General features: G+C 45.9%; 1 protein-coding gene and 1 pseudogene across 1 annotated transcript; one reads left to right on the top strand and one right to left on the bottom strand.

The window, feature by feature from the left end:
* Positions 1-22,751: 22,751 nt before the first annotated feature.
* LOC115312267 lies at positions 22,752-25,772 on the bottom strand (annotated as a pseudogene).
* A 6,808-nt stretch (positions 25,773-32,580) lies between these two features.
* On the top strand, positions 32,581-69,322 carry LOC121047736 (nicotinamide N-methyltransferase). Its single transcript, XM_040503218.2, has 3 exons — positions 32,581-32,749; positions 58,151-58,361; positions 68,890-69,322. The coding sequence occupies exons 1-3, from the start codon at positions 32,581-32,583 to the stop codon at positions 69,320-69,322; spliced, it is 813 nt and encodes a 270-aa protein (XP_040359152.2).
* Positions 69,323-72,089: the final 2,767 nt, after the last annotated feature.

The raw sequence follows: 72,089 nt of genomic DNA, 5'->3' as shown, positions 1-72,089 counted from the left end.
CCAGTGTGCGTCCTACGAGTTCCTGTCCTTTTCTTTTTGTGCACTTTTTTTCAAGTTGGTCTGTGATATTTTTATCGTATATTCTACTCTGTGTTTTCACCTTTATACTTACCGCAGCCTTTGCCATGTGGAAGTTGGCATTCAATTTCGCCATCCCGATGTGAGTGTCCTGAGACGACACAGGATGACAGCCTCCTCTACTGAAGTCCAGGCTTCATGGAAGACTGCCCAGGCTGTTCATGGTAAGGTGCTTCATATATTGAGCAATATAATAGCAACCTATTGCTGCTAGGATTGTTTTTAACACAGAGTGTGTTTATGGACTCGCCTTTGGCAATTCCGATGCCACTCGCGTTTAATGAAATCCTGTAGGGGAATTGTACATTCCATTCGTAAGAGGAATGCTGGGTTTACAACCTAAATTTGTCTCTGCTTGCTGCCAGTATTGCTGTGTGTTGTATTTGTATTTTGTATTTGTTTATTGAGTGTTACCAATAATGGCTGAAGCCTTCCCATTATTGCGCTGGTTAGAGGAAACACACAAACATGAATGAACAGCAAGAGTGGTGAACAGCGCTACTCTCGCCGTTCGCCACCGCGCCCGTTGGTTTTCGGAGAAGTTTGCAAAATTGGTCTCTATGGTATTTGGTCATATATCGCACATGAACACAACCAGGGCACTGTACCTACAATTCAACACTTGAAAGATTTGTGTGAATACACCCTGTAGCTGAACACACTTTAGAGTCATTTTAATGTTGCGAAAATGAATAATGACATTGACATATTTGTCGTGCTAAACCCTGTCACACCTCTTCCGAACTCTGATCTCCACAAGATCACAGTACCATCGTTTCTGTTGTAGTGGCACGGCAGACTCTATACTTGTTTTGTTTCAATCTTTGTAAGGGGAATGCTGTAATCTAATTCTTCTCATCTCTGGTGTAGTGGATAGCACTATATTTGCAGAGATAGTCTTCGGATTATGTTGTTTCATAGAAATACGTTTCAGCTTATAAGTTATTTGTTTTTGGCTTGTAAATTTACAAGCTTATCTAGATTGAAGGCAGCAAATATCTTGCCAGCAGTCATGGTACGTGTCCGAAGTATATTGCATTAACATAATGACCCAATTTCTTCTTTTTTTTTGTCAGTTGCTTTAGCGAGTTGTGCATGCTAGCGTTGTTTTTTTGTTTTTTTTTTTTGTTTCTTTCACATAATCTACACCACTTTCACCTTTATACTCAGTGCGGCCCTCGCCGAACAGAAGCTAGCGTCGACTAGGCCGATTCGTTCCTGCGTCACCAGCTGAGCCGAGGTTCAGTTCCATGACAGTCTGCAAAGGTGGTTGATGGTAAGCTGCATTATATATACAGCTGTGTAATAGCAGCTTGTCCTGGGTGGCAATTTGAAATGCGTTTATATGTTTTAGAAATTGAAATTTGCAAGGGCATACTTGCAATGTGAAACCTTACCAAGCCTGTTCTGATCTTTCACCCTCTTGAGATTTGAGTACAGCCGTTTCTGCTGCACACACACTGCCTACCTCGGCCAAGTACAGACTTGATCCATATGAGGGTAAGCAGGTGATTATCAACTGCTCAGTGCTGTCTGTGGTGACGTTCTCTCCTTATCAGACGACTTACCACGCTTGGCAGGCACGTAGCCAGGATTTTGTTTCGGGGGGGAGGCTCGTTCGTGACAAAATGCTGTATGAGGGGGACGGGGAGAGAGGGTCCCAGCAAAATGGAAGATTTTTTTTTTTGGGGGGGGGTGGGCCCGGGCCTTATGCCCCCCCCCCCCCCCCTGGCTACGTGCCTGACGCTTGGTTCGCAAGGCATTTGAAATTTAGAGCAATTAAGCTGCTGCATGATGCTCCCAGTACTGAGCAGTCGACGATCGCTTGTTCACACTCGTAGAGATCACAACTGTACTTCAACCTCGGCAAGTGCAAAACTTATCTGATTCAGCCTAGCTGTGGTGTGTTGAGCGCTGTGTGTAGAGCTAGTTGACTTGTGTGCACACAGCGGCTGTGAGGTATAAAACATACCAAATTGGCAACTTTAATGCAGTCTCGTGTAGTACCATGGATGTTTTGTTTCGGCGTGCATGGTATCTGTTCACACTTTTTTTCCTCGTTTACCGACAGTCCTAGCTGTCTGCAGATAGCGAGAGTAAAACATGCCAGCCAGTCTCTAAAGCAGTATGCAGTGCAATTTCGTTATATCGTGGAAGTGAGGAAGAAGAAACTGCACTCCACTCCACTCAACATGAAAGCACCTACATGGGAACAACGCTCAGTCAGCAACGGCCAATCGCAGTGCAGTTGCCGATGGAGCGGACAATTCCTGCATCCCGATGGCCACTGCCGGCTGAGCGTTACGCGCATGCCTGGTGGCTTTCTCGCTCTGTAGCTGAGCGGAGCAGTCGAAAAAAGCGCTCAGCTAAAACTTTTTCCGATAGGGGGTGGCTCACGCATAGATATTTCAGGCAGAGGGATGGCCGACATCGCTCACATCAATTTTCAGTATGAGCAGCTCTCTTCGCAATACAGAAATTATGATTCAAACTTCCTCTACTCCTTTCTGACAGGTTTTGAGACGTGCTCCTGGTAGTATTGTCGGGCTTGATATTATTATACCCAGATCCACTCCAATAAATTCTAGAAGGATGAAGTCAGTTGCCACAACGCTTGTGCAAAACTAAATCTGGAACGCAGTCCTCCTTTCTCTTTACCGCTCTATTCAAAACCTTGTCTCAGTATGTGATGGGTCTGCAAAGAAAATTGACCAGGTAAACAATGTTACTTAGAAAATAGGTGTTCCATACATATTAGCCTGAATCTATCAACCACTGTACACTGCTTCACTACCGATTTGGTATCTTTCAATTGATTTGCCAGAACTGTTCGCACCTGTAAACATCTTAAAGATGATCCGAGGGAATGTTTCTTTTCATGAAATGTCATATACTTAAAGTAAGTGAGGCTTGTAGGCATTTTCAAGCGCTATGGGGCATGCTGATGATAAACACTAAATGTGAGTTTGATGGTGGACGCTGATAATATATACTAGTTTGTAAGGCGCTATTTTTTATTTGATGAAATCTGCAGATGACTTTTTGTCGTCAGGTTGCCATTATGTGGGAACACGGGGGTCATACTCTGCAGTACATTATATGTGTACATGTGTCTACCCAAACTCATTAGTATGTGTACAACAATGAGCTGTATTTGCGACTCCAGCGGCCTATAGGGGGCGCCACCACCCAACAAACATGGCGGCTGGGAACAGGTCGCATCCGCTCGGCCGGGCCGCCTGAATGGGTAGCGCATTCAATTTTACAGATTTTCTTTTGTTCAATGCCCTATTTTATATGCAAGGTTAAGTGTAGCCGGTGTACATAAACTTGTAGAGCATAGTTTTGTTTTCCCGGTGCTTTTTGTTCTTTATGTCAAACTTGTTTTTCGGAGATTTCGTTCAATATTGAAACTATGGGCTCCGGAGAGATGGTAATAGATTCTAATCAATTTTGATCAGCTAAGGAAAGTGGTGATGACCACAGAATTGTTCCACCGACAGTAATTTCCAGCTATCTGGCATGCCTCGACCATGCAACCTATCTGTCCGCGAAATCGAGCTTTTGTGCGTATTAAGAAACAGCTCTAGTCGTCTGCTCAATCAACACCACAGGCTGCTGGAAAATTACGAAAATTAAGGAAGCGCTTCTTGAGCCAAGGAACATGTTAACCCGCTGGCGCCCCACTAAGCAGCTGATACTCCTATTTCAATTCAGGTTTTTGTAGCAGTCGAGAAGTCATTTTGACTAATATGCTGGTTATGTATTATATTACATACTATGTCTTACTAAACCGATATTAGTACATGGTTTGGGTTGAAATATGAGCTTAGGTGACTAGCTATTAGGTGAACTGCTGAATAAAAGTGTATTTGACAGGCAGAAACATACTACTTAAGCTCAGCCAAATGGTTCTAGCCGGCAGTACGGAGACGAATGTGAACAAATTGAAGAGAGTTTTCATCGGAGATTCATGCAGAACCCCTCTGCATTGAACTTGACTTCAAATCCGTAACGGAGAAATGGAGTATTTTTTGTGGCCGGACAACCTGAGCAATGTAGACGTATATTGCTGCTGGCTTCGACGGGGGTATAATATGAATATTCGAGGCACGATAGATCATAATGTCGTGACAGCTTCTAACGTTGCGAGATGTGCCCCCCACCTTTTGAAAGCAGAGAATTCCCCTCATTAATCGTATGCAGCGAGCAGGTTTTCCGGAATAAAGTAAATGCGAAATCAGCCCAACTCTTTCGGTGAGGTCCAGAAGCTTTTACGGCGAAAAGCAGCCAAGATGAATAGCCAACGCACCGACCGGCGTGGGCGGCTCAATCTTGAAGCTAATCAAACACAACCAAACTCAAGAAAAGCAGCTATCTGACTGCAAAATTGGGGTTCCTACCAGTGAAACACCTCGTCTGTCGTCCTCAGTCCAGTGTTCTACATCCTTATAAAGAAACCACTTATCAGCTACCAAGTAGTCGTCACTTTGAATGTGATTCGAGGCAGACAAGAAATTAAAACGTTTTTCCGCGATTTCTTTTCCTCCAAGAAAGCGAAAGAACGCGACCGTGTGTTGTGGAGTAAACGGGCTTCCAAACACGTGATGCAAGGAAACAATCTACTGAGGCTTCATCACACTGATGAACACTCAGGCAAACTTGTGAAATATTCGGACCTTCGTCAACTTACATTGTTCACCACCGCGCCGCCAACACGTGTCCGCGAAAGCCGCCACAGACGTGGAGAGGTGCAAAGTGACCTGTTCCAGCTGGTTCCCGGTTTTCCCGATTAATGCCGTTCGTTTTGCTGGAGTCGCGAATATGTCAAGGATATGGTTTGTCATTGTCTCAGTAAGACCAATGATTCGCTATATTTACCTAAAAATGCTGGATCTTGCGCTGCTATTGTGACGAACGGCGATGTTAAACTATATGCCGACTACTCCGCCAAGCTCGCCCGTCTCTCGACATGCCTTTTTGAATAAAAAAATGATTTCCACGTGCCTTTCTCGGAAGTGGGCCTTTTCCATACAAATAGCTGACCTTTATTGTGAGATAACTGGACCATTTTTGCCCCTTCGTCATCCCGTGTGTTGTTGCTGGTGTTCCTTAGGGCAATCAACGTATTTTTGTATAGTTTCCAGATTGAAAATAAAATAAAGGCACTTAGTGCATTAGCTACAAAAAGTTTTCCTTTTACATGGGCTGCTTGTCTTATGCACCTCACCCCATTTGGAATTTATGAATTATCATGTACAGCTGGTATAGATTTACCCTGTCATTTTACTGCGATGCCGATTCTCTTTACAGGTGCTGTAAGGAAGGACTCGCCATCCCGGGTGCATGGTCGACTTGCACCCCACAAGCTGCATGAGAAGTGTGAAGAAACTTTCCTAGGCCCGTGACATGCAGCCTCCTTCATCCAGCTCACTCCTCTCGCGACAAGCCCCTGATTACCAGCCGAGCTGTAGCTTCACTGCAACTGATAATAAACAAATACGGAAGCACTTTCGCATGATTCATTTACTACCCATGTATGAGTGACAGATGGATGTGGCAGACAGTGAAAAATAATTGTCTACACTCATTATTTGTTAAAATTACCCTTGTAATGAACTATACATCTTTTCTATTCAGGTGTGAATTGCACACAAAACCACATGCTAGCCTGTAAAACAAGACCTGGAACTGTACTGTTTTAGCCCGCTAGCCTGGGGTCTTGCTTGTATCTTGCGGTACTGCTGGTACTACGCCGGGGGTTTGTGCTGGCAGCAGCCCGGGAACTCGCTGGGACAAATCAAAACCGGGAACTGTATGGCTTGAGTCCACTAGCCTGGGGTCTCGCTGGTATCTTACCGCATTACTGGTACTACGCTGGGAATTTGTGCTGGCAGCATCCCGGGAACTCACTGGGACGCCCAGTGCCGGGCGTCCCAGTCAGTCCCAGTCACTGGCCGGTGACTGGCAATCTCACTGGCCCGTTGTCGCCCCGCGGTGCGTTTCCAGCGTCGCCCAAGTAGGATCTTACCGGCAGACCGGTACCGCCCCAGTCCCAAACCGGCGGGTTGTGCTACTTGGGGTTCTTACACGGGTCAAATGTGGAATAAGAAACTTATATAAAATCATATGAGAAAAGGTGCTCCTCCTAAGTGGCATATAAAAAAAAAGTTCGTCGTCAAAAGCAAATGAGAATAATCGGGTTTCCTATGGCATACTAACGTTTTTTTCTAACAGAGCCAGATCTAGACACCATCATTTTGACTGAAATTTGGCCCCTATCCGTCAATGTATTCATCTCAAATGATATTAAACTGGAACTGTAGTTATATTATGCAAGAAAAAAACACTGAAGGTGTGGCTACGGTACATGGCCCAAAGAATTAAATTTCTGCTAAAACATTCCCATTTATCTCAGTTTTGCCTCTCGGGGATTTGGCATTTAGAAAAAAAAATTTCCTTGGTACTGCGATTTTTATGGGAAAATGTCATCTACATGCATATCGAAAATCTGGTTATGTTTCAGGACAACCTCACTTTTTGTGTCATTAAATCAAAGAAGCAAACCTACGTTATAGAAGAAACTCGAAATATTTACTCAGAGTGAACATTTCAAACAACTCAAATAATAACCTCTGTTGAGGTTCTGTTAGATATTCAACCTTGAAAAATGGCCCACGAGGACACTTTGTTATTACACTTCGCAGCAAATTTGTATAAATGCAGAGATAACTGACCAATTCAAAATTCCTTTTTGTGGCCAATTCACTTCTGCAACCGTAGTCATGCAGTAAGTCAATGCCTTTCTAGGCTCTATGGGGTTCTTATCACCAATGGAGGCTTTGTTCTGGTTCGTCATCGCTAGTTTTTGTGGCCTGACGGCTCGGCAAGACAGAGGCGACCCTAATATGGCATCTGAGCAGAGCATCTATATGATATGTTCTAGCTTCAGCTTCAAAATGGCATACACAGGTGTGAGAAAGGAATGTTTGCAAGAAGTCATTATTACATATCTTTCTGAACATATGCCACATGAGTGACTAACTACCACTCAGTAAAAAGCATAGATTTGCGGTTCATTGCAAAGGGGGGCTTTTTATTAGGCAAACATCACAGCAACTAAAAAGGAAACAACTAAACTACTAAGCAAAATTAGACAAAGATTATGGAAATGCAGTATTGCTATATTGCCGGGCGCCAAGTAGGCAGCGCGGCCGTAGCCTACATCCGAAGTTAAAGTCCTTTCTTACGCGGACGATGTAGCAGTTCTTTGTACTGACAATGACAGTTTGCGTGAAGTTGTCAGAGTCGCGGCTGGCTTTTGCAGGCAAACTGGTGGTGTAATTATTGGGGCAAATGTGCAGGGTTCTGGCACGGTAACTGGACCACTACGCCTGGGATTTTTTGAACGTCCAGTGGACAACCTTGCCGGGGAAATATCTTGGTGTGCCGCTCGAACACTACCGAGACATGACTCAAATGTTGAATGAAGAGACTAATAGGGCGAGGGCGAAAGCGGAGGGTTGGAGGGGTCACGATTTATCCATGTTTGCGCGCGCCATTGTCTGTAATTTGTTTTTGATCGCGAAAATTTGGTATATATTACAAGTATTTCCTATGTCGCGCCTAAACGTGCACAAACTGCACAGAATTTTCGCGGTTTTTATTTGGAGTTCGTGCTGGGAACGCTCTTCCCGTACAAATTTGTTTCGCTCTGTTCGTAGAGGAGGTCTGGGACTGTCCCACTTGTTTATCCGTCAGATTGTTTCAAGGTTCATGTTTTTACGTGACCAGATTGATTCTTTTTTGCGTACAGTTCTGCAGGTCCTTTTTCAAAATTCTCTGCCTGAGTTTCTTGTGTCGTCTAGTGACCCAATATGTGCTAGTGTTCAAGGGTTCATGCGAGAAGTTGTACTTTCCTTTCGTATGCTCAAGGTACGCTTTTCCTTGGAATATCTAAGTTCAGTAAGCCGCAAGCGGCTGTATAAAGACCTCGTGGACGTTCTTTTACCCGTACCTTTATATAGGTCACTGTACTGTGACGCACCAGGGCAGGACGTCTTAAAGAGGGTAAAGAAAATGCCGGTGAAGCCTTCTTTTAAATCTTTTTTCTTTAAACTACACTGCGGCGCGCTGCCTGTAAAGCCGTGGCTTGAGGAGAGAGGTCTGTTTGTCCCATGGTCTATCAATTGTCTACTATGTAAAAAACCCGAAACAATAGAACACATACTTCTCGATTGTTGGGATGCGGTTTTCCTGTGGGACATGCTTCAGCGCACGCTGAAGCAAGACCTCCCCCTAACCCCACATGGCATCCGTTTTTTGCCGTTGGTCAATGAAGGTGGGGTACCGTACGACTTGCTCATGCTTCTCGGCCTCCACAGTCTCTGGAGGACCCAAACGGGAGTAAACAACGCAGATATAAAGGTTCGCCCCGCTAGAGACTACTTCATTGAAAGTGTCGCGTATATTCGGGAAGTGTATCGCGCTTTGTCAGAGCCTCCGGACTGGATATCCATTCTAGACGGATTGGTGTGTTTAAAAAGATTTTAAAGTAGTCGCGTGACTGCACAGAGGCCTACGTGTTTTGCCATCTGAACGTGAGCGTGCTTTCTGTTGTAGTTCCCACTGCCGAATCGGGCAATAAATAAAATTTAAAAAAAATAAAAAAAGCGCGGCCGTAGCCTAACGGTTATCGCGCTTTCCTCCCACGCGAATGGCCAGGGTTCGATTCCTGGCCGCGGCTACGGATTTTTGTTTACACTGTAATGTGATGTTCTAGTAAATTCGAGAACCGTCTAGCTGATTCGAGGTTGGAATGTTCTACGCGTCGAACCTTCTACATCGAATGCTCCAGAAGCCAACGCGTGTACAAAAGCGGCTCCGCCAGGCAAGCAGGAGTCAGTTTCGCCCAAGCGTTCGACTGTGCTGCTACGCCAACTTCGACGCCCGCGATGCTCTGTTATTATATTTGTACCTTTTTAGTTTTGGCACAAGTTCGCCACATTAAACGTTCATTTCTTTCTGTTTAGTTATTGTTCTTTTGGTCACCACCCGTGACATTTTGGTGGAGGTGCGGGGTACCGCATGCCCGTGCAGCGTTCCCCTCCAAGGGCTCGCAGTGCAAGTCCGATTCCCGGCTCGGTGAGAAGACCACTCACCGCAGAACTTGAAACTCGGACCAGACGCCGTACCAAGAGAGAGGATCCGGAGTACGGTTTGCTCCTGGACAAGCCCAAGCCACAGAAGACGACGATGGCCAACCAGTCGAAAGCCCCCGCCGCTTCTCCCGTTATCTACATGCCCGTCGCACCGCGGACGGCTGCCCCCTTCCACGGTGAACTCTACGAAGACGTCGAAGACTGGATTGACCAGTATGAACGCGTTGCCTGCCACAATGGCTGGACCGACGAGCAGCGCCTGCACAACGTCTACTCCTCGCTTGAGGGGACCGCCAAGCACTGGTACGAGAACCATGAGTCCTCTTTGACGTCGTGGGACATTTTCAAGACCTATCTGAAGGCTACGTTCGTCAACCACCATGACCGAGAGAGAGCCGAGGACCTACTGCGAACCAGGACCCAGGGCCCCAATGAAAGCGTCACGAGCTTTGTGGAAGACGTGCTCCGCCTGAGCTCCCGCGCCGACCCTCAGGCCACCGAGGGAAAGAAACTTCGCATTTTGATGCGGGGCGTGAAGGACGACATCTTCGGAGGCCTCGTCCGCAACCCGCCGGCAACCGTCGACGCCTTCGTCAGCGAGGCGACAAACATCGAGCGCGCCCTCCAAGCGCGCGCTTCCCACTACCAGCGGCAGCCAAGCGTCACTGCAACCGCGCTGCTTAGCGGCGAAAACGCGCCTGGTACGGACATCCGCGAAATTATCCGGGAGGTAGTCCGGGAGGAACTGCGAAGGTTGCTGCCAACCACCAGCCGTGCGCCAACCATTTCCATCGCCGAGGCTGTCCGAGAAGAAGTGCATCGGGCACTCCAACCAGAGGTTCCCGTCACCACGGTGGCACCGGAGGAACCGACGTTGAGCTACGCTGCCTAGGCTCGACGACCGCCGCAAGCTTCCCGCCAAGGCACGGCGCCGCCCCGAAGAGACGCCCCAACGCCGCAGTACCCCCGACCACAGGAAGATCAGGCGCACGTTCCCGCAGAGCGACCTGCGCCAAGGAAGACAGACGTCTGGAGGACGGCCGACCGACGCCCGCTGTGTTACCACTGCGGGGAAGCTGACCATGTGTACCGTCGATAACCATACCGACGACTCGGGCTGCGCGGATTACACCCAAGCGACTCGTGCCCCCGGTATGGTGAACGCCCTCGGGAGATCGACGAGTACCTGCGACGACCCCAGCCCCCCGAGCCTACGTCCCGCCGAGAGTTCCGGTCGCCGTCACCGCGACGTCCAGCTTCGCCGATGCACCGACCCCGACGTGAAAGCCTGTCACCCCTCGCTCCTCGCCGGAGAAACTAGGCGCGGCAACCCCTGGAGGTGGGGTTGCCGACGACGACCGACGCCAAGATCCTCCACGAACGTCGGAGGGCCCCCACTCGAACGCTACCAGAGATCGAAACGACGCCCCTGCAACGGTGTCCAATAACCTGAACGTCGTCATCGACGGCCACAACGCATTAGCGCTCGTGGACACCGGAGCAGACTACTCAGTCTTGAGTGGGAGGCTCTCTCGCCGCCTTCGAAAAGTAAGCACGCCGTGGGATGGACCACAAATACGAACCGCCGGAGGGCACCTCATCACACCAGTCGGGAGATGCACTGCTCGCGTCGAGATCCACGGTGAGACGTGCCCTGTGAAGTTCGTCGTTCTGCAAGACTGTTCAAGGGACGTTATCCTCAGAATGGACTTTCTCTGCGAGTATGGCGCCGTCATCGACCTCGGGGCAAACCAGCTGACGCTGCGAAAGCCTGTTTTACTGCCGGTGGAGACCAACACGACGTCAACCACAATCCGAGTTATCGCCGACCATGTGAACTTACCGCCGCGGTCGAGTGTTTTCGTCGCCGTTATAACCGACGCAGCCATACACGGTGAAGCTCTTCTGGAAGGCAGCGTCCAACTGCTCCTTGAGAAAGGAATTGGCGTCGCACGAGGCGTAACAGATTTCCAAGAAGGACGTACAACTGTTCTTGTGACACACTTCCGAGAGGAGCCGCAGCACCTAACGAAGGGTACCACTGTGGTCCACATTGAGGAGCTTCAGGCTCCAGTCGTGGTCACCGCAATCTCCGAAGAAACCTCGTCGCAGAACAGCACGCCGCCGCCGCCAATCGACAATGACTCCGAGCTCCCAGCTCCTAAGCGCCGGCAACTGGTTGATCTCCTCGCTGAATACCGTGACTGTTTTGCCACGTCGTCGAAAGTTCGCCAAACACCAATGGCGAAACATCGCGTTATTACCGACGACGACGCGCTCCCTGTCCACCAGTCGCCATATCGAGTCTCCTTAAAGGAAAGGTAGATGAATCAGGATCAAGTCCAAGAAATGCTCGACGACGACACCATTCAACCCTCAAGAAGTCCATGGGCGTCCCCAGTCGTCCTTGTAAAGAAGAAGGACGGAACCCTGCGGTTCTGCCTGGACTATCGTCGACTGAACGCTGTGACGAAGAAGGACGTCTATCCGCTCCCCCGCATCGACGATACGTTAGACCGACTGCGCCACTCCCGATATTTTTCGTCGATGGATCTGAAGAGTGGCTACTGGCAGATTGAAGTCGACGAACGCGACCGGGAGAAAACTGCCTTCGTCACTCCCGACGGACTGTACGAATTCAAAGTGATGCCGTTCGGGCTTTGTACTGCGCCAGCCACCTTCCAGCGTGTCATGGACACCGTGCTGGCAGGTCTGAAATGGAAGAGCTGCCTCGCCTACCTCGACGACGTCGTGGTATTTTCACGAGATTTCGACAAGCACCTGAAACGACTTCGAGCCGTCCTTCAAGCCATCAAGACCGCCGGCCTGTCACTCAAGCCAACAAAGTGTCGATTCGCCTATGGTGAGCTTAAGTTCCTTGGCCACGTCGTGAGCGACAAAGGTGTTCTCCCTGACCCTGAGAAGACCCGCGCCGTGGCTGCATTTACGCCGCCGTCTGACAAGAAGGCCGTGAGAAGATTCCTCGGACTTTGTGCCTACTGCAGACGATTTGTTCGGGACTTCGCCAAGCTGTCCGCACCGCTGACGCACCTCACGAAGGACGCCGTAAAGTTCGAATGGACAGACGAACATCAGAGGTCATTCGATGAGCTAAAACGAAGACTCCAGACGCCCCCGATTCTCGGCCATTTCGACCAGTTCGCTGATACAGAGATTCACACGGACGTCAGTAACACCGGACTTGGCGCGGTGCTGGTTCAAAGGCAGGATGGGGCAGAGCGAGTCATCGCATACTCGAGTCGGACGCTGTCTAAGGCGGAGAAAAACTACTCTACAACTGAAAAGGAGTGCCTTGAAGTCGTCTGGGCAATAACGAAGTTTCGCCTATATCTGTATGGAAGTCCCTTTCGAGTGGTCACGGACCACCACTCGCTCTGCTGGCTCGCGAATCTGAAAGACCCCTCCGGACGCCTCGCCCGGTGGAGCCTACGACTGCAGGAGTTCGACATGACCGTTGTCTACAAGTCCGGCCGGAAGCACCATGACGCCGACTGTCTGTCAAGAGCTCCTGTCGAGGCCGGTCCTGCCTGTATCGAAGACGACGACGATGACTGTTTCCTCGGCGCTTTGGACGTCAGCGACATAGCAGCACTCCAACGAGACGACCCTGAACTGCGAGCGCTCATCGAGCACTTAGAGGGACAAGAGAGTTCCGTTCCACGTGCTTTCTTAAGAATCCTGCATACATTCTCTATGCGGCGAGGGGTGCTGTACAAGGAGAACTTCGTCAACAACAACACAGCATGGCTGTTGGCTGGTCCAGCCAGCCTTCGAGACGAAATATTCAAAGGATGCCATGACGACCCAACGGCTGGACACCTTGGCTACAGCAGGACGCTCGCCAGGATTCAAGAAAAGTACTACTGGCCGAGGCTACCGAAGACCGTTCACCCATACATTCGATCATGCCACGAGTGTCAGCGACTCAAGAAACCGCCAACGAAGCCGTCAGGACTTCTGCATCCGATTTCTCCCCCGTCTATACCGTTCCAGCAGATCGGAATGGATTTACTTGGCCCTTTCCCATCGTCAACGTCGGGAAACCGCTGGATTATCGTCGCCACCGATTATCTCACACGGTACGCCGAGACGAAAGCCCTTCCAGCAGGCACGGCTGTTGAAGTCGCCAAGTTTTTCATTGAGTCCATTTTCCTCCGGCACGGCGCCCCTGAAGTCCTCATCACAGATCGTGGATCTTCGTTCATGGCCCAGCTGACGCAAGAGATCCTTCGTCTCAGTGGCACCGGCCATCGTCGAACCACTGCATACCGCCCGCAGACCAACGGGCTGACCGAGCGACTCAACAAGACAATCGCCGATATGATCTCTACGTACGTCGACGTAGAGCACAAGACGTGGGACGAGGTGTTGCCCTACGTCACGTTCGCCTTCGATACGGCCGTTCAGGAGACCACTTGATTCACCCCTTTCCAGCTGGTACATGGTCGGAAGGTAACGACCATGCTGGACGCAATGCTGCCCCATGAGCCATCTAACAATGAGAGCGACGACGCCCAGGTGGTTGCTCAACGCGCCGAAGAAGCCCGACAGCTCGCCCGACTCATGATTCAAGACCAGCAACGCGTCGACGCGGGCCGCTACAACCTTCGTCGCAGGGACGTTCACTTCCAGGCCGGAGACAGGGTGTGGGTGTGGACGCCCATCCGTCGCCGCGGCCTCAGTGAGAAACTGCTGAAACGGTACTTTGGACCATACAAGGTACTTCGTCGCCTCGGCGAGCTGGACTACGCGGTGATGCCCGACGGAACAAGAACATCATCACGCCGCCCACCACGACCTGAAGTCGTACACGTCGTGCGCCTGAAGCCGTACTACGCTCGATAGGACTGTGGATCTTATGTGTTTCAAATGACTCTTCAGTTTGCCGTTCTTTTTATGTGCTTTGTTTTGTTTTGTTTTGCATCGAGGCGATGCACTTTTTAAGGGGGGAGTAATGCCGCGCGCCAAGTAGGCAGCGCGGCCGTAGCCTAACGAATATCGCGCTTTCCTCCCACGCGAATGGCGAGGATTCGATTCCTGGCCGGGGCTACGGATTTTTGTTTACAGTGTAATGTGATGTTCTAGTAAATTCGAGAACCGTCTAGCTGATTCGAGGTTGGACTGTTCTACGCGTCGAACCTTCTACATCGAATGCTCCAGAAGCCAACGCGTGTACAAAAGCGGCTCCGCCTGGCAAGCAGGAGTCAGTTTCGCCCCAGCGTTCGACTGTGCTGCTACGCCGACTTCGACGCCCGCGACGCTCTGTTATTATCCTTGTACCTTTTTAGTTTTGGCACAAGTTCGCCACATTAAACGTTTCTTTCTTTCTGTGTAGTTATTGCATTTTGGTCCCCACCCGTGACAATATCTTGTATCACCCTACAGTGGACTAAAGCCTAGGCTACGAGCCGCGATGTGCGTATACAAGCGCAACACACCACATGGATCCAACTGGCTCATAGTTGGGCCTAGCGACTCGTAGCTTAGGCTTTAGTCTATCCTAGGGTGAGACAAAGTATAACTGCATTCAAAACGACATACCCTATAGCATTGCATAGATAGCAAGAGCACATACGACCGCATTCAACAGGTGAATTTAAATGAAACATGCATTTAGAAAAAAAAGCACCAAAACAAATGCTGGAAAAAAACTATATCTGTCGGCACAACCACCTTTAAATCATCTGAGAAAGACAATAATTAAAAGCCGCGGTTTCTAAAACATCCGAACATCTTCTCAACAAACATGGCACAGCGATAAACCAGAATTATGAAAAGAAGTATCACATATGAAAATTACGACACCTCATTGACGGACAAAAAATGCTGATAAAGTAGACCAGGCTCTGGTCTGGCCAGCAGGGGAAAAAAGGTGATTAGAAATACATGTTTAAAGGGGCGACGCAACGATAATTGTATTTTGCGCAAAAACCGCTTAGAACGGATCCCTGACGTTAATGACCTGTAAAACACCCGTTCGTTTTTAACCACACGCAATCGAAATCGCAGAAAAAAATTAAGAAAAATGAAAGCCGTTTATAACTTTCTGTAACACCGAATTAGAGCGCAGCTCAGGAGGAGGGGAAAGGGTACCAAAGTCAAATTTGGGGGTTTTACGTGCCAAACCTACGACGGGCATCTGGCACGCCCCAGCGGAGGACTGAGGATTAATTTCGACCACCTGGGGATCTTTTGACGTGCAACCGAAAGCTCGGTTACACGGCGCCTTCTCAGCAATAAGCCTCCGTCATATTGCGGGCACCTCGGTCGGGATTCGAACCCGCCACCTGGGGATCCGTGAGAAAAGGGTACTGAGGATCACGTGTCCTCGGGGGGGGGGGGGGGTCACCTGACCTCGGGGAGGGTATCACGTGACCTGGGAGTGTCACGTGACCTCGGGGGCGGTCACGTGACCCCCAAAGAAATTTTCCCGCTAGATTTAGCGGGTAATTTTTTTCCGCTAGATTTAGCGGGGAAATTTTTCCGCTAGATTTAGCGGGTAATTTTTTCTGCTAGATTTAGCGGTGAAATTTTTTTGCCAGATTTAGCGGGGAAGTTTTTCCGCTAGATTTAGCGGAGATATTTTCCGCTAGATTTAGCGGAAAAATTTTTCCGCTAAATTTAGCGGGAAAATTTTTCCGCTATTTTCCGCTAGATTTAGCGGGGAAAATTTTCCGCTAGATTTAGCGGGGAAGTTTTTCCGCTAGATTTAGCGGAGAAATTTTCCGCTAGATTCAGCGGGGAAATTTTTCCGCTAAATTTAGCGGGAAAAATTTTTCCGCTATTTTCCGCTAGATTTAACGAGGAAAATTTTACGCTAGATTTAGCGGGGAAATTTGTCCGCTAGATCTAGCGGGTAAATTTTTCCGCTATATTTAGCGGGTAAAATTTTCCGCTATATTCAGCGGAGAAATTTTTCCGCTAGATTTAGCGGGAAAAGTTTTCCGCTAGATTTAGTGGGGAGATTTTTCCGCTAGATTTAGCGGGGAAATTTACCCATAATGCACCGCGCGGTTACGCCGACGGCGACGCTGTCGGCGACGCTGCTCAAGCCGGAAACGGGCGCCTAAGAGCTGCGCTTTAAAACGAGCAGAGTTCACCCCCTCAACTCGCAGCCAGAACAAGCGGCCACACGATCTGGAGCCGATTATATGTCGCCAATATTGATCATGGCCATGCGCTGAGGTTGGCAAGGCACAAGGCACGCGCTGAGGTCCAGACATTGTTATGGTTCGGCTGTTGTCGTCATTGCAGCAATTTGACACAGGACACTACCCGAGTGCTTCTCGAGCTATCAATTATCACGAGCCCAAATCGAGTGTCCACGCCATGCTCGGGTCCAATCTATGAGCCGCATTGAAATATCGTCACTGGGCAGTACTGCTACCGCCCAGTTACGTCATCAGGTTTTGCGAAGGAGAGATTGAATGAAAACACTCGATTTTGTCCTCGAAATTAGAGCGCCACAAAGGAGTTCCTTGGCCAGTGGCCTGGCGTGCGAGTATTCTTGAGTCCCACTAGTGCCTGTAAGCTCGTGTAAAGTGAAAAACATTCCAATTGATTATTGTTGCACCGCCCCTTTAAGGCATGCAACCTAGTCACGCTCAATAACGTTAGGAAGGAAGCAGATATACGACCTCTCAGGTGCAAACTTCATCTGAACGCACACCTGAGACAGCACATGGCGTCACTACAACAAATGTGTCGTGAGGCACAGCGACCACTTTCCTGATGTGAGGGGGGAAGATGGAGCCACCATTTTTGAAGGTCAGTTCGTTGCACAGTAGCAAACCCTCATCACTACCACAACCCCTTATATGAAGTGCCCCCCAAATGCAGACAAACCCTGCCATCTTCACACTGCACAACTGCCGAGTAGCTTTTTGTCGCGCGCGCGTACTGTGCACTGTCGAAGAGTTGTACCGATATAACCAGTCGCCCATGCTCCATCACAGACGATAGGCAGAAGGCCAAGCCTTCTTGGAGCGCAGCTGACTCCTCTCTAGAGATCGCCCGAAAGCATAGCATTGCCAAGCATGACACCTCCATCATCATAAAACGCTTCTTTCAAATGGCGATGGCCAAGCACCAAGCACCCTGGTGCAGAACAGCATCGTGTCTGCTGGCAGCAGTTCATGGCTTAGTGTTGCCTCCAACTCTTGAGACATGATTGCCCTGTCTACAACCTGCAAGGAACTTCCTTTGCCGGAGTTATATGACGCAAAAGTCGGCCATTGCCTGCCTCAAAAGTGAATGCCGAGTTTGCCCACAGCGGCGCCATGTGTCGGACGGAGTTGGCCAGGTGCAGCATCTGGTGCATGTTAAAAGTCATGACCGTCTCCCCGTAGAGCTTTGGGACTCGTGCCACGAACTTCTTGAGCAGCTGTTCTGAAAAGAGCAACGTAGAGGTTTTTACAGCAAAGCATAAGAACATTTAGAAATAGATTAACTGTTCACAGCGCTAGGACCTTCAACCTCATATACTCGCACATGCATCTTTCTTAACTAGCTCGGAGGACATCTAAGCGTGTTTCGAACTGAATCTTCTAACATTCTTTTTTATTAAAGGAGCATGTTCCCAAGAAATGGCATGAACTAGAGCTAAATAATTTTTAAGTTTCACAACTTGCTGCATAGAGGCAATAGATAAAAGTTGCCAAAATAGCTGCAGTTGGGTAACTGCATGAGTAACTAACATACTTTAGAAGAATTGAAGGTTGGGCTAGTTGGTAGTTATTCATCCAGATTATAAAAGTGCACAAAAAATGAGGGCAAAAAAGAAACCTATGACAGACAAGCGCTCACTCACAACTGGCCTGAGAGACAACATAGAAAATAAATTCCCCTAGCTCCCCTTGGACCGATCTCATCAGCCAGTTTACGTACGCCACCGCAGCCGCAATGCATGGGAGAAACTTTAAGTCTTCCTGCACGTGCGACAGCCCCGCTGGGGGTGTGCGCAAGCAGGGCGTGAGATACCATGAGGGGCCTTGTGCACTGCAGCGTGCTTTTAGTGAACTGAACTTTTAGCGGCGTCACTCATGCGTCGAATGCCTCGTGAGATTGATGTATTGCTTGTAAAAGAAAAACCTGCTTCCTTTATTTCTTCACTTTATCATTAAAACTTTCCCCCACAACGTGGGGGCATGATTTGTTAAATGTGCGCTAAAGATGTTTCTGAGATTGTCTGTTCTTGGTGATAACTCATTCTACGGGCTCTAAGCGTCGTGAAATTCCAAAAATTATGCCCATGCGACGTCTATTTCGCTACCAAAAAGTGATTGAAGTTCATGCTACGCCCCTTTTTGAGCGAAAGAATCCAACTAGAAAGCGAAGCACAGAATCCAGCAGAGGTCCCGAAGGCGTGACAGCGGGCGCTTATCTGTCAACAATCTGTCAGCAGACTTGCGGTTCAAAATGGGCTTAGAAATGAATAGCAATTAAATACACTACACCTTTTGTTTTGACTGTTTCAAATACTGTCAGGCCACCTTTAAAATGTCCAGTTGATGTTTGAGCATATGCGGATGGAGGTAACTGTGCTTTGTGAAAACAAACTCAAAAGTAGGAAATTCATATTTCGATGAAAACAGTCTTCTAACGTAGTTTGCTTTCTCAGATTGAAGGCCTATTTGATTAACTTAGCTCGTGTAAGCCCCGTTAGCACTAGTTTATAAGAAAGACTGCAAATGTTTGAACGTCAGCAGTCTAGTAACAATTTCAGAGCCATGCCGGACTATACACGGGCACAGAAACTTGCACCTGAAGTTGCACTCTGAAGCAACTTCCTGTCTTTCCTGGCTAAAGTCAGGTTCTGAATCTTTTACATGCAGTATCATTCATGGGCCATCTGCAAAAAGCATCTTTCATGTTTTGCAGTGTCACTTGTTGAGGGCTTGTGCAAACCTTTGTTCAGATTACTTTCTCTGTACTTGGGCCTGCCTGCTACTCCGTTGTTTCAGAATGGCGAGCCTACGCTATCGAACCTCACGGTGCTGAATCTGTACTGGGATACAGGATCTGACGACAGTGAAAACGAGGAATTCGCAGTTCTAAATAATAATAATGACGAGTAGCTACCACCTAAAGTTGCTATATGCCGTGTTACTGTACCCTTGTGGCAACGGCAACCCTCCAGAATTATGTTGTTGTTGCCCAAAAACCATCTCCACCGATTTGTTCTATGACAGCTAGAGGAAACAGCCTCTCTCACCACTCCATTTCGTAGCGACACAAGCGAACAGTGTGCCATCTTTGTTTTCCCCATCCGTCTGAGCTGTCAGGTCGTCGCTGAAACATGCTTCTACAAAGTGTTTGTCCGTTCGACAGACCTAGGATTACCACGGGACGACGATCATCAGTGACAGTGATTGGAAATATTGAAACAAGAAGTACTTTCTGCTCCTTCATTTATCGAACTGTTCTTTACTCGCTGGTAGAACCCAACCGGGGAACGAAATGACGTTGGTACATTTAACAGTTTCGCCGGCATATAAAGGAATACTGTGTTTTGAGTTTGCATTGTTGCTGTGAAAAGGTTGCACTTGGACTGTGTGTAGCGTGTGGTGACCTTGAGTAGTGTGACGTTTAGCTGAGCTGGCATTGTTTAAGAAACAAGACCGAAGGTCGTGCTGCCACTGCCTCATAATAATAAACATTTTTCAATGCTGTCCGTTTACTTTTCCAGTCTTCCGTGATCGCTGCGTGCGTAAAGCACTTGTGTGAAACATTATCACGTGGCAGCCACAAGATCATTTTTTTAAACCTAGTACAAAAAGGTTTTACTGATGGTGGAAGGTTTATGCTCCAGCAATTAAACATTGTCTTCCGGCGCTTGCTTTTTTGCATACATTTTACCACATCAAGCGTTTCCATTAAAAGCCAACGTTACTTTGCATGGCTTCGTGACTGGTTAGAGGCGTGGGACGATTTTTCTGGACATGAAATAAGAAGTAAGATTTTATGCATTTTCTTAACTTTTTCTTGTAAAAGTAGTTGTTATTGAGCTTTGAGCATTGCAAAATAAATAAATAGAGTTTGCAAAGTGTGGAAACAACAAAAAAACAATGCCTAGTTGGCACGGCCCCTCCGAGGAGCAGCGCCACGATCCCCACTGGCATCATCTGCTATGACTGTCAAGATGGGTTCGGTTTGTCAGTTCGCCATCCTCCTCTTCAAGACGGCAGAGAGTGGTTGAATGTAAAGTCACTATAAAACGACGGTACGGATCTTTTCAGAGACGATGCAGCGCTTCGCACATGCCATTGGAGGGGCCTTATACATATTGGAGTCCTTTTTCTTGTTGATTTTAATTTTAATTTGCTTATAACTTCGATATAATGCAAAATTTGCCAAAAAACATATTTCTTTATGTTACTCGTTATCTGAGATTAACCTGATCACAAGTTTCAGACCAGTAAAGAAATAATTGAGGAGCTGTTCAGAAAGAAAAGCAAGCTTTCAATTCACTTTAAAAAAATTCCCTCTTACCAGCACAGTTGAGCAGTGACGGAGTGATCTCTTTCCGAAGCATAATGTGGACGGCCTGAGAAAGCTGAGCAAAGTGCCTCCAGTACCGGGAGGGCAGGACATCAAGGGTGCAGGGTAGGCAGTAGTACAGCAGCCACAGCCTCCACTCACTAGCTTTTCATAATGCCCTGTCAGCAAGGGATCTCGGGAGGCCGGTGAAACAATGAGGAGGCTTGATGGTGAGCAGTCGTTCATTTAGTGTACTGAGAACCACTGGGCGACCTGCATTGAGAATTACAAAAAATAAAACCAACATGCTGTTGAGCAATGGTTAATTAAACAATATATCGTACACACAAATTTCCAATGAAAAAAGAAAGTCATCCATTCAAAAAGCAAATGTGAGATTATCACTTATGGATATTACTTCTGTATTTTTTTAGTATACATGTTTAACAGTTGATGTTTTGCAGGCTATCTAAAGCTGCAGATTATGCAATAAATTGTTTCAAGATCCCTTGTTTTCACCAGACCGGTGCGGCATGTGTGTCGTGATAACAATATTTTGTGTCGAGCTCATATAAGCAACACAAGGTACTACTGTCTGCGTATGTTGCCTCCGATTTAGCTATCTTCTGGGCGAAACATTGTTCACTTGCGTGCGCCCAATGCAACGATGTAGACCAAGCTAAATCTTGAAGACAAGCTCTGTCATTGACCCACAAATGAGGACACCGACTCCTTACCAGGTCCCCAGAATATGCAAGCAGCAACTGAAGTGCATCGCTACGCTATCTGCTGGTGGCTCACTTGGTTTCGAGACCACACAAAAGAACATGCCCATCCGCTGTGCTTGCCCTAGAGTCTGGCACGACATGCTACTTCAGTAGTCAGTGTGATGAGCATCTGGTATGGATGCCATCAATAGAGATAGCGCTTGCAGTTTTGTGGTGCATACCGCCAAGCAGGTGCGCCCAGCTTTACAACGAGCTGGGCTTATTGCAAAGTAAACTAGTCATGACTTGTTGCTTTATAGATGCCATTCAGAAAGTGTGATACTCACTATAACCCAGTTTCAAACAAATAGCCAAGCTTGCAAAAGGTACATGCAGCAAGAAAAAGAAAAGAAGAGGAAAGAAACACACAGTCTCAAGCAAACCTCAGTTCGATCTGGAGCCGAGTGCGCTTACTCAGCATTATACACTGCAAGGCTGCAAGCACTATCTCCAGTAGCAGTATCTGTAGCAGACACTTAACACGGCGGCTGGCAAAGCAGCACCTTACTATAGATTCTGTGGCCTCGTGTCGCACAGGAGTAGATGAACACACATGCTTGCAAGCACTTGCATCACTTTTCTGTGGCCTCTGAACCAGGTCCGCTGGTGATGCAATGATGCACTTCAGCCGCCACTCGTGCGTTTGACACATGTTGCAATGGCAGCTGATAGGTTCTGCGGCACGTCCACAAAGAGCCCGGGCGTGCTCACTCAGTTCTCTCCTGCCCTGCCCTGCCCAGCCCTGCCCTGCCCTGCCCCCTCCTCCCCCCCCCCCCCCCCCCCCAGACATGGTCAGACAAGGGAAGATTTGCTTCCCGTCTGAGGAGTGGGATCGGCAACCGCGCCACACTGAGCAGTATAGACGGAGAACCACAGAAGAGAAAAGCAAAATACAGGACCTTGCCTATTATGCATGAGAGGCAATTCGTATGTGCCAAGGGTGTCCCCGCGTATACGAGAAATAGGCACAAAAAGGCACAAATAAGGCAGCAAAGATGGGCCGAAGGTGCTTTCTTCTAGAGCACATGTTCCAACGAAGCAACAGCTGCTGCTGCCAATCACAGCATGCTTTGAGTTGTCGCCCCGCAATTTTTTGTTTGCTCTCATGTACTCATGATTAATTGTAGCTACTTTCCAGCAGTAATTTCTGTATTCACTAATTCAAACGAGCCGTTACAAGAGGAAGAATTGTCTGAAAAAAACCCAAAGAAAGAAAATTTGCTAGTAGTTATCTTCACGAAAAGGCTTACCAATGTTTGAATCTCTGCTCGGAATTCCACGATTTTAGATGGAGCTCTGTCAACTGCTTTGTGACACCAAGTAGCACAGAATGCATGTAGTCAGCAGGGTACCTCCAGACAGGGTCGCAGTTGGGCACACTGGCAGGCGCAGATGGACCTTTGACGCCTTCTACAGGCTCCCGGAATCGCTCGGCAAGTTTTGCGTCCCTTGATATGGACTCCGCTGTTCTCTCAGCCGGCTTATCCTCTTCTTGCAGGTAGCGTATACATCCTGCGCAAACAAGAAGGTGCAATTATAGCATATGAATCTCATCATTATTACTGACAGTTCCACAGCTAAGAAAGGTATCTCAAAAGCAAACCTTTTATCTGAGACACCAAAACTCCAATGAATAGACATATAATAGGCAATGCAACATTTTGAGTTTTCATTTTACACACTTTGCACAACAATACTGGCACAAGCGTGATGCAAGTATACTCACACATAATACTACTGAGCCGCAAGTCTCATTTTCGCTATGTAATTTCACGAGTACACTCACAATATTCCATTCCTTCTAGGCTTTCCGAAACTTGCTTATGCAGAGCATTCCTTTTTCTTTCGGTCAAAATTTCTTAAAAAAGGGCGCTAGAGTTCAGTGAACGCAGTTTTCACTTTGTGTTTGCAAGGCTCGGCAGGTATTAGATAAGGCAATAACCGTCACAGAACCGAAATCCATCAAATTTGTAATTGCTTTATGAGCCATGTTGTAGTTCCAGTTTTAAAGCCAGTCAACATAAGCTGGCTTTTAGGAATGCTGGTCGGAGCGGCAAAAATTCCGCATCGGGCGCCCTTGTCTTGATAAGTCATTGAATGTGGGACTGGAAGACTGCCGCAATTTCATATGCGGAGGAGGATGGTAAAAAAGGAAAACCACAAATCTAGGGTGAACTTAACAGCCTTCTTTACATGCCTGGCTGTAGGGTTTGATGCACCATCTAAGAGAGTCGTGTGCGATTCATTGTCCCCTTTTTTGTGTTGAGAATAAGGGGGGAAAATTGTTTTGTTATTTTTTTGTGAATTCTGTGACTTGCTCCCCCTCCTTTTAATTTTTTTTTCCAGCAAACTTCAAAACTATGAGCCATCTTCGCAAATTCCATGCCATAATGTGCCAAGTGACCTTAAACAAAAAAAGACAAAAACAATGGCTGGCGAACGGCTCTCTCACATGATGCATTAAAACGAACAGGCTGATGTACGAACAGTGGCACCAGGCTCGCCCTAGACGTGCCGCTTTCATTATTATCGTCTTCCCCTGTTCACGAAATCACGACAGTCCTTCTAGCCTTGTTCTCAATGGAGTATCACGACGGGTATGCCTCATCTGGGAGTTTTGCCACTCCGGCCAGCGTCCTGACGAGCCAGCTCACTTTGATGTCCACTGTACTATCATCTCATACATAAAAAATATACATAGCTTGAACTGATGCAATTTGGTCTGCCATGCTGGTTGCTAAACTTCAATGCTTGACTGTTTTACACCATAGAAGTGGTACTTTGAGGCAAGCAATACGAAGCAGTAACCCCCAGCACTGCACAATTATGTCAGATAGAGTTCATGTACAGAGTGCCAGCCTACCTGCCACATGCTCCCCTTTGATCAGACACAATGGGCATCTAAAATATCCAGAATACAGGACATGGTTCTGCACCGCTGCACGTGTAGGAGCGTCTGCACAGCAGCAGATCAGGTGAACTTGTGACTTGTAGTCTGCTGTCCAATACGTCCACTGCATCGGGTTCATGTCGTCACGGCATCAGCAAACTTGCTCATGAAGAGCTTCATGTTGGGGTGTTTTTTCCCGAACCACAGTCCGGCAAGAGTTGTGTTGCGGAACCGTTACTCTGGTGGACGTTCACTGACTGTGAACTGGATCGGCCATATGGAAGAGCGGGACAATTTGAACACACGGCTCCCGTCGGTATTTACGGTTAATGTCAAGTCTCCAGGCTTCACTGCAGCGGCCTCCTTGAGGTATCGGTACGCACAACCACTGGAGATCACCGTGACCGATGAGCTCGAAAGCGATGTCTCAATGGCGTCAAGATTCTGACTGAGAACCTCTTTAGCTTTTGCGATCACGTGCTTGACTTGCTGACTGATATCCAGAATCGTGAAATAGTTGCGTCCTGCTTCCTCGTCAGCTGAAGTGCTGCACACAGTGCACGTCGAATTTCCAGCGCCGTCACCTTGAAGACGCCCAGAGCAGTTTGCGCGCTCACAGTATTAGTACTTCTTTGAGACTGTGGATGTTTCTTGGCTTCACAGCTTTCGGAATAGGTACTTGCTACCTGGCAAGACATTCTGATTTTGGCCAAACATCTTGTTTAGTAGCTTCAGAATGTCGTCCAGCGCACCCCATGTGAAATTGTGTGCGTGAACTATTGACATGAGCATGGCCACGGCACTGGCTTTAGTCGTGCTGGAGTGGGGCAGAGTTGACGTGCCGAAATGGGCGAAGCAGCTCCCCGTTAGATCTTCACGGTCGTCAGAAACAAAGTCTCGAGGAGCCCTGGAGCTATCGTCATCTTCCGGTACGATCTCTTCAATGGAGGCTTCGCACGACGGCCCAAGACTGTCAGAATCTCCGAAGTCTGACAGATCGTCCCAGTCTGATTGTGGGTCAGCACCCCCGCCGTCTTCATCTTCCCAGTGGTGTTCGTCTTCGGCCAAAGACCCGGTTGATCCAACGTCATCATCGCCGGGGCGCTGTTGCGAGTTGTCGACAGTGGTGCTCTCCAACACTAACCGCTGCTGTTCGTCGGTTGGTGTTGCCGGTTGCTGCAAGCTAACGCCTGGCGCCGAGTGCCCCGGTGGGTCAGCAGACGGGACGCTTAATGCAGCTGCGGAACCCAATGCATATTCGGCTAGGCGTCCTTTCATTTGTTGGTGGTAATGTCGCGTAGATTTCAGAACGACGTACTCCGCACCCTTTTCGAGGTACTTTTTCCTTCTTGTTGGTCGGCCGGTTAGGTTCTCCATTTCAACTGTTACCAGAGAGTCATGTCGTGGCTCAGTCTTTCGGATGGGCTGTAAATATGGAACTGACGCCTCGCAAAACAATACGAAGGCAGGCGACCAATACAAGGGAACACTACACCGCAGCAGAACTGGAAACCGGAAAACCCAACAACCAGGGACCGGCTTGAGCTTGAATTAGGTGTGATCCGTGGGTTCAATTGTACACATATTACGCAGATCAAACTGTGGTGAACATACCAAGAGGCATTCTTTGCTGACACACTTGTTATTTACATAATTTACAGAGAGATATTTATAAACAGGCCAGTCCGACATAATGTCTATGTCGGATGAGACGAGCCTGGGTTCCAGCTGGCGTATAGACGCTTTCAGCGCGCGCCAGGTTGAGCCGCCATAGCCGACCTTCTCTTGTCTTACCGAGATGCCTAGCCACTGAAGCGGGCCTTGGCGAGTCTCCAGAAGGGCCTATGCTGGGGAGAAGGACACAGTAACACTTAAAATGGCAATAACCGGTCCTGCTGTTGTAATGATGAAGTGGAGCGAACGGAATACTAGGGAACAAAAACTGAAGGTCAGTTATGGCGGCGCCCATGCACAGCTGCCTGAAAGCGTCTATTCCATCGGAGCTCTATGTCGCGTGTGTGCCGCTCGTGGTGCGAGGCTCCTGCCATGTTCGCTGTGCGTGCGTTGGTGCATGTTGTTCTACGGTGTAGATGGTGTCGCAAGCTTGTTAGCTACATGGGCTCCCCCCTTAGCGGAATAGGGGCGAAAGACGCTGTTTGCGCGCTATTTGGTAGTGTTTAAGAGAGTGAAGCGGACGTTGCGGGGACGGGCTTGATCAGGTTGAGTACGATGCGTGATGTCCATCGTGGCAGAGCATCCCACATTCGCAGTGTGTGGTGTGAGGTTGTCCGTGTCGTCGGAGCTCAGGATGTACACAGGCTTGAGTCGGTCGATTGAGACATGGTCTTCGCGGTTCGGGTAAGCCAGCGTAAAGTGCTTTTCAGCTCTTCCAAGGACCTTGTACGAACCGTCGCATGCTGGTTGTAGGGAGCGTCGCGCAGCATCGTGGCGCACGATGACATGAGTGGTGATTGAAAGGTCGGGGCTCACAAAGAGATTTTGTTGCAGTGTTAGACGTGTGGGTGAAGGACGGAGGGTGGCCATCTTGGAACGGAGCCTTTCCACGTAGAGAGCTGAATGGTGAAGCACAGAAGAAGTCGCGTGGTCGGCGGAGCGGGGTGCCGTAAACCAGCTCTGCTGCGCTGCATCAAAGGTCGATCTTAAGCGCAGCTCTTATTCCCAGCATGGCGAGCGGAAGATATTCACTCCATGTGGATGGCGTCGTGGCAGTATAGCTGTTTTGAGCGACGAATGAAATCTCTCGACGAGTCCATTCGCGCTCGGATGGTATGATATCGTTGAGATGTGATGGAAACTAAGCAGTTTTGACAGCGTTGCGAACAGGTTTGATTGAAAGCTGTCTTCCGTGGTCTGCGGTTACAGTGGTAGGAATTCCGAATCTTGCAACCCACGAAGTGAGAAATGCGTTCGCAACGGCTTCAGCAGTGGTATGTGTTAGGGGTACCGCCTCAGGTCATCTGGTGAAGCGATCGATGACGGTGAGTATGTACCGATAACCTGGAGATTGTGGAAAGGGGCCAACGATGTCCATGTGCAGGTGGCTGAATCGTCCGTGGGGAAGCTGAAATGTTGCAGACGGTGAGAAAGTATGGCGATGTACTTTGGTTCTTTGGCAGTTGATGCAGGCGCGTGTCCAGCGTCGGACGTCGGAGTTCATACCAGGCCATACATACCAAGATGAAACAAGTCTTTGTGTTGACTTGATACCAGGGTGTGCCAGGGAATTAAGTATGTCGAAAGCTTGACGTCAAAAATGTTTAGTGAGGTACGGACGTGGCTGACCGGTTGAAACGTCGCACACCAGTGTTGGCGATGATAAATCTGTCTGGACTTCCTGGAGCTCCAGTGAGTAGAAGGAGGAGCTGAGCAGCGTCTGGAGTTCAGAGTCATTTTTCTGGGAAGCTGAGAGGGCCGAGCAGTCCAGAGGTGGGTGTTCCATAAAAGACGCATCGATGTGGACGCGGGAAAGAGTATTGGCTACAATGTTTTCTTGTCCTTTGATGAACCTGATGTCCGTTGTAAATTCTGATATGAATGCCACCTGACGAATTTCTCTCGGGGAGTGCGCAGCACTACGAGAGGCAATGGCGTACGTCAGCGGCTTGTGATCTGTCAGTATGAAGAATTGTCTCCCTTCCGGAAAGTGACGAAAGTGCTTGACAGCTGAGTAGGTGGCAAGTAACTCACGTCCAAAGGTACTTACTGTACTTCACCTCTGTAGGGGACAGTCATTTCGAGTGGAATGCGATGGGGCACCAGCATCCATCAATCAACTGCTGACAAACTGCGCCGATCGCTGTGTCTGAGGCATCGACCATGATGGAAGTTTGAGCGTCCCATCGGGGACGCGTCAGGAGTACCACTTTGGCTAACTGGTTCTTGATTCTAAAAAAGGTTTCCTCGGCTGCGGGGTTCCAGGCTAGGGGTGAAGTCTTCTCCTTGACTCCCGCGAGAAAAGCATTCAGTGGGCGAAGTACAGCAGCGCATGCTGGGAGAAAGCGACAGTAGAAATTGATAAGTCCCAGGAATTCTCTGAGTTGTCGCACAGTGGTTGGTCGTGGGAAATCCTGGATCGCTTGGACTTTCGACGACAGAGGTTGAATGCCGTCTTTGTTGAGGTGGTGTCCGAGAAAGTCCAGTTCGGACACGCCGAATGTGCTTTCTTGCACATTGATGGTGACACCGAATTCGTCCAGACGTTCGAAGATCGTTCGGAGATGACATTGGTGCTCTTCAGATGTCTTGCTAAACACCAAAATGTCATCCAAATATGCGAAACAGAATGGAAGGTTTCGCAACACTTGGTCCATAAAACGCTGGAATGTTTGAGCGGCGTTTCTTAGGCCGAATGGCATCCGCACATATTCAAACAATCCAAAAGGTGTCACAATCGCTGTCTTAGGAATGTGTTCTGGCGCAATTGGGATGTGATGGTAGGCCTTCACGAGATCAAGCTTGGTGAAGATGGCTACCCCTGCAACGGCCCCGGGGAAATCATGAATATATCGGATGGGATACCGGTCTGGTACCGTGCCTTTGTTCAGTGCACGATAGTCGCCGCATGGCCTCCAATCTCCAGTTATCTTTAGGACCATGTGTAAAGGAGACGACCAGCTGCTCGATGAAGGCCGGACAATACCAAGCTCGATCCTGTCTTCGAACTCGTTCTTTGCGATTGTTAGCTTCTCGGGAGCTAGCCGCCGGGGTCGTGCGAATACGGGTGGTCCGGTAGTTTCAATGGAGTGTGTAATGGTGTACTGCGTGGATGCAGCATGGAACGATGGTCGTGTTAGTCTCGGGAAGTGATAGAGACGGGCCTCCCATTTTGTCGAGGCTGGGGGACATGGCTGGTGAAGTTGAAGCTTTTGGTCTCGGACTTCTATTCCCTGGACGTGTAGATGCGTCTCACCATCGTGAAGCTGGTACTGACGCATGTCTACGGTTAGGTTGAAGAACTGTAAGAAGTCCGCGCCAAGGATAGGGTACTTGACATCCGCGACTATGAATATCCAGCGGAAAGTCCGTATTTTCGGTACCTGAGATAAAAGTGGATTTAACAAACGATAAAAAAAAATTATATCCTTACCCGTTTCACGGCCTAAATAGCACAGATTGCCAAAAGCAACGCGAAAATATTTATTCCCATGTTAGCGGTTCCAGCCGGTTCCAACAGCTTCGAGCATGTTTGAACCGCTATTTTTGCTCCCCGGAGCTGCACCGGAACTGAACCGAAATCCACTAACCCGAACTTGAACCGAACCAATATAAATTTCGATTGGACACACTGGTGAAGGGTTTTGTTGTTGATCTGTTTGGGGAGATTATTTGTTACTCAATGTTTCGCCATTGCAAGTTAGTTCAAGCCACTGTAAACGGTTAAGGAGAGTTAAAAGGAAATAAAATATAGAGCTTTTGTTTTCAAATCTTGACGTGCAATTTTTCCACATTTAAAGGAAAAAAATGGGCGGCGTTTCTGCATTATTAATAAAACTGCAATAATAGATAAGCATATCTTTCTTATACATGCGTAATAGGCATTTAAAGATAATTATGTTAATATATTTTTCGGTGTTTCATATTAAGTAGTTCGGTGGTAGCTAATTTGTGAATGTCTCTCAAAAACCTGTTTATTTGACGTGTTTCGTAAACTTTTCTGCATTGAGATATTTCATTTAATTTGGAATAGTCCGCCTAATGTTGCACATTTCTGATGAAATAAATAAAAAAAAATCATTATTATTGCGTGCATGCTTCGGTGTATAATTGACTGCTGTGCGAAGCATTACCTAAGACAAACATTGACGATCTCCACGCCTCGACTTTCGGAATTTTATATCTCCAGAAGAAATTAACTACGGCATTCGGATATATCTGAATACTCCTACCAAGAACATGGTTTTCACATACACATATTTTGCTTACATAATTATTAAAACTATTACCCGAACTATCATTGTACGATCTGACATGAAAACAGCGATCTTGGCGCGACGGGTTCAGAACGACCCATTTAAAGCTTCGAATATTTGAAAGGACCGGAATGGCGATTGCACAGAAACCGATAAGCCAATCACCTTGCGAGGTTCCGGTCATCTGTATGTTAGTATATGTTATTGTCCGGGAGCAGGAGGCGAAGGCAATTGTGCTACGTTTCCAGGATGCAGTGACTTCAGCGCCGACTAAAAGCTCTTTTTGGTAAGGTCATAGGGATGCCCAGCACGTGACGTCGGCGCGCCGTACCAATGGCCGTTCCTGCCTGTTCTCGTCCAAAGCAACGAATTCGGTGGTGTGGAATGCATGGCGCCGAAGGTACGCGTCTAGCATTAAGGTCCTTCGCAGTGGTCGCTGATATCACGTCACTGCAAACTAAGATGCAAACCAGCGTTGGTGCAAGCTAGGGTGCATCAATGTCCTCCTGCTTCGGGTGATGCCATTCTTTGTTGTTCCCGATTCTAAAAGCGAAGCCGACAGCACGCGTTTCCAGGGAAAATAGAAAGAAATCGTCGTAATTTAAATGCCACCGGTACACTGTCAATTAAGAGAGTTCGTGCAGGGAGGCGCTCTATTACGGGCTCTAAAACAAAAAAAGAAACAAAAGCGTCGGGAACAAAATGGTCAGATGTTTTCACCCTAGCAAAGCGCTCATAAAGGCTTCCCAGTGCAAGCCATGTACAGGCGTTTCCTATGACGACAATGAAACAGGTGGGTCTTAGAGCTTGCGGCTGACAGAGAGAGCGAGAGAGAGAGAGAGAGAGAGTAGGGTGTGCGAAGTGGGGTACAAGTGTGGGTTGGGGGGGGGGGGGGTGCAGCTGCCTCCATTCTCTTTTGGGTTTTCTGGGGTGTAAAATGCAGTCCTATGTACCAAAAGTTGCCTGCATCCTTAAAAAAATTAAAACGATGTGTTTCTTTTGTGCATGCATGCATGCACGCATTGATAGATGATAACTGTTATACCCTTGTAGCGGGCGGTAGCTTCCGTAGCCTAGCCTAGAAATATTGGCACCCCCCTCCCCCCCCCCCCCCATCACATTTTGCACTAGTTTTCGTCTCGGTAAAATCTGGAGTCAACGAACCTTCCAAACCTCCTCCTTATTGAGTGTAATCCTTCTTTCTTCACGGTCTTTCCATAATCGCCAGCGAAACCCAGCGCTCTCGCCCTGTCTGTTGACTGCTCAATGAGTACAGGACGAAGACCCGTGCATCCCTAAACCAGACTGGTACGTAACTATTTACAAGTAACTGATTGCTTGTAATCAATTACATTTTTTGTAACTTTTGAACGCTCCAATTACTTTTTCTCCGGTAACGTGCGCTGTACTTCTATTGCTATTTTTTGTAATCAATAACAAGTAATCAATATGTTTCCGAACTAGCTAAAATGATTGGGGTGAAATTTTTTACGTAAAAAAATTGCTGTCTGCCCATGCTTCACTCATCAATGTTGCACCAAGGTTATACGCGTTTTTTTTACCCCTAAACATCTAAGAAAAGATACCACGGTACCAGAAAGCTTAGAATGTCAACGCGCTCAGCGACGTTTTGACTGTCGAGCTGTCGAGAGTGCCCCGTTTCATGTGTACGGGTAATTACAATACGGCTTTGCCCCGGCATAGACGGCTGGGTTCTGCACTGACCTCATCTAGCCACGACAAAGACCCTCCCCCTGATTCCCTCCCCCCCCCCCTCCCCGCCCCCACTTTCCATCTTGAAAAACAACAAAATAAACAAAATGCTACAACATTGGACATATGTATGCGGTTTTGATTTCGTATTAAAAACTTTAAAAAGGTAACGCTAAAAGTAGCCAATTACTTTCTGATAATTGTTTTTTTCAATTATTTGTTCTTATCTAGTCACTGATTACTATAAATAGTTACATTTTTCAATAAAGTAATTGTGCAGGACGTTGCGACACACGGCTACGTAACATCGGCCGGCTTTCGTTTACTCGTACATTACGCCCCATTTGCAGGCGTTTGCGTTACCAGTACGGTTTCTACAGGGGCTTTACATACGCGTCGGATTTCAGCCGCCACTGCTGACCTTCAGAATAAAAATAAACTGAAAAAGAAGGTTGTTTATGTGGGCACCTATGCACAGCTGCCGCAACGTGTCTTGAATAGGGTGGGACAAATGGTCTGGCTGCACACACAGCAGTGGTGTCATGGAAGGAGAGCAGCTCTTTGAATCTGAAAACTTGAGCGCCATCAGTAGGGAGGCCGTGCGAGAAGCCTACCTAACAAAGTTCGAGCCCCGGAGTTACGCCGAGATCACCAAAGAATACCGCTTGTACCCTTTCCATCAGGAGGAGCTGCATCGCATATTTTTCTCAGGTTGGTTTTTACGTTTTCTTTAGGTTGCACCATCAATCCTTTTAAGATTGAAAAGAAGGAAAAACTGTGCGCACAGTTAGAGTTACATGTGAGGTGCGTTCTCTACAGCGCGTACCGTAAACAAAATCAATACCGGGGTTATTTTGTTTTTTTTCTTTCGGCACTGTGCAAGCTGTTCCAGCCTTGACAATGCAGCGTAAAATATTTGACGTCAAGTTAGGCAAAAGGCTGCCCTAAATCCGTCCTCGCTTCGATTATCCAAATCCGCGCTTGTGCGCAAAAAGAAAAAAAAAAAGGTTTAGAGGCCTGAAATGTAAGTGAGAAAAATTGCATTTGTGTACTTTCCGAACGGCATGTAAAGCTCCTTCTGGGGACAATCGTGATAACCGGGAATGAAAGAAAACAACAAATAAGGCTTATACCTGCTGAGTGCAATCGGTTGGAACGTTATAATCACGTACCAGCCTCGTACACGTTCCTTCAAAATAGGAACCAATGATCATACCTCGTTCACTCTCAAACTTGGAAAGAGATCCCGTTACAAGTTCCAGTGATTCGAAAGGAACGCGTTCTCAATACATCTTAAAAGATAGAACGTGTCGTTTGGTTAACGTTGCTTTTTTGTATTTTAATGAAATCGCGTTCTAGAAAGTCTGTAAATAAAAAAAAGCTAGCGAGCGATAACACGTTCCGTCAAACTACGTGTCGTGCCGCTCGATCGCATTTCTTTGCAGTTTTTTATTTGTATCGGCGATCTCTCTGACACTTCCTTATCCCTCGAAGTCGGAGGTTGAAATAGTCGACAAAAAAAAGCCTAAGTGCCTACTAAATCCGTGTGAAATTTCAGATAAAAAGACACAAAAGGGAAAGCCGTTGCTCCTGCCGTTCCCTCGGAACCGTAACAAGTTTCGGTTTTCCACCGCTGCAAAATGGAACAGCGGCGTTCTTCCGCTCGTTCGAAAGAGGAACGCGCTCCATGAACAACGTTCCTTGGAGCGCCGTTCCGTACAACACTGGTAATTACCTGCCTTTTGAGCGGGGCACGTGAACAGAGCGTTCCTCTTCCGGTGATTTAGCGACCGAGAGAGTTTCCGCGCCTTCACTAGCGAACCACCCCAGGCACCAAAGTATCAGAGCTTGCCGTTGCTTCATACAAATGTTATAAGCGATTTTCAAAAATTCTTCTTAGGAAAATGGCTGCCGATTTAACCATCGAATTCAAGGGGATGGATAGCATCAGCTACCTGTAACGGACCTCATTTTCCCATTAAAAAGGCCGAAAAAGCAATTAACTTTTCAGTATAAGATAGTGGTTTGTTCGGAAACTTTGACATCTCGTCCGGACCGTTAGAGCTACATTTGGGCGTGTACTAAGCTATTGACGATGACTTTAATAGTTCATTTTTTTGTGATTAAAACAACATTGCTTCTTTTAACTTTTTTTGGAGACATGGTGTAGTTGTTAGAAGAGATTCATAAAATTCAGTTGTCCCGCGTTGCTCTGTTTTGTTTTTCCTGTGTGTGTAAAGTGCGACTAATGGCTGGTTTACAAATTTTGTGTCAGTATCTTCCAGAGGTACCAAAACGACAGGAACAGGGGATACACCGAACATTTCAGGGCATAATTGCCTTCACGGTGCTACTTTTTCACATATTCGTCACCGTTTCCGGAAAATCTCAGAAGACGTTACGGCTATACCATATTGCACTCTGCATCGAGGGGAATGGACCTGGGTGGGTGGACGGCCTTTTAATCGGGCGGCGACTTGTGCCGGCCCGCACTCCGGGAAAATTGAGAAAAGTGGTCTTCCCGTTCTAATGATCGGCAAATTCGACCGATTCAATCGTTACAGAGTTTTGTGTGTAATCTGGAGCTACCTTGAACAAGTGTCGTGTAGAGTCCAAGGACCTCTCATACCACTTCTCACATTTCTTGTTAATCTCTGCGTTTTTTTTTTTTTTGTTTTTTTAAATTTGTGTATAGAGTCCAATTCTGTAGGAAAGGACCCGGGACCTGTCTTATTCGGATGACCGTTTATGGAACACTAACCTTGCGGGTGCCCAAGCCCCGGGTGCTCCGCAATCGTCCGCGCGCTCTTCCTCGTTCTTTATTTCTCAACATCCTGCCGGGCCGGCGCTGGTGTCGATGCTACCTCAAGAGGGAAGAGCCGCTGGACGAGCCTGTTGATCTCTCGCCCAGGATGTTTTCGTCTGCCACCCCAGCTCCGGGTGCACGTATTGTTTTTCGCTTGGTGATGTCCTTCCATTTTACCTTCCATCACTTTGGAGGAGCTCTGCGCTCGGTGCTTGGGAGAGAATCTGCTTGGGTGTCCTCGGACGGTAGCTGCTTTCTCTTTAATATTTTTGTCTTTTTCTGCTCAACTTGGACCGTGGCAATTGACTTTGCGTTCGGATTGTGCGCGGACTCCGGAGATGCTGCGCCCTCTCTGCCTTTCGGAAGTGAGAGACCGTCCGTTACCCCAGCTCTAAAAGTCTTGCAGACCTCCGCTTGTGCGCCTTTCAAAGTCCCTTCTCACCGACAACTGCCGTCGCCTTCGAATTCAAAGCGACAAAAGTTCGAAGTTGACGATTCTTTGACACACGCCGAATCCGGCTTCTCCGACCATCCCTCAGTCGCTCTTTTGCACTTTAGACCTGGCAGTATTACATTAGTGTCATGACCTTCTGTCCTTCTAGAGCTGTGTACGCTTTGTCGAACAGTCTGCTTGCCTATTGGTAGTAGTCCCACAACTCTTGACATATCATGTTGTTCTCAGCTTGCGGCCGCATCCGCGGTGGCCTCCGTTTCAGACGGATTGCTTCCTTGCGAGAGTTTGCAATGCTCGAAATTTCCGGGCTGTGCTGAGCACACGATTTCCGCCAGCCCTGACATTCCGTTCGGTCGAAAGATCTGGTGTTTCCCGTCCGAGTGCCCCGCGGCAGCTGGCCGCCTTTTCAGCTTCTTATGGGCGAACCTTGACTGCTGAACCGTGCCTAAAAGGTGTCGGTCTTTCTTCGGCCCAATTGATTGTTTCTCAGCGCGAGTCTTCGCGATCCTCCCGTTCTTAGTTGTCGTCTCACTCACATAATCTCCAAATGTTTGCGCTGATTCGTGTAGAATATGATTTTCATCCCGTTCAGCCTCGCGCACCGAACAAATCTTCACCTCTTCTTCTGCTCCCAATTCCATATATTCAATGCTGGGCCTAACATGCATAAAACCTTCGGTTGCAACGTTCGACTGCAAGGGCTCGCCCCTCCTGAGCCGCAATAGCTGGCAGTGAAGCGGTTTCTGTTTTCTTGAGGCCGAGCGATCCACCCGTCTGTCGTAGGCATCCTCCGTGGATATAAAGCTACCCTTAGCAAAAAGAGGCCGTACTTCAAACGTAGTTGAAATATATTTAGTACGAATATTCATTTTGTATTTATTCTGTATTATTTTGGCCGCATTCGAAATACGCGCGTAATGTATTCAAAATACATTATAAATATGAATCAAAAAATATTTTAGATATACCAAAAATATTATCCCTTCACACTCAAGATGCCATTTGTGCATTAAAAACCGGTTACACAATTTTTTTTTATTTTCGATTTTGTCAGCAAATGGTGTCCCTGTGCTATACGAAGGCACTACTAGATACATCTCACAAAGGTACATTAGAAACGAACACAAACACAAAACACCATGACGCACTGAACAGCCCATTCACAGTGCCGTTGACTGCTCTAGAGCCTTATATAGCCTACATATTGAAGGTAATCATTTTTTCGGTGACCACCTCTGCGCTTATTAAGGTTCCAAGTATTCGATCTTCTCATCGGGAGTCTGTTAAAGGGGAAACAGTGTTTTGAAGTTCGTGGACGATATCTCTTAGTAAAAGGCATTGGTACAACTAATAACAATTCGGCGCAGTCCTTAAAACAATATCCACACAAACGGCTCATAAAATACATGTTATTGCTTCTCTGCGTAGCACCACTCAGGACGAAGCGAATCAAGGCAGTATCTTCACATTAAAATACTGTAAACTACTTTATTTTCGTAAGGACTTAATTCTCGCAAAGTTCGCGAATCGCCTACAATTCCGAAAAATAGGTCCCGTGAACAATTCCGGCAAAATGCAAAAATATTAAAATCTATATTGCGATCCCAGCGCGTCGCGAAAATTAGTATTTGCGAATTATTCCAAAACTCCAACTTTGACCTAAATCGCGAAATATTGAGCCCGCGAAAAATAAATATCTTACAGTAGTTGTTTTGCATTTCCATTTTAGTAGTTGACTATTTAATATGGTAGTTAAAATCACTATATTAAAGTCACTATTCACATCACGTACAATGGTGAGTATACACGTTCAGTGAACTAATATTGTGCTAACAAAACCACTCCAAACGTATCTGGTCACGGCACCTGCTGAAGCTTTCCAGCATCAGCAAATATTGTAGTTGTAGTACCCGAACCCCGTTTGTGATTGGTGTGCAAGGAACTGATCAGATGTGTCCTTGATAGAAAAAAAGAAACAATAACATAAACTGGGCTGATTTATCAGTGCGCTGCTCCGTAATTCAGTTGACAAACTAATCAAATGTTGTATTTAGGCGCTTCAGTGTACTCCATATATATATCTACTTGAAGTGAACTCCTAGAAGGGGGGCTTTTCAATATTTTGGTAGTTTAAGTCGAACTACCAAAGTATTGAAGTCAAAAGGTACTTTGAGTATAACAAAACAGTATTTACGATTTTCAGGTATTTTAAGAGTATTCTGCACGTATTTTTGATTGCTCTATTTTTTTTAGGGTTGGAGTATATTTTGCATGAATTAAATAAATATTTCAAGAAATATACGTGAAAGGTATTTTGTGCCTATTAATTTAGTATTTACATATTTCAAAACGCATGAGGGGAACTTCAAATGTAGTTTAAGTAAAGGTATTTTAAAATGATTTTTAGAAGTATATTTTAGTACTAAGTAAAAAAAAAAGAAGTTTATATTTTCGGTCTATTTTTCGTGTACTTAAAATTATGAACTGTATTTCAAATACACTCAAATTAGAATGTGGTATATTTCAAACGTATTAGTTTTCGCTAAGGGTATGTGTACCGCTCTCTCCAAGGACGATGCTATCGCACAAAGACATTGGTTTCGAGAGCGGCATCGTAGTTCTCCCTTTCTCGCGTGCAGCGACGGGACCTTTCAAGTGGTTCACCAGATCTTCGAATGCGTCGTCCTTTGCGGCAGCCAATAGTTTCGTGGGTGTGCAATCTCGCGCGTAGATCTTTTTGTGGCCGACACTACTGCACAAAGACTTTGGTTCGGATAATAGCGCCATCCTAAACTCTCTTGTGTTTGTTGCGGTTATTGCAATTTAATTCTAGGCCTGCGATACTTATGAGAAGCATTTCGTACCGCAGATCACGCTGTTTTATGCTTCTTTCAAATGGTTGGAGCGGTGGATGACCAATCGGTTGAGTGTCGGCTAAAATGGTGACACCAATGGCAGCTCGGCGCCACGTTTGTGAAGGATCAAAATCCTCGTTCCCGTCGTTGGAGAATTCATATGACAGAGAAAGTGTTGTGAATGTGCTTCGTGGGTTTCCAGAATGACAGGTATACGTTCCTTGTATCATCCAGCCGAAGACGGTTTCAACTGCCGTCAGTGTCTCGCTGAGGCGTTTAATTTTGCCTGTGGCAATCTTCCAATAGGCGTCAGATCCGATGAGGACACCTATTTCAGTTGGGCATGGCGCACCTTCCGGTGCTATATCGGCGCTCAGCATGCTCTCAGAATGGAGTCGAGCTTGCAGCTCTTCGTCAACCGAATGACTTTTGAAGGTTCAAATTTTTGGCACCTGCAATGCTTCCAAGTGAATTTATGTGCCGGTGGTTCGACCAGATGGTCTGATGGTAACTCGTCGACAGTGATAGCGTGAAGGTCGTCGAGCGTTACCAAACGTGAATACGGTGAGCTCTTCGTTTCCAAGAACTGTGCAGTTAAATGTTTTTCACATGGCGCGACGGACGAAAGTTCTTTCGCTGCCCCTGTCCAGCAATACTTGAACAGGGACTCTTTCGTGGAGCGAAGAAGCCCACACTTGGCCCGTTTGAAGCAGAACTGGCGGCCCTTGCTTTGCCGCGTTCTTTGTGGCACTAATAACTACCGCAGGGTTTAGAGTAGTCTTTTCCAGATTGGCCGATGCCCTGCGCAGCTTGAAGGGGTCGGGAAACGGCGCATAGAATGATCAGGCGGTGCCCTCCGCAAGCGGTAAAGGTTAGGCTCCTTGCCGTGCGGCAGGCACGAACGATGTGGTTCTGATTGGCACACTTAAGGCCACGGTCCCACTGAATGTGGCAGTTTAGGTACGTTTCGGCAGGTCATTACTCATCTCCTTTTAAGTACTGTTTTGTGGGATTGATGTCATTTGAAAGGCAATGCAATCCTCTTTCATTTGATATTATGTATGTGTTGGTTTTTACTGTTCATGCGCATTTGTAGCGTTGCGAATATGATGGCGCGGACCCTCACTTGCTCCGCTAGTTCATGTTTTATGAACGATCCATTAAAGCTAGCACGGTTCCAATATAGCAGTTTTGTTAAGATGATGTCGGAGCAGAATCTAACGATCCACTTTTTTGATATTTGCACTACTTTGTTTTTTTCATCCCTCCAAATATTGCCCTAAAATTGACATTTTTCCGCACAAATATGTTTTTAATGACAAGAGCTAGGGCAATGAAATTAGCTACAGATGTAGTGCTTATAATTGGTAATATGCAGAAAAAAATTTAATGTTGTGTAAATTTTTTTTGTTTAGATATTTTATATCAAACGTAGCACTTTTTTGTGCTTCGTGTCATGGTAGTTCAAATGCCGCTGAAGAAATAATTAAACTGTGATAAAATCTTTTATAACATTTAGAGCTACAATGGTTGCCCAAGAGGTGGACGATGGATTTTTTTCATTTTCAAAGTCATAACGCTCCAGGAGCCCTTCAAACTTACCTGTTTTTGACGCATATCTGTTTTGGACATCAAACAGATTTATTGGCATTTAATAACATTTATAGTTTGGAATAGATATACATTGCGATGTATTAAATTTTCACAATGATATTTCTTTGGTTTCTTAATAGGTGTAGAGCTTAGCTAATTTTAAAAACAATTAAAAACTGTTTGGGTGTTTTGTTGCGCTACCTGGCGGATGGCAGACAAACTGCTGATTTCTAATGTTCAAACAATTTCCGAGGGCGGCGTTGGCGTCTGTATCATCATCAATATCCGTGTCTTTTTACCCTCACATTTAAAAAATATATTGGAAGATTTACTATCGATAACTCAAGGGTTTAAGTACTGGGTCAGGCTAATAAATCTAAGACCAATATTTACACAAGCGTAGCGTGATATAATGTGTTCATTATTCGATATGATTGAAGTCAATAGACAATGAAGACGAAGAGGAAAAGAATACACCCGAGTTCACTTTATGCCTAGAGTCACTAAATGAGCTTTAAAGTATCGGCACTCCGTTCCCCAAAATTGTTTTGGGCGCCGCCATTTTGGGTCTTGCTCAGAGCAAACGCAACTGCCGATCATCGTGATCTAAAAGTACGACTTCCTCAGCATTAGATGCGGTGCTAGGAAGCTGATGCAATATTGCAATGCTCTGTCGCGGGTTGTTTAAACATTTGTGAGGGAGGGAAAAGCGTTTCCTGTGATTTTAGATAAAGCTTCATATAACTGGCAACCGTGATTTTAAGCCACAATATGGCCAAGTGTCGTTACTCTGAACCGTAGCTAATTTACTGGCACAAGCGGGAACAATGAAGAAGAGGCAGGTGTCAAAAGGTAGTGGCTTGTGGAATCCACGGGAATACGATATGGCCCCTTCAGGTATTACTGGATGGAGCACTTCATGTGCCCTTTGCTTAGGGTGGAGCACGACATCTGGCCATTTTGTTCCCCTCTTTTATTTTTATTTTTTGTTCAGAAGCGCGTGAAAGAGCGTGTCCCTGCACGCGCTCGTGGCGCTGATTGTGCTATGGCGACATTTTGTTTTCGTCGATTTCTTTGTATTTTCCCCGTGAGCGCGTGCTGTCGGCATCGGGTACTACAGAGGGTGGCATCACCCTAAACAGAAGGACATTGAGGCACCCTAGGTATTACAAGCCTCTTGAACAAGAGCATGAATAGTGTTATTAAATAAGCTACGCTTCAGAGTAGCCACGCTTGGCCTTAGTATGGCTTAAAATTATGGTTGCCAGTTATTTGAAGCTTTATCTGAAATCACAAGAAACGCTTTTCCGTCCCCCACTTTAAACAGTTTGCGACAAAGCAAAGCAACATTACATGAGCTTCCTAACACCGAATCTAATGCTGACGATGTCGCACTTTTGAATCATGACGATCGGCAGTTGCGCCTGCTCTGCACAAGCACCAAAATGGCGGCATTCACAACACTGTCGGGGAAGAGAGTGCCGATACTCTAAGCGCAGCTCATTTATTGGCTCTAGTTGCCGCGAAACTCATTTTCCCTGACTGAAACTGAAAGTAAATATGAATAATACAACATTATTATAGCTTATTTAGTTATAACCAAATACACATAATGAGAGGAGGAAGCGGGCGGGTAGGAGAAACGCGGGTTTTATACGCGACCGTTCTAACCGTCTCAAAAGAGAGAACGCACGAGCTTGCGCTGGTTTAGAAAAAAAGGCATCCAAAGAAAAGAGGCGGCACACTGTGCTCTTTGTTATTATGCGTCTAATTGCAAATTGTTGTGTGTATGTTTATTCAGCCGGAAGTTAGTCTGCCTTAGTGGGCGTCTGGTGTCTCAGCTGTAGATGAGCAATTTAGCCAGTGCGGTACAACCGAAAACCTGGGGTCTTCAACGTGCGCCACGCAGTAGTGATGCACGACCGCACGCCGGTACGATGCTCTTCCAGACCGAAACGGGCAGGGGCGGGGTGGGTTCTGCAGCGCGAGCTTTCGCTCCCAGTGCTCCGAGCTGGTGTGCGCTAGACCATGCACTCGGCAACCAACCCCCCCTTGTGCGTCTAATTTATATACAGGTATAATTATTTGAAGATCGACAATTGACGTCGATCGTCTCGAGGTAATGTACCGTAATAACATTATATAAATTATAAACTGGTTGAAGGACTGAACGACTTAATTTTTCAATTCTTGGATTGTAATCTGGCGGTAGCCTATTGTACTTACTGTTGATGAAGAGCAATATGAGGTGACGAGGTAATGAATAAATGATGAGGCTCTATAAGGACGACGACATTAATGGGTGTTGAACCACAACGTACAGTACCAGACTTGTTTCAAGTATCGTGTACCCAAAGACTTTCTTCACCCGCAACAGTATATGGTAGAATCAATGAGGATGTTGCTTTACAACTGTACGTGGAACAGGAAAACTGCACTGTGCAGAAGCGCGGCTTATTCGTTAATATGAGGGACGGATTTCTAGCAGCATTCCCTGATTGACTACTTGGAACAAATGGCCTCGTTGACGTAAAGTGTCCCCGTTCCAAAAGATTCTTGAAGCACACTTAAACCGCAAAGGAGTATGAGGCGAAAAATAAGAAAAAGGAGTCTGGTGTGAAAGGTCCAGATCACCACCGTAGCTTCTACTATCAAATACAAGGGCAGTTACACAATACACAAAGAAAGGTTTGTGATTTAGTTATATTTACACTTAAGGGCATTGATATCCAACCTATTCAGAGAGATGACACCTCCTGGTCAACCAACATAGAGCCTTTTCTACTCAAGTTTTACATGGAAGGCCAGACTTCCGCTGAAATTCCTCACGTAGACGAGTTGTCCGACCGAATAAACTGCCATTACTCCCGATGTGGGTATCTCTCGATCTTTGTTCGTAAGCGATAGTATCATGAGATCGAGGGGTGTGGCTATTCTTCCACCGAATATTGCTTCGGCGGGTTTTTTTCCGTGTAAGATGAGACCGACGCATGGTGCCGGAACAAGAACCTGGCGATTCTTCACTGAACTGCTTCTTCCGTAAGCTTCAAAAGGGATTTTTTTTTCGTTTCGCACACCATATGTTCTGCTTGCCCGTTAGTTGCAGGATGGTATGGTGCACTAATGTGATGCCTGATGCCGTTTGTTTTTTTTTCTTCAAAAACTTGTTTATTTTATTTGAAGCAAGATTTGGCGCTTTGTCAGAGAAAAGTATTTTCGGTAGGGCAAAAGTAGGTAAAAGAGACCGTAGAACGTCAATGACGTGTTTGGACGTCGTGGCAGACATCGTGTAAACTTGCAGCCACTTAGAGTACGCATCGTACATGACTCCGCAGATGTGGATAGGTTTCGCCACCCACCGACTGAATAGTGGATCGTTTTCAGTTACTGTTCGAGTCTTTCCACAAAGTTAGCCCAGGTGCCAGGACTTTTGTCGAAAGCGGTAAGTGTTCGAAACGTCGACAACGTCGGTATAGCCACGTGTTGTGCTTGAAACTGGACACTTACCAATCGCTGAGAAGAAACTTGCTTGTTCGTCTGCCATGAGTCGTCCGATATCCGGTCATCACCACAACACCATCTCCCGACAAAACTGGTCTTCATTGTCCGCATGTCCATGGTTAGCAATCACGTCAACTTATAAATTCCCGAACGCTCATAACTTGCCGTCGCTAAACGCCGTTCATTCATAGCGTCTTCATGGCAAATAAACGTCTTCCTATTTCTTCTGATGGTTTCCCTAAGCTGTACTTACAACATAATGTGTGTCGGTACTTCCGAAAATATTGCAACGGCGTTTGTTTTTTGGGAACTATAGTGTAACAACCTTTACAACATCTTCCGGACCCCGTGAAACACAATATTTCGTGATGTTATTTTAGTCGTCATTAAAATGGTGAGGTAAGTACCGTAAATCGCGAAGCAGTTTACTCGACGTCCGCTTCCACTAGTTGAGTCTACTGAGCGTGCATTCCTGCAGAGGAAATTTTCATTGATAGAATATTGACACGTCAATCAACATTTGATTCCTTCTTGGTAAGATTTATTGCGAAAGCACGTTACAACCGCCCACCGCATCTCCCTATATAAGACAACAATTTATACCCAGCCTGTCATTCTCGCATACATCCGTTTGCTGGGCCACGCTACTTGAGATAGCTGAGCACAGCTGGCAGCGGCGCGAGCAAGGCCACGAGGGGAACGTGATGGTGCTCGAGCCATCCCACTGTGAACCAATGTTTCGGCCACCCCACGGGTGCTTGTCGCCATCTATTGGTTGAACTAACGCCTTGTTCAAGATGGCTGCCGTGGGACCGCAGCCTTAAGGCCTGTTCTCACATGCAGCGGAGCGCTACAAGCATAGCGCTTACCTCGCGCTAAGCGCGTGCTGACGGGAGCGTTCACCAGCTTTGTATCCCACCGTCAAAACTGTTGCTCATGGCTGACGATAAGTAGCTGACGGCACGTGAGGAGCGCTACATCAGCGCTTCGCTGCATGTGAGAACCGGCCTTTAAGGCACCAGCGTGCCCATGTGAGCCTTAATCGTTTTTCCTGGGTCAAAAGTGTAACCTGGCAGCTCTGAACGTCGTGTTCGGCGGAGCCGCAGAGCCTACACGAAAGGACACGGCGGTGAATCGAATCGTTAGTCAGTGACAGTGCAGATGGATTGTTCGATATAAACTCAGTTTGTAAGTTCGGCTAATGTGGTGTGCCTTCGGATGCCCGAGTAGGTTGTTCCATGCGTCCTTCCTCTCGTATCTCTATCTGGATTTGAAGAAACGTCACGATAAGCTTGACTTGATCGTTTGGGCGCCCTTCGAGCCCGTTGGGAATGCCTGTTGTCGCGCTTTCCTTTCTTTTCTGGCGGTACGTGAGTGCTAGATCATCAGGAAGAGCTCTCATCAGTATACGATAAAGAACCACCGCGAAGTTGTTGGGCGGTACATTCAAGCCTTCTGGAGATGTTGTGCGGAAGCGAATGGCGTCGAACAGCTGATGTAGTTGGGTGACATCTCTTGAGCTGCTTATTTTCGGGAGATCCAGTAGTTGGTTAATATGTTCGTCGATCAAGATATCACGTCTTCCAAATCTGTCATGAAGTGTACGAACTGCAAGGCCATAATTCTGCTCGGAGAGACAAATGCCTTCGAGAGCCCGCTTTACGTTGTGAGTGAGCTATGTCATAAGGCACATAAATTTCTCGATGGGAGGGAGATCGGGATTTCTGTGAATAGTGACATCAAAATGGTCCCACAATCCCTGCCAATCACTGATGTTTCCGGCAAAGGTAGGTACCTGGAGTATGGGAATGGCGACCCTTCAATGACTGCCATGAGCGGGTGCTGTAAGGACGATTCCGGTGGGAGCAAGGCTGCTCGGGGTTTCGGTTGTAGGAGGGAGGAGGGAGGCCGCTGTTCTGCAGTGTGGCGCTTGGGGTGCTTGCAACGCGCGTGGCGATGATCGTGGGTTGGTTTAGTTCGTCCAGGGCCGATCGAAGGCGTGTGGTGCCGTGGCTAATCCCCGTGCGGTAGCCCTCTGCTCCCTCAATTTCGTTCTCCAAGTCGTCATCGGTTGTCGATGTCAGGATATCCCGGTCCAGGTCGGCTAGGCTTGTCTGCTTCTGAATGAGATAGTCGAGCGGGAGCCGCAACTCAAGCTCTGTTGTGTTCGGATTCTGGATAAGATTTTCCAGTTGGGATATGTTTCTGGTGACGGCGGAGCTGACACCGCCGCGGGTCCTGCGTAGGCGGTTATTGTCCTCTCGAGGGGTTTTGGCACCAAATTCTATGTGGAGAAAGGGACCCGAGACGTGTCTTATCCGGATGGCCGTTTATGGAACACTTGCGGGTGCCCAAGCCCCGCGTGCTCCCCAATCGTCAGCGCGCTGTTCCTCGTCTTTTATTTCTCAACACTAATCTTGAACCTGGCTGAGCTGCAGAAATTTCTTACACTATTATCATTCTCGTAAGGCGTCAAAGACGCTGATATTAGGATAGAAAGGCCACATATGCCATAAACAACCCCGCTGATTCCGAGCTAAATCCTGGTTTTTGGATGTGGTGAATTTTCGGGTTTTTAAACAATTTCTGCTAAAACGACAACCACGAGAATGATGATATTGCAAAAGATTTCTGCAGCTCAGCCAGGTTTAAAGGTGGATCGCATGCACAGTATCATAAAATTGGTCGAAATTACCGATCACTATAAAGCTCAAGGACCACCGCTCCCTTGATTCCTTAAGTGAGGGCCGTGGCGCTTGGTGGATTTAGCAAAGGATCCAATAACTAAGCTTCGTATAAATTCAGAACTATTTAGGAGTGGGAAAGAATGTCATATTGCTGCTAAGCACGAAGATTCATTTAGCATTCTCCGCAACAAAAGGTTCACGATCCTTGTCAGTGTACTGCCTCTTCACCGTGCCGATAAAAAACCAGAAAACCGATTAACAAAAGTTAACCGTTTCCTCGATCACCTGGGCTTAATGAACTCCACTTTCCCCGCGTCTATTTTTCCGTTGCTGACTTTAAAGCCAAAAGTCTTTACAAAATCGATCTCGCTTTAGGCAACTGCAGGGTGAAGCCATTGGCAATAAAAAATTAAGCGTTTAGCCGTCTCATTTTCCTTCCCGCATGCAACACACACTGTAACTATGTCCTGATATTTTGTGTTGTACACCTTATAAATGTACTCGTAGTTGGGCTAGCTGCTGATGAACATTTAGAATTACGATTAAAAGCGGTAAAAAGGCAAACGCAATACAGTTGTGAGTAGTGCCCGTATTTGCCTTCCCTCGTGTTCGCCTTTTCAGCGCTTTCAACCATCGTATACGCTATTGGGCAGCAGATCGAACTATAGGGGGCGCTTCATCGACCATGTTGTCCACAGAGGCCGGTGTTTATTAACACAGCATAACAAAGGAATTGAATCGCGCCGAGCACGGTCTGGGCACGAGCGCTTCGCTTTGACCAGTCCTAGGGACGCACGATTCGGTTTGTTGCCCACACAGCTGAAGCATGCCACCAGAGGCGTGTCTGTTCGATCTCGTCCCCAATAGTCCTTGGCACTCCTGTCCTGGCCTAGGACGAGTTTTACAGTAAATCGTAGAGATGCCGTATAGTTATTGTAAAGATAACAGCTTCGCTGGTCCTCCTTCTCCACGTGAGGTGGACGGGCTCTAGAATTTGTTTCCTATAATTGTCATAGACACTTTTCCTAGCAATTTTCACTATGTATCCCCGCTTCCCTATTTCTCTCTCTGCTGCTTGAATTGTCTTCGTAACTGTCGTTTCCTGGGCCGCATTTCTATGATTGCCTATATTTCAACCGGAGTTTCTTAGGGACGAGCGCCGTTTGGGAGGTTATTTGGGAACTGATCCGATGTATGCCGGGGCCCGCTCTGGCGCATCAGACGTCCTGGAGGATGCCAAAACCCTATATTATGCGAGAGTTTGGCCGATAGGTCGAGCCTGTCTCCCGATAAAACAAGCGGACACAAAATGGAGGATTTTGCTTTTGGCAATTCTAGTTACGTGCTCTAGCCCAAATGCGCGGTTAGTAGTTGTTTTATAAGCAAAATGCTTTTGTACTCTGACATTTTGTTATGCTTGCAATTGGTCACTATATTCAAGCATTGGCTATGCTTTATTGATGTCTTAAAACATAACTTACAAATAAGCTTTATTTCTCTTGGCTTTAAACTAAAATCATACTTTCTCAGACAAATAATAATCTGGTGATTAAGCGCAATTGTACGCAAGGCCTCTCCTAGATGGCGCCCGTCAAGGCACTGAATTTTCGCGGTGGTCATTTTTTAGATTGAATAATCAAAGTATTCAAAATTAACATTTCACAAAAGAGGAATAAGTTTAAGCTTATATAATTTTAGGAGATCGTAGCAGATAAGTAATTTTGAGCTTCTGACTACGTGTGCAGCGCCAAAAACACGTACATTAGCAATAAACACCTTTATTAAAATGGTGGGTCAGAGCCTACCTTGCCTGCCTAATCGAGAGTGGGTTTGAAATTTGATAACACAAAATGGCGGAGGCAAAGTACCCCCTCCAGGTTGCCCTCCAGCAATGTTCTCTGGATGGTCAGTATCTTCTAAAGAGTGCCAAACTCCCCCAGTTTAAAGGGCTCTGCAAGCGGCATGAGCTCGACTCAGATCGTATCAAGAACTATACGCCCCGCAAGTGGGCTGACTTTTGTTTAGGCGCAAAAGCGAGAGAGGATGTTGATGACGACCCCGACTAAACTCCGCCCTCGCACATGACGGGAGGGAGGCTGGGGTTAAACAAACGTTGGCGTCGGGAATGGCGGCCCTGCCGTAGCGGCGACCGTGGGGCTTATGTGAAATGTATTCCTGTTAAAATTTGCCGAGTCAACAAGATCGAGCAGCTTTGAACTCCTTAAGATTCCTCCGTCCCCTGCTTAATGCACCTCGAAGATTTCAAGATAAAGACGAAAAAAAAAAGCATAAAAAAAAAGACTCTTGCCTAGCCCCGTGATTTCAACACCAGGTGCACCGGTCACTGCGAGACAAAACTCTGATTGTGCTGGAAAGATTCCTCTTATCTTGTGCTTCCTTTACGAACACAACGCATTTTTTCGTCTAACATGTCCGTGTAGATCTTCTTTCGCGGAGTCGATAAGCTACTTGGAAAAACAGCTATGAAGATAGCGTTTTCGTGATCCTCCGAACCGCATCTTCGCAGATGGTATTTAAGAATCTATACTCATTATGTCGACTGGAACCTGGACGGAAGCTGAATGAACTATACTCTATTTCATTTTAAATTCGATCGAAGTTAAATCTACATGGGCGAGTCCCGAGTTTTGATCATAGCTGTCTTGCATGGGCGTTGATGCAATGCAAGCGCTGTTCACATTCTCGCGTTTGTAATTTTTGCTTCGGTCGCATTTACGTGATGCGCAGTATAGTCAAATCCCGTATTTGCTTAAGTAGTTGCAGTCCACGGTAGTCATCATGACACTAGAAAGGCACAGGGCTCTAAACTTGCCATAAAAAAGCGATCGTCTCTTTTCTGCTATTTTTTTTATAATGAAATTGGAATGCTTCTTACGTGTAATACAGTGGACCAACTCTGACAGTACAAATTTGGCGTTTCGCATTAACCAGTACGAGTGAATTGCCAAAAAATTGCCAATGCCGTCTTTCTGCAAAATGTGTCGCGGAATGTATCTTCGAACCAGACATATCGAGCTTATACTTCGGAGATTGCGCGCTGTTCATGCCTAGTCCAAGCCTGGCTGGTGAGCGCCCCATGGAAATGGCACGGGAGTAAACAATGACTAACATGTATGTATTTTTGTTTTGTTCGCTCAGCAGACTAGGTAAAACAAAATCCAGTGTGTAAGTGACAATCGTTCTGAATTGCAACATCATTCGAAACGTTTAAATTCCAGATGGGCAGACGATATCCAGAAACCCACTCCAACGTATTCAGGTATCCTGAAAAATTTCAAGACGAAGTCCTATTTTGAATCACATTTCTAGCCCCCTCATTAACAACCCTTCCTTGCTTAATCGATGCATAAGTGCCCCAGCCACTGAGTGACTACTCGCGTGACGTGTAATTCAAGGAGGCATAAGAGACTTCAGGGTTGTCGCTGAAGATATGGGTCACCCTCAAGCCTTGTGTGGTGTGCCTCTCCATGCAATCATTTGGTTGATGCTGATTTCCTGGAAAGGCCAATATTTATTTTGCTGTGCTTTACGGCTATAGTGGATTTTTCAAGAATGTTTCATATCTTTCCTGAGGGGTAGTACCATGTCAGCTTGTCTCTATGACCCACCTGGAAGCTGCCTGAACTGCTCTGAAGTATTTGAGACTTACCTTACCTCGCTTAGTCTGTCATGCATATGCTAATGCTGAAACGTAAGAAGTCCGTTGAAACAAGTTTTACTAATGAAGAAACATTCAGTAGAAAGGTTAAATGGGTCTTATTTGTTTTCTTAAGGTATACTGTTTCATACATAATATATAATGCAGGCAAAGCTACTTGCTTCAGTACGAAACTTAGTCCAGAGTATTACCTGTTCAAGCGGCAAAAACGAGTAAGATGTCAGGTGTATCCACTTTTGTAGCAGTAGCATTTATATTATTGCGTGCTACGCTTTGTATGGAAGAGTATAGCAGTGGCACAAGTTTTAAGTACATAAAATTTGTTTACAAACCGTAATCTAATTTTTTTATTGCATTTTCGCACTTTAGGAAAATAAAAGCATCATGCCTGAGCTTTGTCAGGCATTCGTAGACATCGGCGGAGCGGGAGTTCAAACGGACCATCTCGCGTCACTTCCGTGAGGTGGGGGAGGCGATAATTCTCCCCATGGTAGGGGCATTCCCGAACACTGTGTCAAAGAGGACCCCGGAGGAGAGTGATTTGTTGCTGCTTTAAGTGCTGCGGCCGCCATCGGCACAGGCAAAAGCCGCGGTCAACGTGATTAGCCAACGACTTCGCGGCGGCCAGTCTGAAGCGGCGGTGAGGCAGAACCGACGGCTCTTCTTCAGGCGGGACACCCGAGACAGGGAGCAATTGACCACTACGCCGAAGCGGGAGCCAGGTTTTTGCCGACTTTGCTTTTTCGTGTGTGTGTGTGTGTTTGACTTCGCTGGATGAGCGTCCCTGGACGAAGAACCAGGAGGCCGGGAAATGCTGAGGCACCTCGGACTGTGGCCACAGCACGTTACATATGTGTAACGCGCGATTGCCAACTTTATGACCAGGCGAGAGTGTTATGGGACGGACTTCTAGCATGATGGACGAATGATGGGACATCACCAAGGAAAAGTAGGGCAGCAAGGATTCCAAGGGGCTGTTTTTAACCGACGGGAAAGAGGGAGAGATGGAGAGGCGCACTAGGGAGCCGGAGTAGTCTTTGGTTGTACTCGGGATACTTCAGAGTTCTGTTTAAACCAACGTGTTAAACAACACGTCGTTATGTCGCTCACGGAGATAATAGTCGGGAACACACATCAGGTCATCTTATCACAGCACCCGGCGGGAGGAACCTATCTAGAGCCAACATACGTCTCTAAAGTATTCCCTTCTGAAATCTCAAATAAATGTACCGTGAGCATGAACCACTACAATACCAAAGATTTTTAAGAGCGGGTATGAATCAATAAACTATTTTTTAACTTTAATATGCAAGCTTGAAAGCAAGTAGAGGTAAAGCTCATGACTTCTCTCTCGTTGGCAACAATAGCCAAAGTGCTGATTTCCACAACACTGACCAAGTGAAAAGTACAACCCACTCCCTACCAAAGCTTTCAGCACACTCCGTACCGCAGTCTTCAATATCGACCTAAATTGGAACTACAGTGCCTAAACGAGTCTCCAACCAGTGTGCTTAGTGCGTTCAGAAAAAGTCGTCCTTCGATTTGCGCCTTATAATGTCGTAGCTGTGTCATGCTTTCCCCAGCCACGATTGTGGCAGTGTTGCAGCAGCGGTAGTAAATGTAGCAAACACTTGATCTGCTACGGGTTGCTCTCCAGTTTGACAGTCCACGAAAGTCTGGACAGTTAGGAGTTAGGACGCAGCGATGACAGCGATACTCCAGTTTGCATGAGCTTTTTGGCCGGAACTACTATGGCCCACCACCAGGGTCATGACATCCGGCAGCATGACGCGCCAGGTTTTTCTGACCTAACGCATTGCCACTTGGTAATATTTTTAGGCAAAACCAAAATAGGACATTAAACACACCAGTCGAAGACTTGTTCCTTGCATTATAGGTGTAACCGTGTAACGCATGTACTGAAAGTATAGTAGTGCTCGCTAATGAATAGTTGTGCAGGAAATACCTTGTTTCTTCGACTATCCCCTGCTGACAATTATTCTCTACAGCTACGGCTCTGTCAACATCACGGCAGTTCAAGCACTGGTCAGACAATATGCTGGTGTTTATAACTTCGCCTATGCTCTCATAAAGAGTGAAACAAACTACAGGAATAACAGAGGTGAGTTGCGTGCTGCTGAGTCCAAGCAGAAGTCTCAGGACCCAAACGCTTCTTAAGGGTGCATAAAAGCAGGTTCTAACTTTATATATGCATGACTCAAATATAGACTACCCATGTCTATGGATTCACAAATCATTTGATAATATCTATTTTTTTTATTTACTTATAAAACCGACAGCGTATATAAGATATGCAATCAGTCTCGGACCCCTTCCCTCTATTGCGAAGAGAAAGATGGAGAGTCGTTGGCTTTCCGTTTCCGCCGGAAAGCAGAACAATTGTGTTTCAATTTGCACTTTTTGTTGAAGTGGGACAGTTACGGGAACGAATTCTGCATTTTCAAACTTCATGAAGAAGGCAGATTACTTTCAAGTCATAAATATACTAGGTCAGAAAAACCTTTAGTAGAGCACTTTGTCCTCCAGTTCAGGTTATCACTTTATATTCTGTGATATTTCATATTGATAAGATCATTAGTACCGATCAGCAGGTGTGGGCATCTAGCCAGTACTCCGTACTGGCTAGATGCCCACAACTCGAAGTCAAAGTGCCCTTCTTTTGTGCGGTTGAAGTGCGACCCCCTTGTGCACTTGGTCCCAGATGGTGAAGTTCTTGCAGGACAGAAGGTCGTCTCCTGTTAAACAGTCGTCCCAGTAGGCAAACAATCCGTTTACACCCTTGAGCAGCGTATTTGTCCTCCCATGACGTTACAACTAAAAATTAGTGCAAGCCTATTTTTTTACGCAACAGAATGCATATATGAGCATGTCTATTAATTTCATTCCTTATGTAATAAACACCTGCTCACATCCAAGGGACACAAGTCAGTACAAAGACCTCCGCATCGTTCGCTATTTTTAGCCTCACTGAATTTGAACTTACACAAATACTACCACAAATTTAAAGCTGGGAACCTTGAGGACATCTATCCAAATACTGAGATTCGTTCCTTCTGTCCTCGTACTCCTGGGTTTGTAACATTGGAAGTTATAGCTTTAGTTTTTGTCATCGCATGGTTGCTGGTTGATGCTGAAGGAAGCTCGTACTGTCTTTTTGAAGCATCGAGTTTGCAAATTGAACACTAACCCGTATTGATGTTCGGATACAGAAGCTAGATTTGTCACGTCAAAGGGGTCATAAAGCAGTGGGCATGGGACTAAACATAGACGCTGAGCGGACGACCGAGCCGAGTTCGGGAGTATAGAAGAAGGCGAGGTGTGTGAGTTTTGCGCGAGAGCGGGACGATCGGCCTGAGATGTGAGAATGGGGTGTCGAGAGAACTTTAAACGGGATGACTGCACAACGGTGATCTGAGCCACATTAACCAGAGGAGAAAAGGGAGTGACGAGGTGAACGATGTGTATGGCTGAGGAGGTAACTGACGGAGTTATTTCCCCCAAGCGTCACTGTCGACACGTCAACGATAAAGAAAAGGGCGTCAAAACATCAGCAGAGCAATACCAGCAGCATGCCAAGAAATAACGTATAATTAACGACAATGTTACAGTGGTCTGCAACCGGTAACTTTTCTGTACCTTTAGCAATCTAGTTGAGATCACATGACACTTTTTAGCCGTATGTGGCTTGCAAAATAAAGGTGCATAAGCCATAAAGCAACTAATAATTTAATTTTTTACATGCGATATCAACGCCAGTATTCGGCTTCCACAACTTTTAAAAGCTGTCTCAGAATGCGTGGAGTAGTTGCTTCCATAATGTTACCTCCATGATGAGCTTCTCAGCTGATGGCGGGACCATTAAGCGCAGGCCCTCAGGAAAACGCACAGCCGCCGATGGCATTACAAAGGATCTGAAGCATGTCCTTTAAGCAGAGGTGTTTTCAGAAGCAAGGCACCCGGTGGATTCTGTTGGAATAGCGCGGTAAGGGGAACCCAAGCACTTTCAAGTTAAGGGACCTAAGAAAACTATTAAGCAGGTACCAAAATATGCTGCTCGCCCCCGTAGTGTTTGCCTCCCTCGCGCTTCATATGCGAGTATTAGAACACACGCCAGAGTAATAGCGCGTCTCGAATTTAATGCCTTAGTACGGCGCTTGATCGCTCGCGTGAAGCACTGGCTTAGCCAGGGATTTTCCTTCAGCCGGGAAGGGGGGGGGGGGGGGAGGGGCATGATGAGGGGTGCGATGGGCTGAACCTCCTTCCCCCCTCCTGGCTACGCCACACACTAAACTTTTTTACACCCCTTTGGGGTGTAAAGCGCTTTTCCCAGGACGAGCACCTTTTAAGGGTGCAAACGAGCACCCCTGTGCCAAAGCACCCTATAAAGGTGTGAAGTAGTATAGGGTGCACGGTGCAAAGCACCCCGATCCAAGGGTGCTAATGCTGATTAGTTTTAATCGAAATAGACTTTTGTAAAACAAAACTTATCTTATTTACACAGATGATCTCGCTGAAGTGACATCGGATGTCACTCAGACACGGCGCAATCAGTACTACAACAGGCTGCCACCCAACGCTGGCTTGTGACTGTGAAGTTTATGACGCACATAAAGATATCCTACCACACCAACTGTTTGGACAAGTGGCATACAGCTTGTCGCCGGGGGAAAAAAAGAAAAACAGACGACTGCGCACTCGGCTCGGTCGTACCGCACTCGAAACCGCTGCTTTTCCGTAACATTTTGTTTTACATTGATATGCTCCTTTACCCTGCAGCTGTTTGTGTATGATACGAAATGTACTAGTAAAAAGATGACGTAACTCACCCCAGCGAGCGCCATGGTGCTGCTCTCCGGCTGCCGGTGCTGCGGGAGATCGGTCTTCCAAAGCTCGGCAGCCCGTTCAGCTCGCCGAAGATGGCTGTAGCTACACTTGACGTTGGAGGCGCTCACGTCAACATACGAGCACCGGAGACCAGAACGCATATTGGTGCTTCGTATGATCCGAGGGTAAATTCTTTCGTGTCAAACAAAGTAGCGCACAGTTCAAGGTGATTTTGGTCTCTTTTTTCTGTCCTGGTTCGCGAGCTAGAAGAAGATTTCAGAGAGCCTACAAAGGCCTTTCGATATGGCCGCGGAGAACAGACAACACCCCTTTGTTTACCCCTGCCAGTCCCCGAGCTGTCGCCCGGAGTCATGCTCCAATCAGAGCGCGGTGAAGTGAAATCACAGCCCCGGCCTGCGCGGAAGAGCAGAGTCTTTCCCTCCGCATTAGCGGCGAGATGTTTAGGTGGCGCCCTCCTATAGTTGCCTCCCTTAACGTCAATACCTTGCGAACAACAAGTTTGGTGGTGCTTGTAATGAGCATGTTGGAATTTAAAAATTATAGCGCACTGAAACCAGCACTGCCAACGCCGTCAAAATTGAAGTTTTTCCATTCCACTTATTTCCGTCGATGAGAAATCCTTTGCTGACGTCAAAGCCAGCATCCAGCCAATCGCGGAAGACCGATCACAGCGACGCTTTTGATCGCGCGCGTCGCCAATAGAGACTATTCATTGGTGGCATATATGTGTGCACAACTGCTGAGCAGTGTTGTACGGAACGGCGTTCCTGGAACACGTTCCTTTTAGGAGGAACGAAGGAACGCCGGCGTTCCATTTTGCATCGCTAGAACTGGAACGGTAACGCGTTACATTTTTACTGGAACGGAAAGAGTAACGGCGTTCCTTTTTTTCGTCCAGTGAGGTAATTTTTATTTTATTTATAACAGGGAAATTTCGACAGTACAAAAACAATATATTTACGAAGTGCAGGATCTCGTTAACATTTGGCTGCTGATCTTATAGATTATTTTGTGTGGTCCTCGCTTGCTAACAGTTTCGCGTGCAGGAGAGCTGGTGGACATTGATTCTTTTTTGAGTGCCCGAACTTGACGCAAAGAAAGCAAAATTTTAGTCGTAGGAAAAGACAAAAAAAGAGGGTCATTTCAAACTCAGCTACTTTGTTTGGTCCCACAAATCTTCATACACCCAGAAATCTAAGGCGAACTACAGCCATTTCTGAAGTGCCATAACGAGACCTACATTTACCACAAGATCACAGGTTGCCAGATATTGAACGCACCCTTGCATCCCGAACATTGGTCACTTAAAAGATACAAAAAAAAACAACCTTTATTCCTTGTCTTGTCTCCCACCTTCAAACTGAACAACAAATCCAACCTTCACAAAGAGGTATTTGTAGTTTTCAAGACTGACTTTCTACGAGCCCTACACTCTCCTGCACTTGCTCGTCTTGCGGACAGAAACATCGAGAAGCAACTGTTGTTAAGTTCTAACAAGGGACTTTGTTCAATTGAAACGTGTGAGGACGTTAAACGCTCGTGCAATGTGGTTACATTCGGCTCGTCTCAATCGACCACTACACACATGAATATGGTTAAAAGCTGAGATTTTCAACTTAAATATATCAACAACTAAAACCCTGCTTCCGCTTGTTTTCTTCTTCTGGTGCCCTTCCATTGCGACATACACACTCATATGTTGCGTATTGATGGGATAGATAAAAGAAAGAAGAAAACAATCTTTCCTTGATTTAACTAAATATGGTAATTAGCAAAATACAAATGTTACGTATTTGCAACGATACTTTCCATTTTTTACACTGTAACAGGAACTAGTTCTTTTTTCACAGATGGAACTTGTAACAAGAACGCGTTTCAAAAATCAGAAGGAACTAAAACGAGCTTTCGTTCTTTTTTTGAAAAACGTGTACAACACTGCTGCGGAGCGCGTGCTGACGGAGGGTTTGCATAGTTCAATCAATCAATCAATCAATCAATCAATTTTATTTACATCATCATCAAATAGTGATGTGGGCTGCAGAGGCAAAAAGTCAAAACAGTTTTGACTTGACAAGGCCTCTGCAGCCTTACAATTGGCATACGGTAACAAACAACAGCAACCGGGGAAAACAAGCACACAGCGACATGGGGAAAAAAAAAAATAAAACACTTATATACTCTATTTGCTGTTAGAGGAAGGATTTGACCTCTTACACAAAGAACGAAAAGAAACGACAGCATCTAGGGACTGGGTGTATACAGGAAACAAAAATATATAAACCGGATGCATTTACAGCTCACAAGACAATTTATTTTTTATTTGTGAAAACAAAGTTCTCGAATTTCATTGAGATGTAGGTTTTCAATGTTTGACAAATTTTGTTTTTCAGCTTTATTTAAGACAAGTGGAAGATTTTGGCTTAACATTTGAAACCCGTAGTTCGTGCGATTAAATGGAATTTTCCAGTTCGTTTGCAACGTGTATCCCCACCATCAAGACTAACGGTCACGGCAGCCTAATAATGTGAGCTCGTTCTGAGCATGCCCTCTAAACATCTTCCTCAAATGTAGCGTCCAGTGAATACCCTTAATATTGAGCTACAGGTTAAGAGTTCGGGGAAGCTCCTTTCACCTCTATCCACTTTAGCAGTGCGAAGGCTGGAGAATTGGCGACCTCCTCTCCAGCGTTTGCTCTGCTAAAGCGCAAAGACGGGGGAGGACCTGTCACCGAGTTCTGCGTGACTGCGTCAGCGCTCGGAGAGGGCTTAGGTTCAGCCTCACGCTTTCTGTCCCATGAACGGATGGACGGTAATGGCTCTACCTGATGAACAGTACAGCGCACACAAAGACAAGGACAGAGAAACGGAACATGCAGGACACACAAGCGCTGTGTGTCCTGCATGTTCCTTTTCTCTGTCCTTGTCTTTGTATACACTGTACTGTTCATCATGTCATCATACCAATTCGCCCAACTTACAACACTTCTGCAATGGCTCCACCCTCTGTAAGGGGCGGCAGCTTGCGCCACAGAGCCTAACATTTCGTCATCCTTTTTTTTTTTTGAGGATTTGTATGAAATTTGTACCAACACAACCCTCACCCCCTTTTGAAGCGTTTCATACATGGGTTGCACTGACGTTACATCGCATACTTTTGACCACCATGCAAGGGGAGGAGAGGGAAGCGGTTTTTCTAAGAATTTGGAGTGACAGTTAATCTTCTATAATCTTCTGGGAGGAGAATAGCGACGCCTGTGCGAATCCGGGAGGCACAAAAGAGGGTCCAGATAAGAGCGGAGCTCCTTCTTGCCCTCATCTTTGGTGGTCATCGGAGCACTCTTTGAGTGACGTCACGCGCACCCCATGTGGTGTTTATTTTTATCTGCATTTTTGCCCCTCCCTATATCTTTTCCACCAATCTTCTAATCTACACTTAGTTACCGCAATTGTTTCCCTATCCATTCGTCCAACCATGTTTCTAAAACGGAATGCCCACCCCCACCCCTCCCCTCCAAATCCGTAGTCATACCCCTAAGAGGGTGGGACGAAGCCCTGTGCACCTTAAAATTACATTTTCTATAGTTTCCCAACAATGGCGGTTCCCCTAAATGAGAACCGCCATTGATGCTCGATTTGAAAAAGGGTGTATTCATGGTTTTCCGGTTTCAACAGATCTCGTGGAAGGACGTACAACTCTGCTCGAAGTTGGATGTGGGCCCACAGCGGCGTTTGTGCTGACTGCCGCCGCCCGCTTCCAGGGGATTGTGCTCAGTGATCTGGTCGATAGCAACAGACTAGAAGTTGACAAGTGGCTCCGCAACAGCGCTGACGCCATCGACTTGTCTTTCTGGGCCAAATCGATTGCGGCCCTGGAGGGTCATGTGTACGTGATCGGCCTGTCCTTAAGTCATACGTACTCGCGAGTTTTGTTCGCATTGGAAATAGCAGTGGGAAGCCTGATTCACATGGTGCGGATTCGCTTGCTATTTCGCAGCTGCGACGTCTTGCACACCAGCTTTTACAACGATTTCTTTTGCCATAACAGCGCCATTCCATTGTTTAATCGCGAGTAAATTCGTACCTTGTAAAGCAGGCATTAGCTCTATGCATAAGTTCGTAAGGTCTAGTCTGCCTGATTCGGCAAGCGGCCACCTTTCTTTTCTCCATAACTCCTGAAATATAAAACAAAAAAAAAGAAACGGGCACATACACACACACACAGACATTTAGGTAATATTTTGGAGTTTCTTTAATTCAGTACTTTGCTTTGGCTCGAAGCTACTCTTAGGCGAGATTTCTTTTGTTCAAAAAATACCGTTTTGGCATGACTCATATACCAAATAGACAACAGCGGGTAAGAAACAATGAAGACAAAAAAAATAATCAAGGATCTAAAAATTGCGACAAGAGGCAGTTATAACCCGTAGAACCCTGGAAAATAAAAACTTAAATTTTCCTTCTTTTGGTCAGATTTTACTTATGACAAAACAGCGCCCTCCCGATAATAATGTATATATATATATATATATATATATATATATATATATATTGCGAATGAAGAGGGGAGAAGGTGATTATTGAATTTAGTGCATTAAAGTTAGGGATACAGGTTAGGAGTTCGGGGAAGCTCCTTTCGCCTCTATCCACTTTAGCAGTGCGAAGGCCAGCGAAGGCTGGCTAGCGCGTGCCTTAAATCAGCAACGGTTGTCGTCTACCAAGTTAAGCGAAATCGAAACTAAACAGTACACAGAGAGCCGGTCAGAAATTGAGTCCGCCGAAACCAGGTGGCCGGGACGGTCTAATCGGTTAAGGCGTCGCCCTTGGCGAAAACTAATACGTTTGAAATATACCACATTCTAATTTGAGTGTATTTGAAATACAGTTCATAATTGTAGGTACACGAAAAATATGCCGAAAAAATAAACTTCTTTTTTTTTATTGGTACTAAAATATACTTCTAAAAATCATTTTAAAATACCTTTACTTAAACTACATTTGAAGTTCCCTTCATGCGTTTTGAAATATGTAAATACTAAATTAATAGGCGCAAAATACCTTTCACATATATTTCTTGAAATAGTTATTTAATTCATGCAAAATATACTCCAACCTTAAAAAAATGGAGCAATAAAAAATACGTGCAGAATACTTTTAAAATACCTGAAAATCGTAAAAAGTGTTGTGTTATACTCTAAGTACCCTTTGACTGCAATACTTTGGTAGTTTGACTTAAACTACCAAAATATTGAAATGCTCCCCTTCTAGAAGTTCACTTCAAGCAGATATGAAATACACTGAAGCGCCTAAATACAACATTTAATTAGTTTGTCAACTGAATTGCGCAGCACCGCACTGATAAATCAGCCCAGTTTATGTTATTGTTTCCTTTTTTCTATCAAGAACAGACCTGATCAGTTCCTTGCACACCAATCACAAATGGGGTTGAAGAACTGCAACCACAACATTTGCTGATGCTGGAAAGCTTCAGCAGTTGCTGTGAACAGATACGTTTGGCGTGGTTTTGTTAGCACAATGTTAGTTCACTGAACGTGTATACTCACCATTGTACGTGATGCGAATAGTGACTTTAATATAGTGACATTAACTACCATATTAAATAGTCTACTACTAAAAAGGAAAGGCAAAACTACTGTAAAATATTTATTTTTCGCGGGCTCAATATTTCGCGATTTAGGTCAAAGTTGGAGTGGAATAATTCGCAAATTCTAATTTTCGCGACGCGCTGGAATCGCAATATAGATTTTAATGTTTTTACATTTTGCCGGAATTGTTCACGGGACCTATTTTTCGGAATTGTAGGCGATTCGCGTACTTTGCGAGAATTAGGTCCTCACGAGAATAAAGTCGTTTACAGTATTTTAAACTGAAGAAACTGCCTTGATTCGCTTCGTCCTGAGTGGTGCTACGCAGAGAAGCAATAACATGTATTTTATGAGCCGTTTGTGTGGATATTGTTTTAGGGACTGCGCCGAATTATTATTAGTTGTACCAATGCCTTTTAGTAAGAGATATCGTCCACGAACTTCAAAACACTGTTTCCCCTTTGACAGACTACCGAGGGGAAGATCGAATACTTGGATCCTTAAAGGAGCTGTGCAACGATATTCAATTGGAATGTTTTTCTCTCTACACGAGCTTACTGGCACACCTGGGACTCAAGGATACTCACACGCAACGCCACTGGCCAAGAAACTTCTTTGTTGCGGTGTAATTTCAAGGACGAAAGCGATCATTTTCATTCAATCTCTCCTTCGCAAAATTCGATGACGTAACTCGGGGATCGCAGTACACCCAAGTGACGATATTTGAATGCGGCTCATAGATTGGACCCGAGCATTGCGTGGGCACTCGACTTGGGCTCGTGACAATTGCTATCTCGAGGAGCATTCGGGTTGTAACCCGTGTCCAATCGCTGCAACGACGACAATAGCCGAGCCATAACAATGTCTGGAACTCAGCGCGTGTCCTGCGCTTTGCCAACCCCAGCGCGTGGCTGTGATCAACATTGGCGGCATATAATCGGCTCCAGATCACGTGGCCGCTTGTTCTGGCTGCGAGTTGAGGGGGTGAATGCTGCTCGTTTTTCTTAAATTTTTTTCTGGGACTTCTATTGCGTGAGGTGAAAAACGAACGCGTGTTTCATAGGTCATTAACGTTAGGGATCTGTTTTACGCGGTATTTGTGCAAAGTACAAAAATTGTTGCATTGCTCCTTTAATAAGCGCAGAGGTGGTCACCGAAAAAATGATTACCTTCAATATGTAGGCTATATAAGGCTCTAGAGCAGTCAACGGGACTGTGAATGAGCTGCTCAGTGCGTCATGGTGTTTGTGTTCGTTTCTAATGTAGCTTTGTAAATGTATTTAGTAGTGCCTTCAAATACCACAGGGACACCATGTGCTGACAAAATCGAAAATAAAAAGAATTGTGTAACCGGTTTTTAATGCACAAGTGGCATCTTGAGTGTGAAGGAAAACTATTTTCGGTATATCTAAATATTTTTTGATTCATATTTATAATGTATTTTGAATACCTTAAGCACGTATTTCGAGTGCGGCCAAAATAATACAGAATAAATACAAAATGAATATTCGTACTAAATATATTTCAACTTCGTTTGAAGTACGGCCTCTTTTTGCTAAGGGTCGCCCCGGACAGGCGAAGGTTGCGGGTTCAATCACCGCTCATGTCCCAATTTTTCGCCAGCTCTCTTTCCCTTTCCCTTTCCCTAACTTTAATGCAATAAATTCAATAATCGCCTTCTCCCCTCTTCATTCGCAATATTACTACGGCTGCACTTGTCAATCTTCACTCATTTCCATTATATATATGGTGCGGCCTGTCCCTATGGGGAGGAGTGGTTCCCTAAATACCTTGGAAGACGGGCCCTTTCCGACATTTGCAAGCTGAGATGACGTGCCACGTCACTGCCGCATGTCGGAAATAGCGCGGGCCTTCAATCAGCAACAGTTGTCGTATACCAAGTTAAGCGAATTCGAAACTAAATAGTACACAGAGAGCTGGTTAGAAATTGAGTCCGCCGAAACCAGGTGGCCGGGACGGTCTAATTGGTTAAGGCGTCGCCCCAGACAGGCGAATGTTGAGGGTTCAATCCCCGCTCCTGGCCCAATTTTTCGCCTGCTCTCTTTCCCTTTCCCTTTCCCTAACTTTAATGCAATAAATTCAATCATCACCTTCTCCCCTCTTCATTCGCAATATTACTACGGCTGCACTTGTCAATCTTTACTCATTCCCATTATATTACAAAACATAGACAAGAGACTTATTACATTAGGTGTATTCATTGATTTTAGCAAAGAGTTTGATGTTTTAAATTACAAAATTTTGCCTGCGAAATTAAATCGTTATGGTGTCCGTGGTGTGCCACTGACTTTACTGAAATCATACAAGATCGGAAACAGAGTGTTTTTATCGATGGTCATTGCTCCTCTTTTCGAAATGTACAGCAAGGCGTGCCGAAAGGTAGTATATTAGGACCTCTTTTGTTTAATCTCTTCATCAATGACATTGTGAATATTGATAATGAAGCACAGTTTATTATGTATGCAGATGACACAAGCCTGTTTTCTCTGGCAATGATGCTAATGCAGTATTATGCAACGCAAACTCTGTTCTAGAAAAGTTTTCGCAATGGTCTGAGGCAAATCGGCTTAGCGTAAACACAACAAAATGGAAGGCTATTTTATTCAGGGCTACCAATAAACCAATCGTGGTAAATGATACTATTCAACTTGACTCTTCGGAAATTGAACTAGTAGATAAACATAAAACTTTAGGCGTATTTGTTTCGGAGCACTTGATGTGGGAATCTCATGTCAACTATCTAGTTGGTAAACTTTCTCGAATTGTCGGTATTGTCGCTCGTTGTCGGAGTGTTTTACCCCCAACACTCAGCTACAAATTTAGCACGCTCCATTTCTGTCTCACTTAAACTATTGCCATCTCGTGTGGGCTACAACGACAAAAACTAATCTTCATAATGTACTACTACTGAAAAAAAAAATAGTACACTATATTGTGGATGTTTCGTATACAGACCACACAGAACCTTTGTTTGCAAAATTTAGATTACTTCCTGTTGCGAGCATGTACCTATACCGTTTACTCTGTGCGATTCGTTTTTCATCTCAAACATTTCTAGATTTTTTGTACATTATTTCAGGACTCAAAATGAACAAAAGTAATGTTAACACACGCAGTACAGAGACATATGTGCTTGCTCAGTCCCGCACCAACTATAACTTTCAGTCACTACATCATAATGTACCATGCTTATTAAACAAGTATATAACTAACAACATAAACATATACACGTTAGACAAAAAAGACATCCGCTTGAACTGTGGGTAGCTTGGGATTTCGAATGAATGTTATGGCTATAACTTTTTTTTTTATTTATTTTTATATATATATATATGTGTGTGTGTGTGTGTGTTTGTGTGTGTGTATGTATGTATAACATATGTTTTTCAGTGTCAAAGCTGCTGCCAATGTTAAGGGATCCCAGACCCAGTCAAGCTGTTTTTCAACAGCTTTTTGTCTGGCGATCCCTCCAGTTTTCTCGAAAATAAATATTTGATTTGATTTGATATAGGATGTTTCGGAGAACACAGGCCAAATCGCTCCTGCGAAAACTGCTCATCGCAACGAAAAAAGGCTTGTTGCGTTTTGGTCCTGGGCCAGGGGCCCATTTAGGAAAATTATTAAAGTCCGGGATAATTAAGTTGTTAATTATTTTTGCGTAATTAATTTTTTTTAATATTGTGTTTAAGGGCATGGTTTAAATTAGAAAATTGCTCAGCATCATCGAAAAACACTAAATCAACAAATTGCAGAACGATAGAAGACACGTGAGGCATTTTACAGCTTTCTGAAAGATCGCACAAAGTCGACGAGTTTTTAAAGTTTCGGTTTACTATCGGAGCGCATCTCAGCCCCGGCGGCACCGCGCCCCGTGAAGAGATAGTGCAACCAACTTCTGCTGCGCTGTCATCGCGCGACGCAGCAGAGGCTCGTTGCACAACGGCCAGGCGGCGCCAGCAGGGTAAGAGCGCACGGTTATACCCTGTCTCGTTGTAACTTGGCAAAGGCTAAACGATAAGCCCAACATTGCCCGCCAAAGGCTTCGAAATGCGCGACGTATACGAGCGCAACCCGCACATAGTGGAGCATGACGCAGCGAAAAGGCTGATACTTCTCCGGAGTTGAGGCGCGCTCCGGTGATAGGCAGTCACGTTCCGATTGGCCCGCCAGGGCCGTAGCTTCCGCTCTACTGGCACCTTACGCGATCACGGCTTCCTGGGATATCCAGCATTTCTTGCTTCAGACTCTAGGCTAAGCGGCGCCACCAGAGTAAAAGCTCACGTTTGAACAATGCAGCCGCCACTCCCAGGGGTACCCAGCATTTCTTGTTTCAGTCGCTAGATGGCGCCAAACCAAACAACATTGCAGTTTGCCTATCTCCTAATGGGGCTTATGCTTCCCTACGATCAAGAAAAAAGATGGGTCGTGGAGGTTTTGCGTAGATTACGGACGCCTAAATAATGTCACCAAAAAAGACGTCTATCCTCTACCACGAATCGACGAAGCTTTAGACAGCTTACAAGAATCCGAATATTTTTCCTCTTCCGACCTTTGATCCGGATATTGGCAGATACCAATATATGACCAAGATCAAGAGAAAACAGCCTCTATAACTCCCGACGGTCAATATGAATTCAAAGTCCTTCCGTTTGGTTTAAGCAACGCTCCTGCCACGTTCGAGACGATGATGGATGTTTTATTGAGGGGTTTAAGATGGCAAACATGCCTATGCTATTTAGATGATGTTGTCATCTTCTCTGCGACATTTAAAGAGCACCTCTTACGATTGCAATCCGTCCTAGAATGCATTAAGACAGCGGGTCTCCAACTTAATACTAAGAAATGCCATCTTGCTTGCCGCGAAATTCAGATCTTGGGTCACACCGTCAGCGCAGACAACATTCGTCCTGACCCCGACAAGACAAGAGCTGTCTCGGAATTTCCCCGGCCACTCAACGTTAAACAACTGAAAAGCTTTTTGGGCCTCTGCTCATACTTCCGTCGCTTTATCTAAGATATCACTGACGTGCAGCACCTCTAAATCGCCTTCTCTCAAAGGATACAGCATTCGAATGGACGAAAGACCAAGTGAACTCTTTCAAATCCTTAAAGCTCACCCTGACAAATGACCCAATGCTATGCCATTTTGACCCCCGCTCTCCCACAGAAATACATTCAGACGCAAGCGGATATGAAATTGGTGCTGTCCTCATCCAGAAGAAACATGACAAGGAACAGGTCATCGCGTATCCTAGCCGCACGCTCACTAGAGCGGAGGTAAACTACTCTACAACAGAGAAGTGTGTTTAGCTGTAATATGGGCCATAACCAAGTTTCGACCGTACTTATTTGGGTGACGCTTTCGAGTAGTGACTGATGACCACGCTCTCTGCTGGTTGACCAACATAAAAGACCCATCAGGACGTCTCGCTAGATGGTCACTTCGTCACAGGAGTATGATATCAAGATAGTTTATAAGGCAGGCTAGGCTCACCAAGATGCCGACGCTTTGTCCCGCTGCCCTCTACAACCAACCACCACCGATGACGCGGATACCACCGAGATCCCTGTTCAAGCCTTATCCCCCTAAATGGACATCGCGACGGAACAACGTAACGATCCGAAATTGCGGAGTATCATCCGACTCTTACTGCATCCTTTGCCACGGAGCAGAGCAGCGAAAATGGAACGTATGTATGCAATTGTCGGCAGAGTTCTATATCTTCGCAATTTTGAACCGACAGGAAAATCCCTGCTTTTCATGATCCCGCGACATTTACGCTCTGATGTACTTCGTTCCCTTCATGATTATTCGACTGCCGGACATTTGGGTGCGTTTCGAACATACAACCGCGCCCGCTCTCGTTTTTCCTGATTTGGCTTATACAAAAATGTGCACAGATACGTCACATTATGTGAAGCTTGCCAGCGCAGAAAAACTCCTACCCTCGCTCCTGCGGGCTATCTGCATCCCATTCAGCCTCCTAGCCACCCATTTGAGACTGTTGGAATTGTTCTCCTTGGCCCTTTTCCTGAGTCAACACACAAAAAACGATGGATAATCGTCGCCGTCGACCATTTGTCGCGATACGTAGAAACCCAGGCTCTCACGGCACCAAATGCAGAACAGGTGGCCTCGTTTTTTCTCTACAATTTTGTTCTGCGACACGGATTTCCTAGAAAACTCGTGAGCGACCGAGGGCGCGTCTTTTTATCTACAGTCATTCAGCACCTCCTTCGGTATTGTTGCACAATCCATCGCACCACAACTGCCTACCACCCTCAAGCAAATGGGATGACTGAACGCTTTAATCGAACCCTCGCCTCGATGCTAGCAATGTACATTTCCAATAATCATGACAACTGGGATCAAGTTTTGCCGTTTGTTACTTATGCTTACAACACGGCCATCCATGAAACTACCCACTATTCTCCATTTTACTTAGTCTACGTTTGGGACGTAGTAACGCCCCTAGACACGATCCTTCTAAGCGTTTCCGAACCATGATCTGACTACGTACAAGACGTTCTTCACCGGGCAGAAGAGTCCCGCCAACTCGGTCAACACCGCACATTTGCTTCTCAGCAGACACAGGTCATCCGTTATAACGACAAGCACAGACAAGTTAACTACTCCGTCGGCGATCTTATTTTAGTCTGGTCACCCGTTCGTGTTGTTGGACGTTCAGAAAAACTTCTCTCCCGGTATTTTGGACCATACCGAATCACACGACAGACATCTGACGTCAACTACGAAATAGGACGTGTGACGCCTATTCCAGACAATAGTTCACGGGAAGAAGGATTTCGTCCATGTGTCTTGAATGAAACCATACACCTTGCGCTCCGATCACGACAACTTTCTTCAACCCGTACCTTCGCCTTCTCCAGAGGAGGGGGGTAGTGTTACGGTTAGACCGCAATCACATAATTTGGTTATACAAAGAACGACGAAGTAGCCACGGGGATAAGGAAGAGGAAGTTGGTCGTAAATAAAAGGCCGAACTGACAAGACCTGGTTGCCGTGTCTTCCAAGTCCTTTCACACGCTATTAACATATATGTATATATATATATATATATATATATATATATATATATATATATATATATATATATATATATATATATATATATATATATATATATATATATATAAGATAGAGATCCGTACTTGCGGAGTTGCTATGCTAGGAGTTTATTTTATGTAAAACGACAGTTTCGCCGAGAGGCTTGGCTTCGTCAGGAGATAGCATATATGTGTTAAGCCCGGAACACACTCAAATTCAAGACATGTATTCCATCTCGTGACAAAGCCGAGCCTCTCGGCGAAACTGTCGTTTTACATAAACTAAACTCCTAGCATAGCAACTCTGCAAGTACGGATCTCTGACTTATTACATTTTCCTGGTCCATTGTTCTCAAACTGCTTTGCCTCACCTATATATATATATATATATATATAGCGAAACTACTGTTTTGTAGGACGACGAAAAGTGTATAGGAAAGTGAATGTACTGCGAATCTTTTAGTGGGGTTTTACGACATATTGGTCGACGTTTAGGCCTGAGTCCGGCCTTCATCATAACTGGTTACAAAACATTCTTCGTCGTCGGAACTCGAGACCTCCGAGCCCGGTCACGTGTCACGTCACGTGCATGCCTCATTTAAAGCACAAGAGGTGGCCCCTTACTTTGGGCAGGAGGTCGGGAGTAAAGGCCCAATCACACATCAGCAACGAAATAGGACCGACTAAGACAAGGCCGGTTTTCGAGCTCCTTGCGACGGCTTAGGACCGGATGCGGCGCCGCGGAGCAGGCCCTAAGCCGTCGAGATAGGCTTAGAAACCGGTCTCTCAGCCGGTCCTATTCGGTTGCTGCAGTGTGGGAACAGGCCTTGAGCTGCTGGCAGCTAAACTCAACACAAGGTCAAGGAGGGAGGCTCCGCCGCAAGGTTAAGCCCGGAACACACTCTTAAAAAACGCAAACAAGTTTCCCAACCCCCTCACTCAAAAGAGAAGGACAAAAATTGTGTCAGCTATAATCATTGACACTCAACAAAAGGCAAAAACAAGCCAAAAATAAACCTTAATCGCATTATACCAAGCCAATGAGTCGTACCGCGTACGAGTCTGATAAGCCGGACTGCCATCGCCGTATCGTCAAAGAGCGCGCGCTGTCTACGATAAAAAAATACTCTTAGGGCTATTTAGTTCCGAGTTTCGAAAATCGAGAGCGAAACACCGCGTTCATAAAACTTACACCGTCACAGCTGCAAATTTTTCAAAATGAATGTACAGTAACATTGGTACTTCTTGGTTTTGCGGTTGATTCGATTATCATCCTGTTCCGCTACTGCTAGCTTTGCGCCTGCTGCACGAGTGATAACTTTGGCGCGCCCCGAATTTCCCACGAGCTTCAAGTCGTTCTAAAAAGAGCTTATTTAGTGGTTTTTGATGACGCTTAGTAAGTTTCTGATGGGAATCATATGTCTCTTTTCACTAATTACGAAGTTCAGTAACGATTTTTTTATTAATTAGCCGACTTATCGCAAAGATTAGCCACCCACCTAATGTCACCCTGGCCGTATACCTCACCTACAGAAACAGTATTGGTGCATTTTTTACGGATTTTTTTTCTAATAAATTTGTACGAATTAAAATTGAACACCCGGCATACTGTATATATATATATATATATATATATATATATATATATATATAACAATCACGTATTTTCGGTTTTTTCTTTTTTGCACGCGTTTTGGCTCTTGCGTTTTTTGTTTGCAGCGATACCAGAAAGGGCGCTCTGGAGATCATGGAACGCGCCCGTCGAGCAGTCAGAAAGGTGGTTCCCTGCGACGTCCTGGACCCCGCCGTGCTCCCAGAGGACCATCGGGACACCTTCGACGTCGTCCTCTCTTGCAACTGCTTGGAGTCTGCAACGGCCGACCTGCAGTCCTACCGGCGAGCGTTGTCCAACGTGGGCCGTTTGGTGACCAGAGGCGGTCTGCTCGTCCAAGCCGGGGTGGGAGGCATCACTTCGCACAGGGTTGGCCAAGAGACCGTCCCGATGACGTGTCTTGACGAGAGCAGCATCATGGAGGCTCTCGCTGACGCTGGATTCAGGGTGGAGACGTTTCGGAAGAAAATGTACGACGGGCCAGACTGTAAAGCGCGTGGCAAACGATTTGGATTCGTTTTGGCGGCGACTAGACTTTGATACGTGTTTATTGAACCTCTTGAATCTATCGATACAATAGATGCACGTGGACAGAAGTGAAGGAAAAAAGGAAGAGGAAGCCATTTATTTGTTTGTGAGCGAATTAAAAAAGTAATATTAAAGAATTATACAAGCCCCGTGCGTATTTCTTTCTTTATTTATTTATTTCAGAATACTATCGGTCTCTTTTGAGGCTATGATAGGGTGAGTATACAAGTCTACAAGAAAACAACATTAACAAGGGCAGCACAAACTTGAAAAGGTGCTACAAATGATATCACTAAATACTCACGCAAAAAATGCTCTGACAATAACAAATAAAAATGAGATCCGTCATCTGCTAGAATGCGTTGACGGTAAACATAACACACAAAACATATTTCAGATTTGCGATGTGAGATATAAGAAGAAAAAGCTTAAATTGATTGTAATACCACAGCTTGATACAAAGCAATATTGTAGTCACTTTTGGTTTGTGGAAGGAATGAGTATCTAACAGTCCTTGCAGAACCGGGGCTGATAAAGTGTGTTTGTTCCGAGTTACTCTCGATTCGTCAGCAAGTAGGTAAGCTGTTTTTTTCTGTCTGCAATAAGTCATTAATAATCTTCTATATAAATTTCAATCATTTTTCTTTACGCCTTCACATTATGCAGTTGAATGTTGGCTTTTGAATACAGTTCCATACTTGAATCCAGTAGACGATATATTGCAAAACTAAAACGCACAACAAGTACTTGCACGTTTTCTAGTTTTGACACTTCTTTAATATTATGAAAATCCCAGATTTTTCATGCATATTCTATCAACGGACGAATGAGTGTCTTATAAGCCAAAGGTTATGCTTTAATTGAAATTAGTTTCAAAGACCACCTTGAACACGACAATCTATAATTCGCTTCTTTTACAATACCATCAATATGAGCACTCTAACAAAGATCGTAAAAAATAGTTACGCCCAGATAGTCGTAACTGCCTACCCTTGTTAGTAGATACCCTTCGACAATGTAGGTAAATGATATGGGCTTTGACTCAATCACTGGATGCAGTCGAGGCGATTCGCCTCCTTGTATTTTACATCTTGGGTTTTTCCTCAATACGCCGCTTCATTGACTGGAAACAAACTGTTTTTGGGAGGCAACATGCAGATGTAATGATGATGGTGGTGCAGTTACTTCTGAGACAATTCAATACGCTGGGCCGGTTCAAGGTATCCCCAGGCTTACAAGACTAGGCAGATAGTGAGGATCACGGGGCCGACATAGAGGTTGTTCCTTTGTGACCATGATAGGAAACACAATTTGAGTTGTGGGCCTCTACTGGCATTTGAGTCTCGGCCAAATCGTCAAAATTCAATTCGTCGAAGAGAAATTGGTCGAATTGGTTCATTCGAAGTAGGGTGCTCGTTGAGGGGCGATTCGTCGAAAAGTCCAACTTGGCGTCGCTCGTCTAAAAGGCCATTCGGTCGCTGCATTGCATTTAGCTCCTGTCTCAGAACACAGGTGCATGTTAGAAATTACATGTTCACAAACTCCATTACAAGCAAACAAGATAAGACCAAACTCGAACTTTGATCATGTCAAATAGTCTAGAAGAAGCTAGCCGGTGGCCCTTATCAGGTGCGGCAAACCACCTCATAACCAGCTACCATTCAAAAGACTGAAACTGAAAATTGTTCATGACGAACAAAACCCGAAGTAGGAGAAAAACTTGACAATGCACGGTTGTTCCCAAACTACGCAGAAATTCATATAAAAATTAAAATTATATATAAATTCCAACAACAATCGGCAGAAAAAAAAAGCTTACGCAATTACAAGAAAAGGAAAGAGAAAGGACAAAAACATCTCCTTCCCACGGGCCTTCAACTAAACGAAAATAAGGTGAAAGTAACGAGGAGGATAATGGTGGCATGACACATTTCTCCACTTCTCTCAACATCTAATTCTGTCTTCACCCTCTTGTGAGGTCCCTTTCAACTCGGTAATTTGGGGGGCCATGTTCGACAAATGTTTTGTTTCTCCTAAAAAGAGACGGACGTGACAGAAGTGATGATATCGCGTCTGAGTGGTTAGAAGCTCAAAAGACGGAAGGTCCGTCTTTCGTCATTTGAGCTTCTAACCAATCGGACGCAATATTGTCACCTTCGTTTCTTTTTAGGAGAAACGAAACATTTCTCGAACATAGCTCCCCTGATCAGGACATTTTTCTTCAATGAAAAGAAATGAAACTTGAGGGTAAAAGAGAGCAAGAAACAGGCTTTACCTTGTACTATCTACTTAACAATTCGACAAATCACATTTCCACAGGTTACCCCTTTCGACGAATTGCCCTTCGACAAGTTGCCCTGTATAAATTGGCCCATTCGAGCAATTGCCCCTTGTCGAGTTGTCTCTCAACAAATTGGTTGGATCTCCTGGCGCCTCGATAGACTTAAGGGGATGCAAATCTTCTTGCAAACAATCTCTGAAGAAAGAGCAGAGATGTGTGCGTGTGAGACAAACTATTCACTTTAGACAGATTGTCAAAGGTCATGAGTGGTGCAGAAAAATTTTGATGAGTGTAGGCAGCTTCTGGTGTGCCTCTGAAACTTTTGCGAGTTTTGCAGGCAAGTGCTACCGAATTGAGTGCTAGGGTTTTTACATGCAGTTGTGTTATCATTTCTGCTTCTTAATATCTCAATGCCACAAAAGAGCAGCTTGAGCAATTTAATTGTGGAGCACTGCAGGCCTCCTCACATACGCCACCGAATGCAAGAAACATTAACCC

The sequence above is a fragment of the Ixodes scapularis genome, unplaced genomic scaffold, assembly GCF_016920785.2.
Source record: "Ixodes scapularis isolate PalLabHiFi unplaced genomic scaffold, ASM1692078v2 PGA_scaffold4__175_contigs__length_147842914, whole genome shotgun sequence".
Lineage (NCBI taxonomy): Eukaryota > Metazoa > Arthropoda > Arachnida > Ixodida > Ixodidae > Ixodes > Ixodes scapularis.
The sequence above is the reverse complement of the archived record's forward strand: the minus strand, read 5'-3'. Positions and strand labels throughout refer to the sequence as shown.

What these genes read in the sequence shown, in the direction of transcription:
- LOC121047736 (XM_040503218.2), top strand. Translation starts at nt 32,581, where the DNA reads ATGGAAGGAGAGCAGCTCTTTGAATCTGAAAACTTGAGCGCCATCAGT. An exon ending in GCATCGCATATTTTTCTCAG is followed by an intron (nt 32,750 to 58,150) that starts GTTGGTTTTTAC and finishes CGGTTTCAACAG; the next exon opens with ATCTCGTGGAAGGACGTACA. An exon ending in GCGGCCCTGGAGGGTCATGT is followed by an intron (nt 58,362 to 68,889) that starts GTACGTGATCGG and finishes TTTTGTTTGCAG; the next exon opens with CGATACCAGAAAGGGCGCTC.